Raw genomic sequence first — 72089 nt, forward strand, 5'->3', positions numbered from 1 at the left:
AACGGCATGAAACTTCCAGAGGCATTTGCAGAAGAACAGCATGTGCACTCAAAAAATTGAATATTTTTCACGGATAGACCCTGGCAAACGCTAGAAATTGGCGGGGATGTCTCTCTTGTGGGTCACGCGGCTGTTAGGGTCGCACAGAAATCCCTCGGAATGGGAAAACGGGTCATTTTCGTGTTGCCACATTGCATACGAATGGCATGAAACTTCCAGAGGCATTTACAGTAGAAATGCATGTGCACTCAAAAAATGTAATATTTTTCACGGATAGATCCCGTCAAACGCTAAAAATTGGCGGGGATGTCTCTCTTGTGGGTCACGGGGCTGTTAGGGTCGCACAGAAATCCCTCGGAATGGGAAAACGGGTCATTTTCGTGTTGCCACATTGCATACGAACGGCATGGAACTTCCAGAGGCATTTGCAGCAGAAATGCATGTGCACTCAAAAAATTGAATATTTTTCACGGATAGACCCGTCAAACGTTAGAAATTGGCGGGGATGTCTCTTGTGTGGGTCACGGGGCTGTTAGGGTCGCACAGAAATTCCTCGGAATGGGAAAAGGGTCATTTTCGTGTTGCCACATTGCATACGAACGGCATGAATCTTCCAGACGCATTTGCAGCAGAAATGCATGTGCATTCAAAAAAATTAATATTTTTCACGGATAGACCCTGTCAAACGCTAGAAATTGGCAGGGATGTCTCTAATGTGGGTCACGGGGCTGTTAGGGTCGCACAGAAATCCCTCAGAATGGGAAAACAGGTCATTTTCGTGTTGCCACATTGCATACGAACGGCATGAAACTTCCAGAGGCATTTGCAGCAGAAATGCATGTGCACTCAAAAAATTTAATATTTTCACGGATAGACCCCGTCAAACGCTAGAAATTGGCGGGGATGTCTCTATTGTGGGTCACGGGGCTGTTAGGGTCGCACGGAAATCCCTCGGAATGGGAAAACGGGTCATTTTCGTGTTGCCACATTGCATACGAACCGCATGAAACTTCCAGAGGCATTTGCAGCAGAAATGCATGTGCACTCAAAAAATTTAATATTTTTCACGGATAGACCCTGTCAAACGCTAGAAATTGGCGGGGATGTCTCTCTTGTGGGTCACGGGGCTGTTAGGGTCGCACATAAATCGCTCAGAATGGGAAAACGGGTCATTTTTGTGCTGCCACATTGCATACGAACGGCATGAAACTTCCAGAGGCATTTGCAGCAGAAATGCATGTGCATTCAAAAAAAATAATATTTTTCACGGATAGACCCTGTCAAACGCTAGAAATTGGCAGGGATGTCTCTATTGTGGGTCACGGGGCTGTTAGGGTCGCACAGAAATCCCTCAGAATGGGAAAACAGGTCATTTTCGTGTTGCCACATTGCATACGAACGGCATGAAACTTCCAGAGGCATTTGCAGCAGAAATGCATGTGCACTCAAAAAATTTAATATTTTCACGGATAGACCCCGTCAAACGCTAGAAATTGGCGGGGATGTCTCTATTGTGGGTCACGGGGCTGTTAGGGTCGCACGGAAATCCCTCGGAATGGGAAAACGGGTCATTTTCGTGTTGCCACATTGCATACGAACCGCATGAAACTTCCAGAGGCATTTGCAGCAGAAATGCATGTGCACTCAAAAAATTTAATATTTTTCACGGATAGACCCTGTCAAACGCTAGAAATTGGCGGGGATGTCTCTCTTGTGGGTCACGGGGCTGTTAGGGTCGCACATAAATCGCTCAGAATGGGAAAACGGGTCATTTTTGTGCTGCCACATTGCATACAAACGGCATGAAACTTCCAGAGGCATTTGCAGCAGAAATGCATGTGCATTCAAAAAATTGAATATTTTCACGGATAGACCCCGTCAAACGCTAGAAATTGGCGGGGATGTCTCTATTGTGGGTCACGGGGCTGTTAGGGTCGCACAGAAATCCCTCGGAATGGGAAAACGGGTCATTTTCGTGTTGCCACATTGCATACGAACCGCATGAAACTTCCAGAGGCATTTGCAGCAGAAATGCATGTGCACTCAAAAAAATTAATATTTTTCACGGATAAACCCTGTCAAACGCTAGAAATTGGCGGGGATGTCTCTCTTGTGGGTCACGGGGCTGTTAGGGTCGCACAGAAATCCCTCGGAATGGGAAAACGGGTCATTTTTGTGCTGCCACATTGCATACGAACGGCATGAAACTTCCAGAGGCATTTGCAGCAGAAATGCATGTGCATTCAAAAAATTGAATATTTTTCACGGATAGACCCCGTCAAACGCTAGAAATTGGAGGGGATGTCTCTTTTGTGGGTCACGGGGCTGTTAGGGTCGCACAGAAATCCCTCGGAATGGGAAAACGGGTCATTTTCGTGTTGCCACATTGCATACGAATGGCATGAAACTTCCAGAGGCATTTGCAGTAGAAATGCATGTGCACTCAAAAAATGTAATATTTTTCACGGATAGACCCCGTCAAACGCTAAAAATTGGCGGGGATGTCTCTCTTGTGGGTCACGGGGCTGTTAGGGTCGCACAGAAATCCCTCGGAATGGGAAAACGGGTCATTTTCATGTTGCCACATTGCATACGAATGGCATGAATCTTCCAGAGGCATTTGCAGCAGAAAAGCATGTGCACTCAAAAAATGTAATATTTTTCGAGGATATACCCCGTCAAACGCTAGAAATTGGCGGGGATGTCTCTATTGTGGGTCACGGGGCTGTTAGGGTTGCACAGAAATCACTCGGAATGGGAAAACGGGTCATTTTCGTGTTGCCACATTGCATACGAACGGCATGAAACTTCCAGAGGCATTTGCAGCAGAAATGCATGTGCACTCAAAAAATTGAATATTTTTCACGGATAGACCCCAACAAACGCTAGAAATTGGCGGGGATGTCTCTCTTGTGGGTCATGGGGCTGTTAGGGTCGCACAGAATTCCCTCGGAATGGGAAAACGGGTCATTTTCATGTTGCCACATTGCATACGAACGGCATGAAACTTCCAAAGGCATTTGCAGCAGAAATGCATGTGCACTCAAACAAATTAATATTTTTCACGGATAGACCCCGTCAAATGCTAGAAATTGGCGGGGATGTCTCTCTTGTGGGTCACGGGGCTGTTAGGGTCGCACAGAAATCCCTCGGGTTGGAAAAACGGGTCATTTTCGTGTTGCCACATTGTATACGAATGGCATGAATCTTCCAGAGGCATTTGCAGCAGAAATGCATGTGCACTCAAAAAATGTAATATGTTTCACGGATAGACCCCGTCAAACGCTAGAAATTGGCGGGGATGTCTCTCTTGTGGGTCATGGGCTGTTAGGGTCACACAGAAATCCCTCGGAATGGGAAAACGGGTCATTTTCGTGTTGCCACATTGCATACGAACGGCATGAATCTTCCATAGGCATTTGCAGCAGAAAAGCATGTGCACTCAAAAAATGTAATATTTTTCACGGATAGACCCGTCAAACGCTAGAAATTGGCAGGGATGTCTCTATTGTGGGTCACGGTGCTGTTAGGGTCGCACAGAAATCCCTCAGAATGGGAAAACGGGTCATTTTCATGTTGCCACATTGCATACGAACCGCATGAAACTTCCAGAGGCATTTGCAGCAGAAATGCATGTGCATTCAAAAAATTTAATATTTTTCACGGATAAACCCTGTCAAACGCTAGAAATTGGCGGGGATGTCTCTCTTGTGGGTCACGGGGCTGTTAGGGTCGCACAGAAATCCCTCGGAATGGGAAAACGGGTCATTTTCGTGTTGCCACATTGTATACGAACGGCATGAATCTTCCAGAGGCATTTGCAGCAGAAATGCATGTGCACTCAAAAAATGTAATATGTTTCACGGATAGACCCCGGCAAACGCTAGAAATTGGCGGGGATGTCTCTCTTGTGGGTCACGGGGTTGTTAGGGTCGCACAGAAATCCCTCGGAATGGGAAAACGGGTCATTTTCGTGTTGCCCCATTGCATACGAACGGCATGACTTTTCCAGAGGCATTTGCAGCAGAAATGCATGTGCACTCAAACAAATTAATATTTTTCACGGATAGACCCTGTCAAACACTAGAAATTGGCGGGGATGTCTCTCTTGTGGGTCACGGGGCTGTTAGGGTCGCACAGAAATCCCTCAGAATGGGTAAACGGGTCATTTTCGTGTTGCCACATTGCATACGAACGGCATGAAACTTCCAGAGGCATTTGCAGCAGAAATGCATGTGAACTAAAAAAAATGAATAATTTTTCACGGATAGACCCCGTCATACGCTAGAAATTGGCGGGTATGTCTCTCTTGTGGGTCACGGGGCTGTTAGGGTCGCACAGAAATCCCTCAGAATGGGTAAACGGGTCATTTTCGTGTTGCCACATTGCATACGAACCGCATGAAACTTCCAGAGGCATTTGCAGCAGAAATGCATGTGCATTCAAAAAATTTAATATTTTTCACGGATAAACCCTGTCAAACGCTAGAAATTGGCGGGGATGTCTCTCTTGTGGGTCACGGGGCTGTTAGGGTCGCACAGAAATCCCTCGGAATGGGAAAACGGGTCATTTTCATGTTGCCACATTGCATACGAATGGCATGAATCTTCCAGAGGCATTTGCAGCAGAAAAGCATGTGCACTCAAAAAATGTAATATTTTTCGAGGATATACCCCGTCAAACGCTAGAAATTGGCGGGGATGTCTCTATTGTGGGTCACGGGGCTGTTAGGGTTGCACAGAAATCACTCGGAATGGGAAAACGGGTCATTTTCGTGTTGCCACATTGCATACGAACGGCATGAAACTTCCAGAGGCATTTGCAGCAGAAATGCATGTGCACTCAAAAAATTGAATATTTTTCACGGATAGACCCCAACAAACGCTAGAAATTGGCGGGGATGTCTCTCTTGTGGGTCATGGGGCTGTTAGGGTCGCACAGAATTCCCTCGGAATGGGAAAACGGGTCATTTTCATGTTGCCACATTGCATACGAACGGCATGAAACTTCCAAAGGCATTTGCAGCAGAAATGCATGTGCACTCAAACAAATTAATATTTTTCACGGATAGACCCCGTCAAATGCTAGAAATTGGCGGGGATGTCTCTCTTGTGGGTCACGGGGCTGTTAGGGTCGCACAGAAATCCCTCGGGTTGGAAAAACGGGTCATTTTCGTGTTGCCACATTGTATACGAATGGCATGAATCTTCCAGAGGCATTTGCAGCAGAAATGCATGTGCACTCAAAAAATGTAATATGTTTCACGGATAGACCCCGTCAAACGCTAGAAATTGGCGGGGATGTCTCTCTTGTGGGTCATGGGCTGTTAGGGTCACACAGAAATCCCTCGGAATGGGAAAACGGGTCATTTTCGTGTTGCCACATTGCATACGAACGGCATGAATCTTCCATAGGCATTTGCAGCAGAAAAGCATGTGCACTCAAAAAATGTAATATTTTTCACGGATAGACCCGTCAAACGCTAGAAATTGGCAGGGATGTCTCTATTGTGGGTCACGGTGCTGTTAGGGTCGCACAGAAATCCCTCAGAATGGGAAAACGGGTCATTTTCATGTTGCCACATTGCATACGAACCGCATGAAACCTCCAGAGGCATTTGCAGCAGAAATGCATGTGCATTCAAAAAATTTAATATTTTTCACGGATAAACCCTGTCAAACGCTAGAAATTGGCGGGGATGTCTCTCTTGTGGGTCACGGGGCTGTTAGGGTCGCACAGAAATCCCTCGGAATGGGAAAACGGGTCATTTTCGTGTTGCCACATTGTATACGAACGGCATGAATCTTCCAGAGGCATTTGCAGCAGAAATGCATGTGCACTCAAAAAATGTAATATGTTTCACGGATAGACCCCGGCAAACGCTAGAAATTGGCGGGGATGTCTCTCTTGTGGGTCACGGGGCTGTTAGGGTCGCACAGAAATCCCTCGGAATGGGAAAACGGGTCATTTTCGTGTTGCCCCATTGCATACGAACGGCATGACTTTTCCAGAGGCATTTGCAGCAGAAATGCATGTGCACTCAAACAAATTAATATTTTTCACGGATAGACCCTGTCAAACACTAAAAATTGGCGGGGATGTCTCTCTTGTGGGTCACGGGGCTGTTAGGGTCGCACAGAAATCCCTCAGAATGGGTAAACGGGTCATTTTCGTGTTGCCACATTGCATACGAACGGCATGAAACTTCCAGAGGCATTTGCAGCAGAAATGCATGTGAACTAAAAAAATTGAATAATTTTTCACGGATAGACCCCGTCATACGCTAGAAATTGGCGGGTATGTCTCTCTTGTGGGTCACGGGGCTGTTAGGGTCGCACAGAAATCCCTCAGAATGGGTAAACGGGTCATTTTCGTGTTGCCACATTGCATACGAACCGCATAAAACTTCCAGAGGCATTTGCAGCAGAAATGCATGTGCATTCAAAAAATTTAATATTTTTCACGGATAAACCCTGTCAAACGCTAGAAATTGGCGGGGATGTCTCTCTTGTGGGTCACGGGGCTGTTAGGGTCGCACAGAAATCCCTCGGAATGGGAAAACGGGTCATTTTCGTGTTGCCACATTGCATACGAACGGCATGGAACTTCCAGAGGCATTTGCAGCAGAAATGCATGTGCACTCAATAAATTGAATATTTTTCACGGATAGACCCCGTGAAACGTTAGAAATTGGCGGGGATGTCTCTCGTGTGGGTCACGGGGCGGTTAGGGTCGCACAGAAATTCCTCGGAATGGGAAAACGGGTCATTTTCGTGTTGCCACATTGCATACGAACGGCATGAATCTTCCAGACGCATTTGCAGCAGAAATGCATGTGCATTCAAAAAATTTAATATTTTTCACGGATAGACCCCGTCAAACGCTAGAAATTGGCAGGGATGTCTCTATTGTGGGTCACGGGGCTGTTAGGGTCGCACAGAAATCCCTCAGAATGGGAAAACGGGTCATTTTCGTGTTGCCACATTGCATACGAACGGCATGAAACTTCCAGAGGCATTTGCAGCAGAAATGCATGTGCATTCAAAAAATTAAATATTTTTCACGGATAAACCCTGTCAAACGCTAGAAATTGGCGGGGATGTCTCTCTTGTGGGTCACGGGGCTATTAGGGTCGCACAGAAATCCCTCGGAATGGGAAAACGGGTCATTTTTGTGCTGCCACATTGCATACGAACGGCATGAAACTTCCACAGGCATTTGCAGCAGAAATGCATGTGCATTCAAAAAATTGAATATTTTTCACGGATAGACCCCGTCAAACGTTAGAAATTGGCGGGGATGTCTCTCGTGTGGGTCACGGGGCTGTTAGGGTCGCACAGAAATTCCTCGGAATGGGAAAACGGGTCATTTTCGTGTTGCCACATTGCATACGAACGGCATGAATCTTCCAGACGCATTTGCAGCAGAAATGCATGTGCATTCAAAAAATTTAATATTTTTCACGGATAGATCCCGTCAAACGCTAGAAATTGGATGGGATGTCTCTATTGTGGGTCACGGGGCTGTTAGGGTCGCACAGAAATCCCTCAGAATGGGAAAACGGGTCATTTTCGTGTTGCCACATTGCATACGAACGGCATGAAACTTCCAGAGGCATTTGAAGCAGAAATGCATGTGCACTCAAAAAATTTAATATTTTCACGGATAGACCCCGTCAAACGCTAGAAATTGGCGGGGATGTCTCTATTGTGGGTCACGGGGCTGTTAGGGTCGCACAGAAATCCCTCGGAATGGGAAAACGGGTCATTTTCGTGTTGCCACATTGCATACGAACGGCATGAAACTTCCAGAGGCATTTGCAGCAGAAATGCATGTGCATTCAAAAAATTTAATATTTTTCACGGATAAACCCTGTCAAACGCTAGAAATTGGCGGGGATGTCTCTCTTGTGGGTCACGGGGCTGTTAGGGTCGCACAGAAATCCCTCGGAATGGGAAAACGGGTCATTTTTGTGCTGCCACATTGCATATGAACGGCATGAAACTTCCAGAGGCATTTGCAGCAGAAATGCATGTGCATTCAAAAAATTGAATATTTTTCACGGATAGACCCCGTCAAACGCTAGAATTTGGCGGGGATGTCTCTCTTGTGGGTCACGGGGCTATTAGGGTCGCACAGAAATCCCTCGGAATGGGAAAACGGGTCATTTTCGTGTTGCCACATTGCATACGAATGGCATGAAACTTCCAGAGGCATTTGCAGTAGAAATGCATGTGCACTCAAAAAATTGAATATTTTTCACGGATAGACCCCGTCAAACGCTAGAAATTGGCGGGGATGTCTCACGTGTGGGTCACGGGGCTGTTAGGGTCGCACAGAAATCCCTCGGGATGGGAAAACGGGTCATTTTCGTGTTGCCACATTGTATACGAATGGCATGAATCTTCCAGAGGCATTTGCAGCAGAAATGCATGTGCACTCAAAAAATGTAATATTTTTCACGGATAGACCCCGTCAAACGCTAGAAATTGGCGGGGATGTCTCTCTTGTGGGTCACGGGGCTGTTAGGGTCGCACAGAAATCCCTCGGAATGGGAAAACGGGTCATTTTCGTGTTGCCACATTGCATAGGAACGGCATGTAACTTCCAGAGGCATTTGCAGCAGAAATGCATGTGCATTCAAAAAATTGAATATTTTTCACGGATAGACCCCGTCAAACGCTAGAATTTGGCGGGGATGTCTCTCTTGTGGGTCACGGGGCTATTAGGGTCGCACAGAAATCCCTCGGAATGGGAAAACGGGTCATTTTCGTGTTGCCACATTGCATACGAATGGCATGAAACTTCCAGAGGCATTTGCAGTAGAAATGCATGTGCACTCAAAAAATGTAATATTTTTCGCGGAGAGACCCCGTCAAACGCTAAAAATTGGCGGGGATGTCTCTCTTGTGGGTCACGGGGCTGTTAGGGTCGCACAGAAATCCCTCGGAATGGGAAAACGGGTCATTTTCGTGTTGCCACATTGCATACGAACGGCATGGAACTTCCAGAGGCATTTGCAGCAGAAATGCATGTGAACTCAAAAAATTGAATATTTTTCACGGATAGACCCCGTCAAACGCTAGAAATTGGCGGGGATGTCTCACGTGTGGGTCACGGGGCTGTTAGGGTCGCACAGAAATCCCTCGGGATGGGAAAACGGGTCATTTTCGTGTTGCCACATTGTATACGAATGGCATGAATCTTCCAGAGGCATTTGCAGCAGAAATGCATGTGCACTCAAAAAATGTAATATTTTTCACGGATAGACCCCGTCAAACGCTAGAAATTGGCGGGGATGTCTCTCTTGTGGGTCACGGGGCTGTTAGGGTCGCACAGAAATCCCTCGGAATGGGAAAACGGGTCATTTTCGTGTTGCCACATTGCATAGGAACGGCATGTAACTTCCAGAGGCATTTGCAGCAGAAATGCATGTGCACTCAAAAAATTGAATATTTTTCACGGATAGACCCCAACAAACGCTAGAAATTGGCGGGGATGTCTCTCTTGTGGGTCATGGGGCTGTTAGGGTCGCACAGAATTCCCTCGGAATGGGAAAACGGGTCATTTTCATGTTGCCACATTGCATACGAACGGCATGAAACTTCCAAAGGCATTTGCAGCAGAAATGCATGTGCACTCAAACAAATTAATATTTTTCACGGATAGACCCCGTCAAATGCTAGAAATTGGCGGGGATGTCTCTCTTGTGGGTCACGGGGCTGTTAGGGTCGCACAGAAATCCCTCGGGTTGGAAAAACGGGTCATTTTCGTGTTGCCACATTGTATACGAACGGCATGAATCTTCCAGAGGCATTTGCAGCAGAAATGCATGTGCACTCAAAAAATGTAATATGTTTCACGGATAGACCCCGTCAAACGCTAGAAATTGGCGGGGATGTCTCTCTTGTGGGTCATGGGCTGTTAGGGTCACACAGAAATCCCTCGGAATGGGAAAACGGGTCATTTTCGTGTTGCCACATTGCATACGAACGGCATGAATCTTCCATAGGCATTTGCAGCAGAAAAGCATGTGCACTCAAAAAATGTAATATTTTTCACGGATAGACCCGTCAAACGCTATAAATTGGCAGGGATGTCTCTATTGTGGGTCACGGTGCTGTTAGGGTCGCACAGAAATCCCTCAGAATGGGAAAACGGGTCATTTTCATGTTGCCACATTGCATACGAACCGCATGAAACTTCCAGAGGCATTTGCAGCAGAAATGCATGTGCATTCAAAAAATTTAATATTTTTCACGGATAAACCCTGTCAAACGCTAGAAATTGGCGGGGATGTCTCTCTTGTGGGTCACGGGGCTGTTAGGGTCGCACAGAAATCCCTCGGAATGGGAAAACGGGTCATTTTCGTGTTGCCACATTGTATACGAACGGCATGAATCTTCCAGAGGCATTTGCAGCAGAAATGCATGTGCACTCAAAAAATGTAATATGTTTCACGGATAGACCCCGGCAAACGCTAGAAATTGGCGGGGATGTCTCTCTTGTGGGTCACGGGGCTGTTAGGGTCGCACAGAAATCCCTCGGAATGGGAAAACGGGTCATTTTCGTGTTGCCCCATTGCATACGAACGGCATGACTTTTCCAGAGGCATTTGCAGCAGAAATGCATGTGCACTCAAACAAATTAATATTTTTCACGGATAGACCCTGTCAAACACTAGAAATTGGCGGGGATGTCTCTCTTGTGGGTCACGGGGCTGTTAGGGTCGCACAGAAATCCCTCAGAATGGGTAAACGGGTCATTTTCGTGTTGCCACATTGCATACGAACGGCATGAAACTTCCAGAGGCATTTGCAGCAGAAATGCATGTGAACTAAAAAAATTGAATAATTTTTCACGGATAGACCCCGTCATACGCTAGAAATTGGCGGGTATGTCTCTCTTGTGGGTCACGGGGCTGTTAGGGTCGCACAGAAATCCCTCAGAATGGGTAAACGGGTCATTTTCGTGTTGCCACATTGCATACGAACCGCATGAAACTTCCAGAGGCATTTGCAGCAGAAATGCATGTGCATTCAAAAAATTTAATATTTTTCACGGATAAACCCTGTCAAACACTAGAAATTGGCGGGGATGTCTCTCTTGTGGGTCACGGGGCTGTTAGGGTCGCACAGAAATCCCTCGGAATGGGAAAACGGGTCATTTTCGTGTTGCCACATTGCATACGAACGGCATGGAACTTCCAGAGGCATTTGCAGCAGAAATGCATGTGCACTCAATAAATTGAATATTTTTCACGGATAGACCCCGTGAAACGTTAGAAATTGGCGGGGATGTCTCTCGTGTGGGTCACGGGGCGGTTAGGGTCGCACAGAAATTCCTCGGAATGGGAAAACGGGTCATTTTCGTGTTGCCACATTGCATACGAACGGCATGAATCTTCCAGACGCATTTGCAGCAGAAATGCATGTGCATTCAAAAAATTTAATATTTTTCACGGATAGACCCCGTCAAACGCTAGAAATTGGCAGGGATGTCTCTATTGTGGGTCACGGGGCTGTTAGGGTCGCACAGAAATCCCTCAGAATGGGAAAACGGGTCATTTTCGTGTTGCCACATTGCATACGAACGGCATGAAACTTCCAGAGGCATTTGCAGCAGAAATGCATGTGCATTCAAAAAATTAAATATTTTTCACGGATAAACCCTGTCAAACGCTAGAAATTGGATGGGATGTCTCTCTTGTGGGTCACGGGGCTATTAGGGTCGCACAGAAATCCCTCGGAATGGGAAAACGGGTCATTTTTGTGCTGCCACATTGCATACGAACGGCATGAAACTTCCACAGGCATTTGCAGCAGAAATGCATGTGCATTCAAAAAATTGAATATTTTTCACGGATAGACCCCGTCAAACGTTAGAAATTGGCGGGGATGTCTCTCGTGTGGGTCACGGGGCTGTTAGGGTCGCACAGAAATTCCTCGGAATGGGAAAACGGGTCATTTTCGTGTTGCCACATTGCATACGAACGGCATGAATCTTCCAGACGCATTTGCAGCAGAAATGCATGTGCATTCAAAAAATTTAATATTTTTCACGGATAGATCCCGTCAAACGCTAGAAATTGGATGGGATGTCTCTATTGTGGGTCACGGGGCTGTTAGGGTCGCACAGAAATCCCTCAGAATGGGAAAACGGGTCATTTTCGTGTTGCCACATTGCATACGAACGGCATGAAACTTCCAGAGGCATTTGAAGCAGAAATGCATGTGCACTCAAAAAATTTAATATTTTCACGGATAGACCCCGTCAAACGCTAGAAATTGGCGGGGATGTCTCTATTGTGGGTCACGGGGCTGTTAGGGTCGCACAGAAATCCCTCGGAATGGGAAAACGGGTCATTTTCGTGTTGCCACATTGCATACGAACGGCATGAAACTTCCAGAGGCATTTGCAGCAGAAATGCATGTGCATTCAAAAAATTTAATATTTTTTACGGATAAACCCTGTCAAACGCTAGAAATTGGCGGGGATGTCTCTCTTGTGGGTCACGGGGCTGTTAGGGTCGCACAGAAATCCCTCGGAATGGGAAAACGGGTCATTTTCGTGTTGCCACATTGCATACGAACGGCATGGAACTTCCAGAGGCATTTGCAGCAGAAATGCATGTGAACTCAAAAAATTGAATATTTTTCACGGATAGACCCCGTCAAACGCTAGAAATTGGCGGGGATGTCTCACGTGTGGGTCACGGGGCTGTTAGGGTCGCACAGAAATCCCTCGGGATGGGAAAACGGGTCATTTTCGTGTTGCCACATTGTATACGAATGGCATGAATCTTCCAGAGGCATTTGCAGCAGAAATGCATGTGCACTCAAAAAATGTAATATTTTTCACGGATAGACCCCGTCAAACGCTAGAAATTGGCGGGGATGTCTCTCTTGTGGGTCACGGGGCTGTTAGGGTCGCACAGAAATCCCTCGGAATGGGAAAACGGGTCATTTTCGTGTTGCCACATTGCATAGGAACGGCATGTAACTTTCAGAGGCATTTGCAGCAGAAATGCATGTGCACTCAAAAAATTTAATATTTTTTACGGATAGACTCCGTCAAACGCTAGAAATTGGCGGGGATGTCTCTCTTGTCGGTCAAGGGGCTGTTAGGGTCGCACAGAAATCCCTCGGAATGGGAAAACGGTTCATTTTCGTGTTGCCACATTGCATACGAACGGCATGAAACTTCCAGAGGCATTTGCAGCAGAAATGCATGTGCACTCAAAAAATTGAATATTTTTCACGGATATACTCCGTCAAACGCTAGAAATTGGCGGGGATGTCTCTCGTGTGGGTCACGGGGCTGTTAGGGTCGCACAGAAATTCCTCGGAATGGGAAAACGGGTCATTTTCGTGTTGCCACATTGCATACGAATGGCATGAATCTTCCAGACGCATTTGCAGCAGAAATGCATGTGCATTCAAAAAAATTAATATTTTTCACGGATAGACCCCGTCAAACGCTAGAAATTGGTGGGGATGTCTCTATTGTGGGTCACGGGGCTGTTAGGGTCGCACAGAAATCCCTTGGAATGGGAAAACGGGTCATTTTCGTGTTGCCACATTGCATACGAACCGCATGAAACTTCCAGAGGCATTTGCAGCAGAAATGCATGTGCATTCAAAAAATTTAATATTTTTCACGGATAAACCCTGTCAAACGCTAGAAATTGGCGGGGATGTCTCTCTTGTGGGTCACGGGGCTGTTAGGGTCGCACAGAAATCCCTCGGAATGGGAAAACGGGTCATTTTTGTGCTGCCACATTGCATATGAACGGCATGAAACTTCCAGAGGCATTTGCAGCAGAAATGCATGTGCATTCAAAAAATTGAATATTTTTCACGGATAGACCCCGTCAAACGCTAGAATTTGGCGGGGATGTCTCTCTTGTGGGTCACGGGGCTATTAGGGTCGCACAGAAATCCCTCGGAATGGGAAAACGGGTCATTTTCGTGTTGCCACATTGCATACGAATGGCATGAAACTTCCAGAGGCATTTGCAGTAGAAATGCATGTGCACTCAAAAAATGTAATATTTTTCGCGGAGAGACCCCGTCAAACGCTAAAAATTGGCGGGGATGTCTCTCTTGTGGGTCACGGGGCTGTTAGGGTCGCACAGAAATCCCTCGGAATGGGAAAACGGGTCATTTTCGTGTTGCCACATTGCATACGAACGGCATGGAACTTCCAGAGGCATTTGCAGCAGAAATGCATGTGAACTCAAAAAATTGAATATTTTTCACGGATAGACCCCGTCAAACGCTAGAAATTGGCGGGGATGTCTCACGTGTGGGTCACGGGGCTGTTAGGGTCGCACAGAAATCCCTCGGGATGGGAAAACGGGTCATTTTCGTGTTGCCACATTGTATACGAATGGCATGAATCTTCCAGAGGCATTTGCAGCAGAAATGCATGTGCACTCAAAAAATTTAATATTTTTCACGGATAGACCCCGTCAAACGCTAGAAATTGGCGGGGATGTCTCTCTTGTGGGTCACGGGGCTGTTAGGGTCGCACAGAAATCCCTCGGAATGGGAAAACGGGTCATTTTCGTGTTGCCACATTGCATAGGAACGGCATGTAACTTTCAGAGGCATTTGCAGCAGAAATGCATGTGCACTCAAAAAATTTAATATTTTTTACGGATAGACTCCGTCAAACGCTAGAAATTGGCGGGGATGTCTCTCTTGTCGGTCACGGGGCTGTTAGGGTCGCACAGAAATCCCTCGGAATGGGAAAACGGTTCATTTTCGTGTTGCCACATTGCATACGAACGGCATGAAACTTCCAGAGGCATTTGCAGCAGAAATGCATGTGCACTCAAAAAATTGAATATTTTTCACGGATATACTCCGTCAAACGCTAGAAATTGGCGGGGATGTCTCTCGTGTGGGTCACGGGGCTGTTAGGGTCGCACAGAAATTCCTCGGAATGGGAAAACGGGTCATTTTCGTGTTGCCACATTGCATACGAATGGCATGAATCTTCCAGACGCATTTGCAGCAGAAATGCATGTGCATTCAAAAAAATTAATATTTTTCACGGATAGACCCCGTCAAACGCTAGAAATTGGTGGGGATGTCTCTATTGTGGGTCACGGGGCTGTTAGGGTCGCACAGAAATCCCTTGGAATGGGAAAACGGGTCATTTTCGTGTTGCCACATTGCATACGAACCGCATGAAACTTCCAGAGGCATTTGCAGCCGAAATGCCTGTGCATTCAAAAAATTTAATATTTTCACGGATAAACCCTGTCAAACGCTAGAAATTGGCGGGGATGTCTCTCTTGTGGGTCACGGGGTTGTTAGGGTCGCACAGAAATCCCTCGGAATGGGAAAACGGGTCATTTTTGTGCTGCCACATTGCATACGAACGGCATGAAACTTCCAGAGGCATTTGCAGCAGAAATGCATGTGCATTCAAAAAATTGAATATTTTTCACGGATAGACCCCGTCAAATGCTAGAATTTGGCGGGGATGTCTCTCTAGTGGGTCACGGGGCTGTTAGGGTCGCACAGAAATCCCTCGGAATGGGAAAACGGGTCATTTTCGTGTTGCCACATTGCATACGAATGGCATGAAAGTTCCAGAGGCATTTGCAGCAGAAATGCATGTGCACTCAAAAAATTTAATATTTTTCACGGATAGACCCCGTCAAACTCTAGAAATTGGCGGGGATATCTCTCTTGTGGGTCACGAGGCTGTTAGGGTCGCACAGAAATCCCTCGGAATGAGAAAACGGGTCATTTTCGTGTTGCCACATTGCATACGAACCGCATGAAAGTTCCAGAGGCATTTGCAGAGAAATGCATGTGCATTCAAAAAATTTAATATTTTTCACGGATAGACCCCGTCAAACGCTTTAAATTGGTGGGGATGTCTATCTTGTGGGTCACGGGGCTGTTAGGGTCGCACAGAAATTCCTCGGAATGGGATAACGGGTCATTTTCGTGTTGCCACATTGCATACGAATGGCATGAATCTTCCAGACGCATTTGCAGCAGAAATGCATGTGCATTCAAAAAATTTAATATTTTTCACGGATAGACCCCGTCAAACGCTAGAAATTGGATGGGATGTCTCTATTGTGGGTCACGGGGCTGTTAGGGTCGCACAGAAATCCCTCAGAATGGGAAAACGGGTCATTTTCGTGTTGCCACATTGCATACGAATGGCATGAAACTTCCAGAGGCATTTGCAGCAGAAATGCATGTGCACTAAAAAATTTTAATATTTTCACGGATAGACCCCGTCAAACGCTAGAAATTGGAGGGGATGTCTCTATTGTGGGTCACGGGGCTGTTAGGGTCGCACAGAAATCCCTCGGAATGGGAAAACGGGTCATTTTCGTGTTGCCACATTGCATACGAACCGCATGAAACTTCCAGAGGCATTTGCAGCAGAAATGCATGTGCATTCAAAAAATGTAATATTTTTCACGGATAAACCCTGTCAAACGCTAGAAATTGGCGGGGATGTCTCTCTTGTGGGTCACGGGGTTGTTAGGGTCGCACAGAAATCCCTCGGAATGGGAAAACGGGTCATTTTTGTGCTGCCACATTGCATACGAACGGCATGAAACTTCCAGAGGCATTTGCAGCAGAAATGCATGTGCATTCAAAAAATTTAATATTTTTCACGGATAAACCCTGTCAAACGCTAGAAATTGGCGGGGATGTCTCTCTTGTGGGTCACGGGGTTGTTAGGGTCGCACAGAAATCCCTCGGAATGGGAAAACGGGTCATTTTTGTGCTGCCACATTGCATACGAATGGCATGAAACTTCCAGAGGCATTTGCAGCAGAAATGCATGTGCACTCAAAAAATTTAATATTTTTCACGGATAGACCCCGTCAAACTCTAGAAATTGGCGGGGATGTCTCTCTTGTGGGTCACGAGGCTGTTAGGGTCGCACAGAATTCCCTCGGAATGAGAAAACGGGTCATTTTCGTGTTGCCACATTGCATACGAACCGCATGAAAGTTCCAGAGGCATTTGCAGAGAAATGCATGTGCATTCAAAAAATTTAATATTTTTCACGGATAGACCCCGTCAAATGCTTGAAATTGGCGGGGATGTCTCTCTTGTGGGTCACGGGGCTGTTAGGGTCGCACAGAAATCCCTCGGAATGGGAAAACAGGTCATTTTCGTGTTGCCACATTGCATACGAACGGCATGAAACTTCCAGAGGCATTTGCAGCAGAAATGCATGTGCACTCAAAAAATTTAATATTTTTCACGGATAGACCCCGTCAAACTCTAGAAATTGGCGGGGATGTCTCTCTTGTGGGTCACGAGGCTGTTAGGGTCGCACAGAATTCCCTCGGAATGAGAAAACGGGTCATTTTCGTGTTGCCACATTGCATACGAACCGCATGAAAGTTCCAGAGGCATTTGCAGAGAAATGCATGTGCATTCAAAAAATTTAATATTTTTCACGGATAGACCCCGTCAAACGCTTGAAATTGGCGGGGATGTCTCTCTTGTGGGTCACGGGGCTGTTAGGGTCGCACAGAAATCCCTCGGAATGGGAAAACGGGTCATTTTCGTGTTGCCACATTGCATACGAATGGCATGAAACTTCCAGAGGCATTTGCAGTAGAAATGCATGTGCACTCAAAAAATGTAATATTTTTCGCGGAGAGACCCCGTCAAACGCTAAAAATTGGCGGGGATGTCTCTCTTGTGGGTCACGGGGCTGTTAGGGTCGCACAGAAATCCCTCGGAATGGGAAAACGGGTCATTTTCGTGTTGCCACATTGCATACGAACGGCATGGAACTTCCAGAGGCATTTGCAGCAGAAATGCATGTGAACTCAAAAAATTGAATATTTTTCACGGATAGACCCCGTCAAACGCTAGAAATTGGCGGGGATGTCTCACGTGTGGGTCACGGGGCTGTTAGGGTCGCACAGAAATCCCTCGGGATGGGAAAACGGGTCATTTTCGTGTTGCCACATTGTATACGAACGGCATGAATCTTTCAGAGGCATTTGCAGCAGAAATGCATGTGCACTCAAAAAATGTAATAATTTTCACGGATAGACCCCGTCAAACGCTAGAATTTGGCGGGGATGTCTCTCTTGTGGGTCACGGGGCTGTTAGGGTCGCACAGAAATCCCTCGGAATGGGAAAACGGGTCATTTTCGTGTTGCCACATTGCATACGAACCGCATGAAACTTCTAGAGGCATTTGCAGCAGAAATGCATGTGCATTCAAAAAATTTAATATTTTCACGGATAAACCCTGTCAAACGCTAGAAATTGGCGGGGATGTCACTCTTGTGGGTCACGGGGTTGTTAGGGTCGCACAGAAATCCCTCGGAATGGGAAAACGGGTCATTTTTGTGCTGCCACATTGCATACGAACGGCATGAAACTTCCAGAGGCATTTGCAGCAGAAATGCATGTGCACTCAAAAAATTTAATATTTTTCACGGATAGACCCCGTCAAACGCTAGAATTTGGCGGGGATGTCTCTCTTGTGGGTCACGGGGCTGTTGGGGTCGCACAGAAATCCCTCGGAATGGGAAAACGGGTCAATTTCGTGTTGCCACATTGCATACGAATGGCATGAAACTTCCAGAGGCATTTGCAGCAGAAATGCATGTGCACTCAAAAAATTTAATATTTTTCACGGATAGACCCCGTCAAACTCTAGAAATTGGCGGGGATATCTCTCTTGTGGGTCACGAGGCTGTTAGGGTCGCACAGAAATCCCTCGGAATGAGAAAACGGGTCATTTTCGTGTTGCCACATTGCATACGAACCGCATGAAAGTTCCAGAGGCATTTGCAGAGAAATGCATGTGCATTCAAAAAATTTAATATTTTTCACGGATAGACCCCGTCAAACGCTTGAAATTGGTGGGGATGTCTCTCTTGTGGGTCACGGGGCTGTTAGGGTCGCACAGAAATTCCTCGGAATGGGATAACGGGTCATTTTCGTGTTGCCACATTGCATACGAATGGCATGAATCTTCCAGACGCATTTGCAGCAGAAATGCATGTGCATTCAAAAAATTTAATATTTTTCACGGATAGACCCCGTCAAACGCTAGAAATTGAATGGGATGTCTCTATTGTGGGTCACGGGGCTGTTAGGGTCGCACAGAAATCCCTCAGAATGGGAAAACGGGTCATTTTCGTGTTGCCACATTGCATACGAATGGCATGAAACTTCCAGAGGCATTTGCAGCAGAAATGCATGTGCACTAAAAAATTTTAATATTTTCACGGATAGACCCCGTCAAACGCTAGAAATTGGCGGGGAAGTCTCTATTGTGGGTCACGGGGCTGTTAGGGTCGCACAGAAATCCCTCGGAATGGGAAAACGGGTCATTTTCGTGTTGCCACATTGCATACGAACCGCATGAAACTTCCAGAGGCATTTGCAGCAGAAATGCATGTGCATTCAAAAAATGTAATATTTTTCACGGATAAACCCTGTCAAACGCTAGAAATTGGTGGGGATGTCTCTCTTGTGGGTCACGGGGTTGTTAGGGTCGCACAGAAATCCCTCGGAATGGGAAAACGGGTCATTTTTGTGCTGCCACATTGCATACGAACGGCATGAAACTTCCAGAGGCATTTGCACCAGAAATGCATGTGCATTCAAAAAATTTAATATTTTTCACGGATAAACCCTGTCAAAACGCTAGAAATTGGCGGGGATGTCTCTCTTGTGGGTCACGGGGTTGTTAGGGTCGCACAGAAATCCCTCGGAATGGGAAAACGGGTCATTTTTGTGCTGCCACATTGCATACGAACGGCATGAAACTTCCAGAGGCATTTGCAGCAGAAATGCATGTGCATTCAAAAAATTGAATATTTTTCACGGATAAACCCTGTCAAACGCTAGAAATTGGCGGGGATGTCTCTCTTGTGGGTCACGGGGTTGTTAGGGTCGCACAGAAATCCCTCGGAATGGGAAAACGGGTCATTTTCGTGTTGCCACATTGCATACGAATGGCATGAAACTTCCAGAGGCATTTGCAGCAGAAATGCATGTGCACTCAAAAAATTTAATATTTTTCACGGATAGACCCCGTCAAACTCTAGAAATTGGCGGGGATGTCTCTCTTGTGGGTCACGAGGCTGTTAGGGTCGCACAGAATTCCCTCGGAATGAGAAAACGGGTCATTTTCGTGTTGCCACATTGCATACGAACCGCATGAAAGTTCCAGAGGCATTTGCAGAGAAATGCATGTGCATTCAAAAAATTTAATATTTTTCACGGATAGACCCCGTCAAACGCTTGAAATTGGCGGGGATGTCTCTCTTGTGGGTCACGGGGCTGTTAGGGTCGCACAGAAATCCCTCGGAATCGGAAAACGGGTCATTTTCGTGTTGCCACATTGCATACGAACGGCATGAAACTTCCAGAGGCATTTGCAGCAGAAATGCATGCGCACTCAAAAAATTTAATATTTTTCACGGATAGACCCCGTCAAACTCTAGAAATTGGCGGGGATGTCTCTCTTGTGGGTCACGAGGCTGTTAGGGTCGCACAGAATTCCCTCGGAATGAGAAAACGGGTCATTTTCGTGTTGCCACATTGCATACGAACCGCATGAAAGTTCCAGAGGCATTTGCAGAGAAATGCATGTGCATTCAAAAAATTTAATATTTTTCACGGATAGACCCCGTCAAACGCTTGAAATTGGCGGGGATGTCTCTCTTGTGGGTCACGGGGCTGTTAGGGTCGCACAGAAATCCCTCGGAATGGGAAAACGGGTCATTTTCGTGTTGCCACATTGCATACGAATGGCATGAAACTTCCAGAGGCATTTGCAGTAGAAATGCATGTGCACTCAAAAAATGTAATATTTTTCGCGGAGAGACCCCGTCAAACGCTAAAAATTGGCGGGGATGTCTCTCTTGTGGGTCACGGGGCTGTTAGGGTCGCACAGAAATCCCTCGGAATGGGAAAACGGGTCATTTTCGTGTTGCCACATTGCATACGAACGGCATGGAACTTCCAGAGGCATTTGCAGCAGAAATGCATGTGAACTCAAAAAATTGAATATTTTTCACGGATAGACCCCGTCAAACGCTCGAAATTGGCGGGGATGTCTCACGTGTGGGTCACGGGGCTGTTAGGGTCGCACAGAAATCCCTCGGGATGGGAAAACGGGTCATTTTCGTGTTGCCACATTGTATACGAACGGCATGAATCTTCCAGAGGCATTTGCAGCAGAAATGCATGTGCACTCAAAAAATGTAATATTTTTCACGGATAGACCCCGTCAAACGCTAGAATTTGGCGGGGATGTCTCTCTTGTGGGTCACGGGGCTGTTAGGGTCGCACAGAAATCCCTCGGAATGGGAAAACGGGTCATTTTCGTGTTGCCACATTGCATACGAATGGCATGAAACTTCCAGAGGCATTTGCAGTAGAAATGCATGTGCACTCAAAAAATGTAATATTTTTCGCGGAGAGACCCCGTCAAACGCTAAAAATTGGCGGGGATGTCTCTCTTGTGGGTCACGGGGCTGTTAGGGTCGCACAGAAATCCCTCGAAATGGGAAAACGGGTCATTTTCGTGTTGCCACATTGCATACGAACGGCATGGAACTTCCAGAGGCATTTGCAGCAGAAATGCATGTGAACTCAAAAAATTGAATATTTTTCACGGATAGACCCCGTCAAACGCTAGAAATTGGCGGGGATGTCTTACGTGTGGGTCACGGGGCTGTTAGGGTCGCACAGAAATCCCTCGGGATGGGAAAACGGGTCATTTTCGTGTTGCCACATTGTATACGAATGGCATGAATCTTCCAGAGGCATTTGCAGCAGAAATGCATGTGCACTCAAAAAATGTAATATTTTTCACGGATAGACCCCGTCAAACGCTAGAAATTGGCGGGGATGTCTCTCTTGTGGGTCACGGGGCTGTTAGGGTCGCACAGAAATCCCTCGGAATGGGAAAACGGGTCATTTTCGTGTTGCCACATTGCATAGGAACGGCATGTAACTTTCAGAGGCATTTGAAGCAGAAATGCATGTGCACTCAAAAAATTTAATATTTCTTACGGATAGACCCCGTCAAACGCTAGAAATTGGCGGGGATGTCTCTCTTGTGGGTCACGGGGCTGTTAGGGTCGCACAGAAATCCCTCGGAATGGGAAAACGGTTCATTTTCGTGTTGCCACATTGCATACGAACGGCATGAAACTTCCAGAGGCATTTGCAGCAGAAATTCATGTGCACTCAAAAAATTGAATATTTTTCACGGACAGACCCCGTCAAACGCTAGAAATTTGCGGGGATGTCTCTATTGTGGGTCACGGGGCTGTTAGGGTCGCACAGAAATCCCTCAGAATGGGAAAACGGGTCATTTTCGTTTTGCCACATTGCATACGAACGGCATGAAACTTCCAGAGGCATTTGCAGCAGAAATGCATGTGCACTCAAAAAATTTAATATTTTTCACGGATAGACCCCGTCAAACTCTAGAAATTGGCGGGGATGTCTCTCTTGTGGGTCACGAGGCTGTTAGGGTCGCACAGAAATCCCTCGGAATGAGAAAACGGGTCATTTTCGTGTTGCCACATTGCATACGAACCGCATGAAAGTTCCAGAGGCATTTGCAGAGAAATGCATGTGCATTCAAAAAATTTAATATTTTTCACGGATAGACCCCGTCAAACGCTTGAAATTGGTGGGGATGTCTCTCGTGTGGGTCACGGGGCTGTTAGGGTCGCACAGAAATTCCTCGGAATGGGAAAACGGGTCATTTTCGTGTTGCCACATTGCATACGAATGGCATGAATCTTCCAGACGCATTTGCAGCAGAAATGCATTTGCATTCAAAAAATTTAATATTTTTCACGGATAGACCCCGTCAAACGCTAGAAATTGGCTGGGATGTCTCTATTGTGGGTCACGGGGCTGTTAGGGTCGCACAGAAATCCCTCAGAATGGGAAAACGGGTCATTTTCGTGTTGCCACATTGCATACGAATGGCATGAAACTTCCAGAGGCATTTGCAGCAGAAATGCATGTGCACTAAAAAAAAATAATATTTTCACGGATAGACCCCGTCAAACGCTAGAAATTGGTGGGGATGTCTCTATTGTGGGTCACGGGGCTGTTAGGGTCGCACAGAAATTCCTCGGAATGGGAAAACGGGTCATTTTCGTGTTGCCACATTGCATACGAACCGCATGAAACTTCCAGAGGCATTTGCAGCAGAAATGCATGTGCATTCAAAAAATTTAATATTTTTCACGGATAAACCCTGTCAAACGCTAGAAATTGGCGGGGATGTCTCTCTTGTGGGTCACGGGGTTGTTAGGGTCACACAGAAATCCCTCGGAATGGGAAAACGGGTCATTTTTGTGCTGCCACATTGCATACGAACGGCATGACACTTCCAGAGGCATTTGCAGCAGAAATGCATGTGCATTCAAAAAATTGAATATTTTTCACGGATAGACCCCGTCAAACGCTAGAATTTGGCGGGGATGTCTCTCTTGTGGGTCACGGGGCTGTTAGGGTCGCACAGAAATCCCTCGGAATGGGAAAACGGGTCATTTTCGTGTTGCCACATTGCATACGAATGGCATGAAACTTCCAGAGGCATTTGCAGCAGAAATGCATGTGCACTCAAAAAATTTAATATTTTTCACGGATAGACCCCGTCAAACGCTAGAAATTGGCGGGGATGTCTCTCTTGTGGGTCACGGGGCTGTTAGGGTCGCACAGAAATCCCTCGGAATGGGAAAACGGGTCATTTTCGTGTTGCCACATTGCATACGAACGGCATCAAACTTCCAGAGGCATTTGCAGCAGAAATGCATGTGCATTCAAAAAATTTAATATTTTTCACGGATAGACTCCGTCAAACGCTAGAAATTGGCGGGGATGTCTCTCGTGTGGGTCACGGGGCTGTTAGGGTCGCACAGAAATTCCTCGGAATGGGAAAACGGGTCATTTTCGTGTTGCCACATTGCATACGAATGGCATGAATCTTCCAGACGCATTTGCAGCAGAAATGCATGTGCATTCAAAAAATTTAATATTTTTCACGGATAGACCCCGTCAAACACTAGAAATTGGCTGGGATGTCTCTATTGTGGGTCACGGGGCTGTTAGGGTCGCACAGAAATCCCTCAGAATGGTAAAACGGGTCATTTTCGTGTTGCCACATTGCATACGAATGGCATGAAACTTCCAGAGGCATTTGCAGCAGAAATGCATGTGCACTAAAAAATTTTAATATTTTCACGGATAGACCCCGTCAAACGCTAGAAATTGGCGGGGATGTCTCTATTGTGGGTCACGGGGCTGTTAGGGTCGCACAGAAATCCCTCGGAATGGGAAAACCGGTCATTTTTGTGCTGCCACATTGCATACGAACGGCATGAAACTTCCAGAGGCATTTGCAGCAGAAATGCATGTGCATTCAAAAAATTTAATATTTTTCACGGATAAACCCTGTCAAACGCTAGAAATTGGCGGGGATGTCTCTCTTGTGGGTCACGGGGTTGTTAGGGTCGCACAGAAATCCCTCGGAATGGGAAAACGGGTCATTTTTGTGCTGCCACATTGCATACGAACGGCATGAAACTTCCAGAGGCATTTGCAGCAGAAATGCATGTGCATTCAAAAAATTGAATATTTTTCACGGATGGACCCCGTCAAACGCTAGAATTTGGCGGGGATGTCTCTCTTGTGGGTCACGGGGCTGTTAGGGTCGCACAGAAATCCCTCGGAATGGGAAAACGGGTCATTTTCGTGTTGCCACATTGCATACGAATGGCATGAAACTTCCAGAGGCATTTGCAGCAGAAATGCATGTGCACTCAAAAAAATTAATATTTTTCACGGATAGACCCCGTCAAACTCTAGAAATTGGCGGGGATGTCTCTCTTGTGGGTCACGAGGCTGTTAGGGTCGCACATAAATCCCTTGGAATGAGAAAACGGGTCATTTTCGTGTTGCCACATTGCATACGAACCGCATGAAAGTTCCAGAGGCATTTGCAGAGAAATCCATGTGCATTCAAAAAATTTAATATTTTTCACGGATAGACCCCGTCAAACGCTTGAAATTGGCGGGGATGTCTCTCTTGTGGGTCACGGGGCTGTTAGGGTCGCACAGAAATCCCTCGGAATGGGAAAACGGGTCATTTTCGTGTTGCCACATTGCATACGAACGGCATCAAACTTCCAGAGGCATTTGCAGCAGAAATGCATGTGCATTCAAAAAATGTAATATTTTTCACGGATAGACTCCGTCAAACGCTAGAAATTGGCGGGGATGTCTCTATTGTGGGTCACGGGGCTGTTAGGGTCGCACAGAAATTCCTCGGAATGGGAAAACGGGTCATTTTCGTGTTGCCACATTGCATACGAACAGCATGAAACTTCCAGAGGCATTTGCAGCAGAAATGCATGTGCATTCAAAAAATTTAATATTTTTCACGGATAAACCCTGTCAAACGCTAGAAATTGGCGGGGATGTCTCTCTTGTGGGTCACGGGGTTGTTAGGGTCGCACAGAAATCCCTCGGAATGGGAAAACGGGTCATTTTTGTGCTGCCACATTGCATACGAACGGCATGACACTTCCAGAGGCATTTGCAGCAGAAATGCATGTGCATTCAAAAAATTGAATATTTTTCACGGATAGACCCCGTCAAACGCTAGAATTTGGCGGGGATGTCTCTCTTGTGGGTCACGGGGCTGTTAGGGTCGCACAGAAATCCCTCGGAATGGGAAAACGGGTCATTTTCGTGTTGCCACATTGCATACGAATGGCATGAAACTTCCAGAGGCATTTGCAGCAGAAATGCATGTGCACTCAAAAAATTTAATATTTTTCACGGATAGACCCCGTCAAACGCTAGAAATTGGCGGGGATGTCTCTCTTGTGGGTCACGGGGCTGTTAGGGTCGCACAGAAATCCCTCGGAATGGGAAAACGGGTCATTTTCGTGTTGCCACATTGCATACGAACGGCATCAAACTTCCAGAGGCATTTGCAGCAGAAATGCATGTGCATTCAAAAAAATTAATATTTTTCACGGATAGACTCCGTCAAACGCTAGAAATTGGCGGGGATGTCTCTCGTGTGGGTCACGGGGCTGTTAGGGTCGCACAGAAATTCCTCGGAATGGGAAAACGGGTCATTTTCGTGTTGCCACATTGCATACGAATGGCATGAATCTTCCAGACGCATTTGCAGCAGAAATGCATGTGCATTCAAAAAATTTAATATTTTTCACGGATAGACCCCGTCAAACACTAGAAATTGGCTGGGATGTCTCTATTGTGGGTCACGGGGCTGTTAGGGTCGCACAGAAATCCCTCAGAATGGGAAAACGGGTCATTTTCGTGTTGCCACATTGCATACGAATGGCATGAAACTTCCAGAGGCATTTGCAGCAGAAATGCATGTGCACTAAAATTTTTTAATATTTTCACGGATAGACCCCGTCAAACGCTAGAAATTGGCGGGGATGTCTCTATTGTGGGTCACGGGGCTGTTAGGGTCGCACAGAAATCCCTCGGAATGGGAAAACGGGTCATTTTCGTGTTGCCACATTGCATACGAACCGCATGAAACTTCCAGAGGCATTTGCAGCAGAAATGCATGTGCATTCAAAAAATGTAACATTTTTCACGGATAAACCCTGTCAAACGCTAGAAATTGGCGGGGATGTCTCTCTTGTGGGTCACGGGGTTGTTAGGGTCGCACAGAAATCCCTCAGAATGGGAAAACGGGTCATTTTTGTGCTGCCACATTGCATACGAACGGCATGAAACTTCCAGAGGCATTTGCATCAGAAATGCATGTGCATTCAAAAAATTTAATATTTTTCACGGATAAACCCTGTCAAACGCTAGAAATTGGCGGGGATGTCTCTCTTGTGGGTCACGGGGTTGTTAGGGTCGCACAGAAATCCCTCGGAATGGGAAAACGGGTCATTTTTGTGCTGCCACATTGCATACGAACGGCATGAAACTTCCAGAGGCATTTGCAGCAGAAATGCATGTGCATTCAAAAAATTGAATATTTTTCACGGATAGACCCCGTCAAACGCTAGAATTTGGCGGGGATGTCTCTCTTGTGGGTCACGGGGCTGTTAGGGTCGCACAGAAATCCCTCGGAATGGGAAAACGGGTCATTTTCGTGTTGCCACATTGCATACGAATGGCATGAAACTTCCAGAGGCATTTGCAGCAGAAATGCATGTGCACTCAAAAAAATTAATATTTTTCACGGATAGACCCCGTCAAACTCTAGAAATTGGCGGGGATGTCTCTCTTGTGGGTCACGAGGCTGTTAGGGTCGCACAGAAATCGCTTGGAATGAGAAAACGGGTCATTTTCGTGTTGCCACATTGCATACGAACCGCATGAAAGTTCCAGAGGCATTTGCAGAGAAATGCATGTGCATTCAAAAAATTTAATATTTTTCACGGATAGACCCCGTCAAACGCTTGAAATTGGCGGGGATTTCTCTCTTGTGGGTCACGGGGCTGTTAGGGTCGCACAGAAATCCCTCGGAATGGGAAAACGGGTCATTTTCGTGTTGCCACATTGCATACGAACGGCATCAAACTTCCAGAGGCATTTGCAGCAGAAATGCATGTGCATTCAAAAAATTTAATATTTTTCATGGATAGACTCCGTCAAACGCTAGAAATTGGCGGGGATGTCTCTCGTGTGGGTCACGGGGCTGTTAGGGTCGCACACAAATTCCTTGGAATGGGAAAACGGGTCATTTTCGTGTTGCCACATTGCATACGAATGGCATGAATCTTCCAGACGCATTTGCAGCAGAAATGCATGTGCATTCAAAAAATTGAATATTTTTCACGGATAGACCCCGTCAAACGCTAGAATTTGGCGGGGATGTCTCTCTTGTGGGTCACGGGGCTGTTAGGGTCGCACAGAAATCCCTCGGAATGGGAAAACGGGTCATTTTCGTGTTGCCACATTGCATACGAATGGCATGAAACTTCCAGAGGCATTTGCAGTAGAAATGCATGTGCACTAAAAAATTTAATATTTTTCACGGATAGACCCCGTCAAACGCTAAAAATTGGCGGGGATGTCTCTCTTGTGGGTCACGGGGTTGTTAGGGTCGCACAGAAATCCCTCGGAATGGGAAAACGGGTCATTTTTGTGCTGCCACATTGCATACGAACGGCATGAAACTTCCAGAGGCATTTGCAGCAGAAATGCATGTGCATTCAAAAAATTGAATATTTTTCACGGATAGACCCCGTCAAACGCTAGAATTTGGCGGGGATGTCTCTCTTGTGGGTCACGGGGCTGTTAGGGTCGCACAGAAATCCCTCGGAATGGGAAAACGGGTCATTTTCGTGTTGCCACATTGCATACGAATGGCATGAAACTTCCAGAGGCATTTGCAGCAGAAATGCATGTGCACTCAAAAAAATTAATATTTTTCACGGATAGACCCCGTCAAACTCTAGAAATTGGCGGGGATGTCTCTCTTGTGGGTCACGAGGCTGTTAGGGTCGCACAGAAATCGCTTGGAATGAGAAAACGGGTCATTTTCGTGTTGCCACATTGCATACGAACCGCATGAAAGTTCCAGAGGCATTTGCAGAGAAATGCATGTGCATTCAAAAAATTTAATATTTTTCACGGATAGACCCCGTCAAACGCTTGAAATTGGCGGGGATGTCTCTCTTGTGGGTCACGGGGCTGTTAGGGTCGCACAGAAATCCCTCGGAATGGGAAAACGGGTCATTTTCGTGTTGCCACATTGCATACGAACGGCATCAAACTTCCAGAGGCATTTGCAGCAGAAATGCATGTGCATTCAAAAAATTTAATATTTTTCATGGATAGACTCCGTCAAACGCTAGAAATTGGCGGGGATGTCTCTCGTGTGGGTCACGGGGCTGTTAGGGTCGCACACAAATTCCTTGGAATGGGAAAACGGGTCATTTTCGTGTTGCCACATTGCATACGAATGGCATGAATCTTCCAGACGCATTTGCAGCAGAAATGCATGTGCATTCAAAAAATTGAATATTTTTCACGGATAGACCCCGTCAAACGCTAGAATTTGGCGGGGATGTCTCTCTTGTGGGTCACGGGGCTGTTAGGGTCGCACAGAAATCCCTCGGAATGGGAAAACGGGTCATTTTCGTGTTGCCACATTGCATACGAATGGCATGAAACTTCCAGAGGCATTTGCAGTAGAAATGCATGTGCACTAAAAAATTTAATATTTTTCACGGATAGACCCCGTCAAACGCTAAAAATTGGCGGGGATGTCTCTCTTGTGGGTCACGGGGTTGTTAGGGTCGCACAGAAATCCCTCGGAATGGGAAAACGGGTCATTTTTGTGCTGCCACATTGCATACGAACGGCATGAAACTTCCAGAGGCATTTGCAGCAGAAATGCATGTGCATTCAAAAAATTGAATATTTTTCACGGATAGACCCCGTCAAACGCTAGAATTTGGCGGGGATGTCTCTCTTGTGGGTCACGGGGCTGTTAGGGTCGCACAGAAATCCCTCGGAATGGGAAAACGGGTCATTTTCGTGTTGCCACATTGCATACGAATGGCATGAAACTTCCAGAGGCATTTGCAGCAGAAATGCATGTGCACTCAAAAAAATTAATATTTTTCACGGATAGACCCCGTCAAACTCTAGAAATTGGCGGGGATGTCTCTCTTGTGGGTCACGAGGCTGTTAGGGTCGCACAGAAATCCCTTGGAATGAGAAAACGGGTCATTTTCGTGTTGCCACATTGCATACGAACCGCATGAAAGTTCCAGAGGCATTTGCAGAGAAATGCATGTGCATTCAAAAAATTTAATATTTTTCACGGATAGACCCCGTCAAACACTTGAAATTGGCGGGGATGTCTCTCTTGTGGGTCACGGGGCTGTTAGGGTCGCACAGAAATCCCTCGGAATGGGAAAACGGGTCATTTTCGTGTTGCCACATTGCATACGAACGGCATCAAACTTCCAGAGGCATTTGCAGCAGAAATGCATGTGCATTCAAAAAATTTAATATTTTTCATGGATAGACTCCGTCAAACGCTAGAAATTGGCGGGGATGTCTCTCGTGTGGGTCACGGGGCTGTTAGGGTCGCACACAAATTCCTTGGAATGGGAAAACGGGTCATTTTCGTGTTGCCACATTGCATACGAATGGCATGAATCTTCCAGACGCATTTGCAGCAGAAATGCATGTGCATTCAAAAAATTGAATATTTTTCACGGATAGACCCCGTCAAACGCTAGAATTTGGCGGGGATGTCTCTCTTGTGGGTCACGGGGCTGTTAGGGTCGCACAGAAATCCCTCGGAATGGGAAAACGGGTCATTTTCGTGTTGCCACATTGCATACGAATGGCATGAAACTTCCAGAGGCATTTGCAGTAGAAATGCATGTGCACTAAAAAATTTAATATTTTTCACGGATAGACCCCGTCAAACGCTAAAAATTGGCGGGGATGTCTCTCTTGTGGGTCACGGGGTTGTTAGGGTCGCACAGAAATCCCTCGGAATGGGAAAACGGGTCATTTTTGTGCTGCCACATTGCATACGAACGGCATGAAACTTCCAGAGGCATTTGCAGCAGAAATGCATGTGCATTCAAAAAATTGAATATTTTTCACGGATAGACCCCGTCAAACGCTAGAATTTGGCGGGGAAGTCTCTCTTGTGGGTCACGGGGCTGTTAGGGTCGCACAGAAATCCCTCGGAATGGGAAAACGGGTCATTTTCGTGTTGCCACATTGCATACGAATGGCATGAAACTTCCAGAGGCATTTGCAGCAGAAATGCATGTGCACTCAAAAAAATTAATATTTTTCACGGATAGACCCCGTCAAACTCTAGAAATTGGCGGGGATGTCTCTCTTGTGGGTCACGAGGCTGTTAGGGTCGCACAGAAATCCCTTGGAATGAGAAAACGGGTCATTTTCGTGTTGCCACATTGCATACGAACCGCATGAAAGTTCCAGAGGCATTTGCAGGGAAATGCATGTGCATTCAAAAAATTTAATATTTTTCACGGATAGACCCCGTCAAACACTTGAAATTGGCGGGGATGTCTCTCTTGTGGGTCACGGGGCTGTTAGGGTCGCACAGAAATCCCTCGGAATGGGAAAACGGGTCATTTTCGTGTTGCCACATTGCATACGAACGGCATCAAACTTCCAGAGGCATTTGCAGCAGAAATGCATGTGCATTCAAAAAATTTAATATTTTTCACGGATAGACTCCGTCAAACGCTAGAAATTGGCGGGGATGTCTCTCGTGTGGGTCACGGGGCTGTTAGGGTCGCACAGAAATTCCTTGGAATGGGAAAACGGGTCATTTTCGTGTTGCCACATTGCATACGAATGGCATGAATCTTCCAGACGCATTTGCAGCAGAAATGCATGTGCATTCAAAAAATTGAATATTTTTCACGGATAGACCCCGTCAAACGCTAGAATTTGGCGGGGATGTCTCTCTTGTGGGTCACGGGGCTGTTAGGGTCGCACAGAAATCCCTCGGAATGGGAAAACGGGTCATTTTCGTGTTGCCACATTGCATACGAATGGCATGAAACTTCCAGAGGCATTTGCAGTAGAAATGCATGTGCACTAAAAAATTTAATATTTTTCACGGATAGACCCCGTCAAACGCTAAAAATTGGCGGGGATGTCTCTCTTGTGGGTCACGGGGCTGTTAGGGTCGCACAGAAATCCCTCGAAATGGGAAAACGGGTCATTTTCGTGTTGCCACATTGCATACGAACGGCATGGAACTTCCAGAGGCATTTGCAGCAGAAATGCATGTCCACTCAAAAAATTGAATATTTTTCACGGATATACCCCGTCAAACGCTAGCAATTGGCGGGGATGTCTCACGTGTGGGTCACGGGGCTGTTAGGGTCGCACAGAAATCCCTCGGGATGGGAAAACGGGTCATTTTCGTGTTGCCACATTGTATACAAACGGCATGAATCTTCCAGAGGCATTGCAGCAGAAATGCATGTGCACTCAAAAAATGTAATATTTTTCACGGATAGACCCCGTCAAACGCTAGAAATTGGCTGGGATGTCTCTATTGTGGGTCACGGGGCTGTTAGGGTCGCACACAAATCCCTCAGAATGGGAAAACGGGTCATTTTCGTGTTGCCACATTGCATACGAACGGCATGAAACTTCCAGAGGCATTTGCAGCAGAAATGCATGTGCACTAAAAAAATTTAATATTTTCATGGATAGACCCCGTCAAACGCTAGAAATTGGCGAGGATGTCTCTATTGTGGGTCACGGGGCTGTTAGGGTCGCACAGAAATCCCTCGGAATGGGAAAACGGGTCATTTTCGTGTTGCCACATTGCATACGAACCGCATGAAACTTCCAGAGGCATTTGCAGCAGAAATGCATGTGCATTCAAAAAATTTAATATTTTTCAAGGATTAACCCTGTCAAACGCTAGAAATTGGCGGGGATGTCTCTCTTGTGGGTCATGGGGTTGTTAGGGTCGCACAGAAATCCCTCGGAATGGGAAAACGGGTCATTTTTGTGCTGTCACATTGCATACGAACGGCATGAAACTTCCAGAGGCATTTGCAGCAGAAATGCATGTGCATTCAAAAAATTGAATATTTTTCACGGATAGACCCCGTCAAACGCTAGAATTTGGCAGGGATGTCTCTCTTGTGTGTCACGGGTCTGTTAGGGTCGCACAGAAATCCCTGGGAATGGGAAAACGGGTCATTTTCGTGTTGCCACATTGCATACGAATGGCATGAAACTTCCAGAGGCATTTGCAGCAGAAATGCATGTGCACTCAAAGAATTGAATATTTTTCACGGATAGACCCCGTCAAACGCTAGAATTTGGCGGGGATGTCTCTCTTGTGGGTCACGGGGCTGTTAGGGTCGCACAGAAATCCCTCGGAATGGGAAAACGGGTCATTTTCGTGTTGCCACATTGCATACGAATGGCATGAAACTTCCAGAGGCATTTGCAGCAGAAATGCATGTGCACTCAAAAAATTTAATATTTTTCACGGATAGACCCCGTCAAACTCTATAAATTGGCGGGGATATCTCTCTTGTGGGTCACGAGGCTGTTAGGGTCGCACAGAAATCCCTCGGAATGAGAAAACGGGTAATTTTCGTGTTGCCACATTGCATACGAACCGCATGAAAGTTCCAGAGGCATTTGCAGAGAAATGCATGTGCATTCAAAAAATTTAATATTTTTCACGGATAGACCCCGTCAAACGCTTGAAATTGGTGGGGATGTCTCTCTTGTGGGTCACGGGGCTGTTAGGGTCGCACAGAAATTCCTCGGAATGGGATAACGGGTCATTTTCGTGTTGCCACATTGCATACGAATGGCATGAATCTTCCAGACGCATTTGCAGCAGAAATGCATGTGCATTCAAAAAATTTAATATTTTTCACGGATAGACCCCGTCAAACGCTAGAAATTGGATGGGATGTCTCTATTGTGGGTCACGGGGTTGTTAGGGTCGCACAGAAATCCCTCGGAATGGGAAAACGGGTCATTTTTGTGCTGCCACATTGCATACGAACGGCATGAAACTTCCAGAGGCATTTGCAGCAGAAATGCATGTGCATTCAAAAAATTTAATATTTTTCACGGATAGACCCCGTCAAACGCTAGAAATTGGCTGGGATGTCTCTATTGTGGGTCACGGGGCTGTTAGGGTCGCACAGAAATCCCTCAGAATGGGAAAACGGGTCATTTTCGTGTTGCCACATTGCATACGAACGGCATGAAACTTCCAGAGGCATTTGCAGCAGAAATGCATGTGCACTAAAAAATTTTAATATTTTCATGGATAGACCCCGTCAAACGCTAGAAATTGGCGAGGATGTCTCTATTGTGGGTCACGGGGCTGTTAGGGTCGCACAGAAATCCCTCGGAATGGGAAAACGGGTCATTTTCGTGTTGCCACATTGCATACGAACCGCATGAAACTTCCAGAGGCATTTGCAGCAGAAATGCATGTGCATTCAAAAAATTTAATATTTTTCAAGGATTAACCCTGTCAAACGCTAGAAATTGGCGGGGATGTCTCTCTTGTGGGTCATGGGGTTGTTAGGGTCGCACAGAAATCCCTCGGAATGGGAAAACGGGTCATTTTTGTGCTGTCACATTGCATACGAACGGCATGAAACTTCCAGAGGCATTTGCAGCAGAAATGCATGTGCATTCAAAAAATTGAATATTTTTCACGGATAGACCCCGTCAAACGCTAGAATTTGGCAGGGATGTCTCTCTTGTGTGTCACGGGTCTGTTAGGGTCGCACAGAAATCCCTGGGAATGGGAAAACGGGTCATTTTCGTGTTGCCACATTGCATACGAATGGCATGAAACTTCCAGAGGCATTTGCAGCAGAAATGCATGTGCACTCAAAGAATTGAATATTTTTCACGGATAGACCCCGTCAAACGCTAGAATTTGGCGGGGATGTCTCTCTTGTGGGTCACGGGGCTGTTAGGGTCGCACAGAAATCCCTCGGAATGGGAAAACGGGTCATTTTCGTGTTGCCACATTGCATACGAATGGCATGAAACTTCCAGAGGCATTTGCAGCAGAAATGCATGTGCACTCAAAAAATTTAATATTTTTCACGGATAGACCCCGTCAAACTCTATAAATTGGCGGGGATATCTCTCTTGTGGGTCACGAGGCTGTTAGGGTCGCACAGAAATCCCTCGGAATGAGAAAACGGGTCATTTTCGTGTTGCCACATTGCATACGAACCGCATGAAAGTTCCAGAGGCATTTGCAGAGAAATGCATGTGCATTCAAAAAATTTAATATTTTTCACGGATAGACCCCGTCAAACGCTTGAAATTGGTGGGGATGTCTCTCTTGTGGGTCACGGGGCTGTTAGGGTCGCACAGAAATTCCTCGGAATGGGATAACGGGTCATTTTCGTGTTGCCACATTGCATACGAATGGCATGAATCTTCCAGACGCATTTGCAGCAGAAATGCATGTGCATTCAAAAAATTTAATATTTTTCACGGATAGACCCCGTCAAACGCTAGAAATTGGATGGGATGTCTCTATTGTGGGTCACGGGGTTGTTAGGGTCGCACAGAAATCCCTCGGAATGGGAAAACGGGTCATTTTTGTGCTGCCACATTGCATACGAACGGCATGAAACTTCCAGAGGCATTTGCAGCAGAAATGCATGTGCATTCAAAAAATTTAATATTTTTCACGGATAAACCCTGTCAAACGCTAGAAATTGGCGGGGATGTCTCTCTTGTGGGTCACGGGGTTGTTAGGGTCGCACAGAAATCCCTCGGAATGGGAAAACGGGTCATTTTCGTGTTGCCACATTGCATACGAATGGCATGAAACTTCCAGAGGCATTTGCAGCAGAAATGCATGTGCACTCAAAAAATTTAATATTTTTCACGGATAGACCCCGTCAAACTCTAGAAATTGGCGGGGATGTCTCTCTTGTGGGTCACGAGGCTGTTAGGGTCGCACAGAATTCCCTCGGAATGAGAAAACGGGTCATTTTCGTGTTGCCACATTGCATACGAACCGCATGAAAGTTCCAGAGGCATTTGCAGAGAAATGCATGTGCATTCAAAAAATTTAATATTTTTCACGGATAGACCCCGTCAAACGCTTGAAATTGGCGGGGATGTCTCTCTTGTGGGTCACGGGGCTGTTAGGGTCGCACAGAAATCCCTCGGAATGGGAAAACAGGTCATTTTCGTGTTGCCACATTGCATACGAACGGCATGAAACTTCCAGAGGCATTTGCAGCAGAAATGCATGTGCACTCAAAAAATTTAATATTTTTCACGGATAGACCCCGTCAAACTCTAGAAATTGGCGGGGATGTCTCTCTTGTGGGTCACGAGGCTGTTAGGGTCGCACAGAATTCCCTCGGAATGAGAAAACGGGTCATTTTCGTGTTGCCACATTGCATACGAACCGCATGAAAGTTCCAGAGGCATTTGCAGAGAAATGCATGTGCATTCAAAAAATTTAATATTTTTCACGGATAGACCCCGTCAAACGCTTGAAATTGGCGGGGATGTCTCTCTTGTGGGTCACGGGGCTGTTAGGGTCGCACAGAAATCCCTCGGAATGGGAAAACGGGTCATTTTCGTGTTGCCACATTGCATACGAACGGCATGAAACTTCCAGAGGCATTTGCAGCAGAAATGCATGTGCACTCAAAAAATTTAATATTTTTCACGGATAGACCCCGTCAAACTCTAGAAATTGGCGGGGATGTCTCTCTTGTGGGTCACGAGGCTGTTAGGGTCGCACAGAATTCCCTCTGAATGAGAAAACGGGTCATTTTCGTGTTGCCACATTGCATACGAACCGCATGAAAGTTCCAGAGGCATTTGCAGAGAAATGCATGTGCATTCAAAAAATTTAATATTTTTCACGGATAGACCCCGTCAAACGCTTGAAATTGGCGGGGATGTCTCTCTTGTGGGTCACGGGGCTGTTAGGGTCGCACAGAAATCCCTCGGAATGGGAAAACGGGTCATTTTCGTGTTGCCACATTGCATACGAATGGCATGAAACTTCCAGAGGCATTTGCAGTAGAAATGCATGTGCACTCAAAAAATGTAATATTTTTCGCGGAGAGACCCCGTCAAACGCTAAAAATTGGCGGGGATGTCTCTCTTGTGGGTCACGGGGCTGTTAGGGTCGCACAGAAATCCCTCGGAATGGGAAAACGGGTCATTTTCGTGTTGCCACATTGCATACGAACGGCATGGAACTTCCAGAGGCATTTGCAGCAGAAATGCATGTGAACTCAAAAAATTGAATATTTTTCACGGATAGACCCCGTCAAACGCTAGAAATTGGCGGGGATGTCTCACGTGTGGGTCACGGGGCTGTTAGGGTCGCACAGAAATCCCTCGGGATGGGAAAACGGGTCATTTTCGTGTTGCCACATTGTATACGAACGGCATGAATCTTTCAGAGGCATTTGCAGCAGAAATGCATGTGCACTCAAAAAATGTAATATTTTTCACGGATAGACCCCGTCAAACGCTAGAATTTGGCGGGGATGTCTCTCTTGTGGGTCACGGGGCTGTTAGGGTCGCACAGAAATCCCTCGGAATGGGAAAACGGGTCATTTTCGTGTTGCCACATTGCATACGAACCGCATGAAACTTCCAGAGGCATTTGCAGCAGAAATGCATGTGCATTCAAAAAATTTAATATTTTCACGGATAAACCCTGTCAAACGCTAGAAATTGGCGGGGATGTCTCTCTTGTGGGTCACGGGGTTGTTAGGGTCGCACAGAAATCCCTCGGAATGGGAAAACGGGTCATTTTTGTGCTGCCACATTGCATACGAACGGCATGAAACTTCCAGAGGCATTTGCAGCAGAAATGCATGTGCATTCAAAAAATTGAATATTTTTCACGGATAGACCCCGTCAAACGCTAGAATTTGGCGGGGATGTCTCTCTTGTGGGTCACGGGGCTGTTAGGGTCGCACAGAAATCCCTCGGAATGGGAAAACGGGTCATTTTCGTGTTGCCACATTGCATACGAATGGCATGAAACTTCCAGAGGCATTTGCAGCAGAAATGCATGTGCACTCAAAAAATTTAATATTTTTCACGGATAGACCCCGTCAAACTCTAGAAATTGGCGGGGATATCTCTCTTGTGGGTCACGAGGCTGTTAGGGTCGCACAGAAATCCCTCGGAATGAGAAAACGGGTCATTTTCGTGTTGCCACATTGCATACGAACCGCATGAAAGTTCCAGAGGCATTTGCAGAGAAATGCATGTGCATTCAAAAAATTTAATATTTTTCACGGATAGACCCCGTCAAACGCTTGAAATTGGTGGGGATGTCTCTCTTGTGGGTCACGGGGCTGTTAGGGTCGCACAGAAATTCCTCGGAATGGGATAACGGGTCATTTTCGTGTTGCCACATTGCATACGAATGGCATGAATCTTCCAGACGCATTTGCAGCAGAAATGCATGTGCATTCAAAAAATTTAATATTTTTCACGGATAGACCCCGTCAAACGCTAGAAATTGGATGGGATGTCTCTATTGTGGGTCACGGGGCTGTTAGGGTCGCACAGAAATCCCTCAGAATGGGAAAACGGGTCATTTTCGTGTTGCCACATTGCATACGAATGGCATGAAACTTCCAGAGGCATTTGCAGCAGAAATGCATGTGCACTAAAAAATTTTAATATTTTCACGGATAGACCCCGTCAAACGCTAGAAATTGGCGGGGATGTCTCTATTGTGGGTCACGGGGCTGTTAGGGTCGCACAGAAATCCCTCGGAATGGGAAAACGGGTCATTTTCGTGTTGCCACATTGCATACGAACCGCATGAAACTTCCAGAGGCATTTGCAGCAGAAATGCATGTGCATTCCAAAAATGTAATATTTTTCACGGATAAACCCTGTCAAACGCTAGAAATTGGTGGGGATGTCTCTCTTGTGGGTCACGGGGTTGTTAGGGTCGCACAGAAATCCCTCGGAATGGGAAAACGGGTCATTTTTGTGCTGCCACATTGCATACGAACGGCATGAAACTTCCAGAGGCATTTGCAGCAGAAATGCATGTGCATTCAAAAAATTTAATATTTTTCACGGATAAACCCTGTCAAACGCTAGAAATTGGCGGGGATGTCTCTCTTGTGGGTCACGGGGTTGTTAGGGTCGCACAGAAATCCCTCGGAATGGGAAAACGGGTCATTTTTGTGCTGCCACATTGCATACGAACGGCATGAAACTTCCAGAGGCATTTGCAGCAGAAATGCATGTGCATTCAAAAAATTTAATATTTTTCACGGATAAACCCTGTCAAACGCTAGAAATTGGCGGGGATGTCTCTCTTGTGGGTCACGGGGTTGTTAGGGTCGCACAGAAATCCCTCGGAATGGGAAAACGGGTCATTTTCGTGTTGCCACATTGCATACGAATGGCATGAAACTTCCAGAGGCATTTGCAGCAGAAATGCATGTGCACTCAAAAAATTTAATATTTTTCACGGATAGACCCCGTCAAACTCTAGAAATTGGCGGGGATGTCTCTCTTGTGGGTCACGAGGCTGTTAGGGTCGCACAGAATTCCCTCGGAATGAGAAAACGGGTCATTTTCGTGTTGCCACATTGCATACGAACCGAATGAAAGTTCCAGAGGCATTTGCAGAGAAATGGATGTGCATTCAAAAAATTTAATATTTTTCACGGATAGACCCCGTCAAACGCTTGAAATTGGCGGGGATGTCTCTCTTGTGGGTCACGGGGCTGTTAGGGTCGCACAGAAATCCCTCGGAATGGGAAAACAGGTCATTTTCGTGTTGCCACATTGCATACGAACGGCATGAAACTTCCAGAGGCATTTGCAGCAGAAATGCATGTGCACTCAAAAAATTTAATATTTTTCACGGATAGACCCCGTCAAACTCTAGAAATTGGCGGGGATGTCTCTCTTGTGGGTCACGAGGCTGTTAGGGTCGCACAGAATTCCCTCGGAATGAGAAAACGGGTCATTTTCGTGTTGCCACATTGCATACGAACCGCATGAAAGTTCCAGAGGCATTTGCAGAGAAATGCATGTGCATTCAAAAAATTTAATATTTTTCACGGATAGACCCCGTCAAACGCTTGAAATTGGCGGGGATGTCTCTCTTGTGGGTCACGGGGCTGTTAGGGTCGCACAGAAATCCCTCGGAATGGGAAAACGGGTCATTTTCGTGTTGCCACATTGCATACGAACGGCATGAAACTTCCAGAGGCATTTGCAGCAGAAATGCATGTGCACTCAAAAAATTTAATATTTTTCACGGATAGACCCCGTCAAACTCTAGAAATTGGCGGGGATGTCTCTCTTGTGGGTCACGAGGCTGTTAGGGTCGCACAGAATTCCCTCGGAATGAGAAAACGGGTCATTTTCGTGTTGCCACATTGCATACGAACCGCATGAAAGTTCCAGAGGCATTTGCAGAGAAATGCATGTGCATTCAAAAAATTTAATATTTTTCACGGATAGACCCCGTCAAACGCTTGAAATTGGCGGGGATGTCTCTCTTGTGGGTCACGGGGCTGTTAGGGTCGCACAGAAATCCCTCGGAATGGGAAAACGGGTCATTTTCGTGTTGCCACATTGCATACGAATGGCATGAAACTTCCAGAGGCATTTGCAGTAGAAATGCATGTGCACTCAAAAAATGTAATATTTTTCGCGGAGAGACCCCGTCAAACGCTAAAAATTGGCGGGGATGTCTCTCTTGTGGGTCACGGGGCTGTTAGGGTCGCACAGAAATCCCTCGGAATGGGAAAACGGGTCATTTTCGTGTTGCCACATTGCATACGAACGGCATGGAACTTCCAGAGGCATTTGCAGCAGAAATGCATGTGAACTCAAAAAATTGAATATTTTTCACGGATAGACCCCGTCAAACGCTAGAAATTGGCGGGGATGTCTCACGTGTGGGTCACGGGGCTGTTAGGGTCGCACAGAAATCCCTCGGGATGGGAAAACGGGTCATTTTCGTGTTGCCACATTGTATACGAACGGCATGAATCTTCCAGAGGCATTTGCAGCAGAAATGCATGTGCACTCAAAAAATGTAATATTTTTCACGGATAGACCCCGTCAAACGCTAGAATTTGGCGGGGATGTCTCTCTTGTGGGTCACGGGGCTGTTAGGGTCGCACAGAAATCCCTCGGAATGGGAAAACGGGTCCTTTTCGTGTTGCCACATTGCATACGAATGGCATGAAACTTCCAGAGGCATTTGCAGTAGAAATGCATGTGCACTCAAAAAATGTAATATTTTTCGCGGAGAGACCCCGTCAAACGCTAAAAATTGGCGGGGATGTCTCTCTTGTGGGTCACGGGGCTGTTAGGGTCGCACAGAAATCCCTCGAAATGGGAAAACGGGTCATTTTCGTGTTGCCACATTGCATACGAACGGCATGGAACTTCCAGAGGCATTTGCAGCAGAAATGCATGTGAACTCAAAAAATTGAATATTTTTCACGGATAGACCCCGTCAAACGCTAGAAATTGGCGGGGATGTCTCACGTGTGGGTCACGGGGCTGTTAGGGTCGCACAGAAATCCCTCGGGATGGGAAAACGGGTCATTTTCGTGTTGCTACATTGTATACGAATGGCATGAATCTTCCAGAGGCATTTGCAGCAGAAATGCATGTGCACTCAAAAAATGTAATATTTTTCACGGATAGACCCCGTCAAACGCTAGAAATTGGCGGGGATGTCTCTCTTGTGGGTCACGGGGCTGTTAGGGTCGCACAGAAATCCCTCGGAATGGGAAAACGGGTCATTTTCGTGTTGCCACATTGCATAGGAACGGCATGTAACTTTCAGAGGCATTTGAAGCAGAAATGCATGTGCACTCAAAAAATTTAATATTTCTTACGGATAGACCCCGTCAAACGCTAGAAATTGGCGGGGATGTCTCTCTTGTGGGTCACGGGGCTGTTAGGGTCGCACAGAAATCCCTCGGAATGGGAAAACGGTTCATTTTCGTGTTGCCACATTGCATACGAACAGCATGAAACTTCCAGAGGCATTTGCAGCAGAAATGCATGTGCACTCAAAAAATTGAATATTTTTCACGGATAGACCCCGTCAAACGCTAGAAATTTGCGGGGATGTCTCTATTGTGGGTCACGGGGCTGTTAGGGTCGCACAGAAATCCCTCAGAATGGGAAAACGGTTCATTTTCGTGTTGCCACATTGCATACGAACGGCATGAAACTTCCAGAGGCATTTGCAGCAGAAATTCATGTGCACTCAAAAAATTGAATATTTTTCACGGACAGACCCCGTCAAACGCTAGAAATTTGCGGGGATGTCTCTATTGTGGGTCACGGGGCTGTTAGGGTCGCACAGAAATCCCTCAGAATGGGAAAACGGGTCATTTTCGTTTTGCCACATTGCATACGAACGGCATGAAACTTCCAGAGGCATTTGCAGCAGAAATGCATGTGCACTCAAAAAAATTAATATTTTTCACGGATAGACCCCGTCAAACTCTAGAAATTGGCGGGGATGTCTCTCTTGTGGGTCACGAGGCTGTTAGGGTCGCACAGAAATCCCTCGGAATGAGAAAACGGGTCATTTTCGTGTTGCCACATTGCATACGAACCGCATGAAAGTTCCAGAGGCATTTGCAGAGAAATGCATGTGCATTCAAAAAATTTAATATTTTTCACGGATAGACCCCGTCAAACGCTTGAAATTGGCGGGGATGTCTCTCGTGTGGGTCACGGGGCTGTTAGGGTCGCACAGAAATTCCTCGGAATGGGAAAACGGGTCATTTTTGTGTTGCCACATTGCATACGAATGGCATGAATCTTCCAGACGCATTTGCAGCAGAAATGCATTTGCATTCAAAAAATTTAATATTCTTCACGGATAGACCCCGTCAAACGCTAGAAATTGGCTGGGATGTCTCTATTGTGGGTCACGGGGCTGTTAGGGTCGCACAGAAATCCCTCAGAATGGGAAAACGGGTCATTTTCGTGTTGCCACATTGCATACGAATGGCATGAAACTTCCAGAGGCATTTGCAGCAGAAATGCATGTGCACTAAAAAAAAATAATATTTTCACGGATAGACCCCGTCAAACGCTAGAAATTGGTGGGGATGTCTCTATTGTGGGTCACGGGGCTGTTAGGGTCGCACAGAAATTCCTCGGAATGGGAAAACGGGTCATTTTCGTGTTGCCACATTGCATACGAACCGCATGAAACTTCCAGAGGCATTTGCAGCAGAAATGCATGTGCATTCAAAAAATTTAATATTTTTCACGGATAAACCCTGTCAAACGCTAGAAATTGGCGGGGATGTCTCTCTTGTGGGTCACGGGGTTGTTAGGGTCGCACAGAAATCCCTCGGAATGGGAAAACGGGTCATTTTTGTGCTGCCACATTGCATACGAACGGCATGACACTTCCAGAGGCATTTGCAGCAGAAATGCATGTGCATTCAAAAAATTGAATATTTTTCACGGATAGACCCCGTCAAACGCTAGAATTTGGCGGGGATGTCTCTCTTGTGGGTCACGGGGCTGTTAGGGTCGCACAGAAATCCCTCGGAATGGGAAAACGGGTCATTTTCGTGTTGCCACATTGCATACGAATGGCATGAAACTTCCAGAGGCATTTGCAGCAGAAATGCATGTGCACTCAAAAAATTTAATATTTTTCACGGATAGACCCCGTCAAACGCTAGAAATTGGCGGGGATGTCTCTCTTGTGGGTCACGGGGCTGTTAGGGTCGCACAGAAATCCCTCGGAATGGGAAAACGGGTCATTTTCGTGTTGCCACATTGCATACGAACGGCATCAAACTTCCAGAGGCATTTGCAGCAGAAATGCATGTGCATTCAAAAAATTTAATATTTTTCACGGATAGACTCCGTCAAACGCTAGAAATTGGCGGGGATGTCTCTCGTGTGGGTCACGGGGCTGTTAGGGTCGCACAGAAATTCCTCGGAATGGGAAAACGGGTCATTTTCGTGTTGCCACATTGCATACGAATGGCATGAATCTTCCAGACGCATTTGCAGCAGAAATGCATGTGCATTCAAAAAATTTAATATTTTTCACGGATAGACCCCGTCAAACACTAGAAATTGGCTGGGATGTCTCTATTGTGGGTCACGGGGCTGTTAGGTTCGCACAGAAATCCCTCAGAATGGTAAAACGGGTCATTTTCGTGTTGCCACATTGCATACGAATGGCATGAAACTTCCAGAGGCATTTGCAGCAGAAATGCATGTGCACTAAAAAATTGTAATATTTTCACGGATAGACCCCGTCAAACGCTAGAAATTGGCGGGGATGTCTCTATTGTGGGTCACGGGGCTGTTAGGGTCGCACAGAAATCCCTCGGAATGGGAAAACGGGTCATTTTCGTGTTGCCACATTGCATACGAACCGCATGAAACTTCCAGAGGCATTTGCAGCAGAAATGCATGTGCATTCAAAAAATGTAACATTTTTCACGGATAAACCCTGTCAAACGCTAGAAATTGGCGGGGATGTCTCTCTTGTGGGTCACGGGGTTGTTAGGGTCGCACAGAAATCCCTCGGAATGGGAAAACGGGTCATTTTTGTGCTGCCACATTGCATACGAACGGCATGAAACTTCCAGAGGCATTTGCAGCAGAAATGCATGTGCATTCAAAAAATTTAATATTTTTCACGGATAAACCCTGTCAAACGCTAGAAATTGGCGGGGATGTCTCTCTTGTGGGTCACGGGGTTGTTAGGGTCGCACAGAAATCCCTCGGAATGGGAAAACGGGTCATTTTTGTGCTGCCACATTGCATACGAACGGCATGAAACTTCCAGAGGCATTTGCAGCAGAAATGCATGTGCATTCAAAAAATTGAATATTTTTCACGGATAGACCCCGTCAAACGCTAGAATTTGGCGGGGATGTCTCTCTTGTGGGTCACGGGGCTGTTAGGGTCGCACAGAAATCCCTCGGAATGGGAAAACGGGTCATTTTCGTGTTGCCACATTGCATACGAATGGCATGAAACTTCCAGAGGCATTTGCAGCAGAAATGCATGTGCACTCAAAAAAATTAATATTTTTCACGGATAGACCCCGTCAAACTCTAGAAATTGGCGGGGATGTCTCTCTTGTGGGTCACGAGGCTGTTAGGGTCGCACAGAAATCCCTTGGAATGAGAAAACGGGTCATTTTCGTGTTGCCACATTGCATACGAACCGCATGAAAGTTCCAGAGGCATTTGCAGAGAAATGCATGTGCATTCAAAAAATTTAATATTTTTCACGGATAGACCCCGTCAAACGCTTGAAATTGGCGGGGATGTCTCTCTTGTGGGTCACGGGGCTGTTAGGGTCGCACAGAAATCCCTCGGAATGGGAAAACGGGTCATTTTCGTGTTGCCACATTGCATACGAACGGCATCAAACTTCCAGAGGCATTTGCAGCAGAAATGCATGTGCATTCAAAAAATTTAATATTTTTCACGGATAGACTCCGTCAAACGCTAGAAATTGGCGGGGATGTCTCTCGTGTGGGTCACGGGGCTGTTAGGGTCGCACAGAAATTCCTTGGAATGGGAAAACGGGTCATTTTCGTGTTGCCACATTGCATACGAATGGCATGAATCTTCCAGACGCATTTGCAGCAGAAATGCATGTGCATTCAAAAAATTGAATATTTTTCACGGATAGACCCCGTCAAACGCTAGAAATTGGTGGGGATGTCTCTATTGTGGGTCACGGGGCTGTTAGGGTCGCACAGAAATCCCTCAGAATGGGAAAACGGGTCATTTTCGTGTTGCCACATTGCATACGAATGGCATGAAACTTCCAGAGGCATTTGCAGCAGAAATGCATGTGCACTAAAAAAATTTAATATTTTCACGGATAGACCCCGTCAAACGCTAGAAATTGGTGGGGATGTCTCTATTGTGGGTCACGGGGCTGTTAGGGTCGCACAGAAATTCCTCGGAATGGGAAAACGGGTCATTTTCGTGTTGCCACATTGCATACGAACCGCATGAAACTTCCAGAGGCATTTGCAGCAGAAATGCATGTGCATTCAAAAAATTTAATATTTTTCACGGATAAACCCTGTCAAACGCTAGAAATTGGCGGGGATGTCTCTCTTGTGGGTCACGGGGTTGTTAGGGTCGCACAGAAATCCCTCGGAATGGGAAAACGGGTCATTTTTGTGCTGCCACATTGCATACGAACGGCATGACACTTCCAGAGGCATTTGCAGCAGAAATGCATGTGCATTCAAAAAATTGAATATTTTTCACGGATAGACCCCGTCAAACGCTAGAATTTGGCGGGGATGTCTCTCTTGTGGGTCACGGGGCTGTTAGGGTTGCACAGAAATCCCTCGGAATGGGAAAACGGGTCATTTTCGTGTTGCCACATTGCATACGAATGGCATGAAACTTCCAGAGGCATTTGCAGCAGAAATGCATGTGCACTCAAAAAATTTAATATTTTTCACGGATAGACCCCGTCAAACGCTAGAAATTGGCGGGGATGTCTCTCTTGTGGGTCACGGGGCTGTTAGGGTCGCACAGAAATCCCTCGGAATGGGAAAACGGGTCATTTTCGTGTTGCCACATTGCATACGAACGGCATCAAACTTCCAGAGGCATTTGCAGCAGAAATGCATGTGCATTCAAAAAAATTAATATTTTTCACGGATAGACTCCGTCAAACGCTAGAAATTGGCGGGGATGTCTCTCGTGTGGGTCACGGGGCTGTTAGGGTCGCACAGAAATTCCTCGGAATGGGAAAACGGGTCATTTTCGTGTTGCCACATTGCATACGAATGGCATGAATCTTCCAGACGCATTTGCAGCAGAAATGCATGTGCATTCAAAAAATTTAATATTTTTCACGGATAGACCCCGTCAAACACTAGAAATTGGCTGGGATGTCTCTATTGTGGGTCACGGGGCTGTTAGGGTCGCACAGAAATCCCTCAGAATGGGAAAACGGGTCATTTTCGTGTTGCCACATTGCATACGAATGGCATGAAACTTCCAGAGGCATTTGCAGCAGAAATGCATGTGCACTAAATTTTTTTAATATTTTCACGGATAGACCCCGTCAAACGCTAGAAATTGGTGGGGATGTCTCTATTGTGGGTCACGGGGCTGTTAGGGTCGCACAGAAATCCCTCGGAATGGGAAAACGGGTCATTTTCGTGTTGCCACATTGCATACGAACCGCATGAAACTTCCAGAGGCATTTGCAGCAGAAATGCATGTGCATTCAAAAAATGTAACATTTTTCACGGATAAACCCTGTCAAACGCTAGAAATTGGCGGGGATGTCTCTCTTGTGGGTCACGGGGTTGTTAGGGTCGCACAGAAATCCCTCGGAATGGGAAAACGGGTCATTTTTGTGCTGCCACATTGCATACGAACGGCATGAAACTTCCAGAGGCATTTGCATCAGAAATGCATGTGCATTCAAAAAATTTAATATTTTTCACGGATAAACCCTGTCAAACGCTAGAAATTGGCGGGGATGTCTCTCTTGTGGGTCACGGGGTTGTTAGGGTCGCACAGAAATCCCTCGGAATGGGAAAACGGGTCATTTTTGTGCTGCCACATTGCATACGAACGGCATGAAACTTCCAGAGGCATTTGCAGCAGAAATGCATGTGCATTCAAAAAATTGAATATTTTTCACGGATAGACCCCGTCAAACGCTAGAATTTGGCGGGGATGTCTCTCTTGTGGGTCACGGGGCTGTTAGGGTCGCACAGAAATCCCTCGGAATGGGAAAACGGGTCATTTTCGTGTTGCCACATTGCATACGAACCGCATGAAAGTTCCAGAGGCATTTGCAGAGAAATGCATGTGCATTCAAAAAATTTAATATTTTTCACGGATAGACCCCGTCAAACGCTTGAAATTGGCGGGGATGTCTCTCTTGTGGGTCACGGGGCTGTTAGGGTCGCACAGAAATCCCTCGGAATGGGAAAACGGGTCATTTTCGTGTTGCCACATTGCATACGAACGGCATCAAACTTCCAGAGGCATTTGCAGCAGAAATGCATGTGCATTCAAAAAATTTAATATTTTTCATGGATAGACTCCGTCAAACACTAGAAATTGGCGTGGATGTCTCTCGTGTGGGTCACGGGGCTGTTAGGGTCGCACAGAAATTCCTTGGAATGGGAAAACGGGTCATTTTCGTGTTGCCACATTGCATACGAATGGCATGAATCTTCCAGATGCATTTGCAGCAGAAATGCATGTGCATTCAAAGAATTGAATATTTTTCACGGATAGACCCCGTCAAACGCTAGAATTTGGCGGGGATGTCTCTCTTGTGGGTCACGGGGCTGTTAGGGTCGCACAGAAATCCCTCGGAATGGGAAAACGGGTCATTTTCGTGTTGCCACATTGCATACGAATGGCATGAAACTTCCAGAGGCATTTGCAGTATAAATGCATGTGCACTAAAAAATTTAATATTTTTCACGGATAGACCCCGTCAAACGCTAAAAATTGGCGGGGATGTCTCTCTTGTGGGTCACGGGGTTGTTAGGGTCGCACAGAAATCCCTCGGAATGGGAAAACGGGTCATTTTTGTGCTGCCACATTGCATACGAACGGCATGAAACTTCCAGAGGCATTTGCAGCAGAAATGCATGTGCATTCAAAAAATTGAATATTTTTCACGGATAGACCCCGTCAAACGCTAGAATTTGGCGGGGATGTCTCTCTTGTGGGTCACGGGGCTGTTAGGGTCGCACAGAAATCCCTCGGAATGGGAAAACGGGTCATTTTCGTGTTGCCACATTGCATACGAATGGCATGAAACTTCCAGAGGCATTTGCAGCAGAAATGCATGTGCACTCAAAAAAATTAATATTTTTCACGGATAGACCCCGTCAAACTCTAGAAATTGGCGGGGATGTCTCTCTTGTGGGTCACGAGGCTGTTAGGGTCGCACAGAAATCCCTTGGAATGAGAAAACGGGTCATTTTCGTGTTGCCACATTGCATACGAACCGCATGAAAGTTCCAGAGGCATTTGCAGAGAAATGCATGTGCATTCAAAAAATTTAATATTTTTCACGGATAGACCCCGTCAAACACTTGAAATTGGCGGGGATGTCTCTCTTGTGGGTCACGGGGCTGTTAGGGTCGCACAGAAATCCCTCGGAATGGGAAAACGGGTCATTTTCGTGTTGCCACATTGCATACGAACGGCATCAAACTTCCAGAGGCATTTGCAGCAGAAATGCATGTGCATTCAAAAAATTTAATATTTTTCACGGATAGACTCCGTCAAACGCTAGAAATTGGCGGGGATGTCTCTCGTGTGGGTCACGGGGCTGTTAGGGTCGCACAGAAATTCCTTGGAATGGGAAAACGGGTCATTTTCGTGTTGCCACATTGCATACGAATGGAATGAATCTTCCAGACGCATTTGCAGCAGAAATGCATGTGCATTCAAAAAATTGAATATTTTTCACGGATAGACCCCGTCAAACGCTAGAATTTGGCGGGGATGTCTCTCTTGTGGGTCACGGGGCTGTTAGGGTCGCACAGAAATCCCTCGGAATGGGAAAACGGGTCATTTTCGTGTTGCCACATTGCATACGAATGGCATGAAACTTCCAGAGGCATTTGCAGTAGAAATGCATGTGCACTAAAAAATTTAATATTTTTCACGGATAGACCCCGTCAAACGCTAAAAATTGGCGGGGATGTCTCTCTTGTGGGTCACGGGGCTGTTAGGGTCGCACAGAAATCCCTCGAAATGGGAAAACGGGTCATTTTCGTGTTGCCACATTGCATACGAACGGCATGGAACTTCCAGAGGCATTTGCAGCAGAAATGCATGTGCACTCAAAAAATTGAATATTTTTCACGGATATACCCCGTCAAACGCTAGCAATTGGCGGGGATGTCTCACGTGTGGGTCACGGGGCTGTTAGGGCCGCACAGAAATCCCTCGGGATGGGAAAACGGGTCATTTTCGTGTTGCCACATTGTATACGAACGGCATGAATCTTCCAGAGGCATTGCAGCAGAAATGCATGTGCACTCAAAAAATGTAATATTTTTCACGGATAGACCCCGTCAAACGCTAGAAATTGGAAGGGCATGTCTCTCTTGTGGGTCACGGGGCTGTTAGGGTCGCACACAAATCCCTCGGAATGGGAAAACGGGTCATTTTCGTGTTGCCACATTGCATACGAACGGCATGGAACTTCCAGAGGCATTTGCAGCAGAAATGCATGTGAACTCAAAAAATTGAATATTTTTCACGGATAGACCCCGTCAAACGCTAGAAATTGGCTGGGATGTCTCACGTGTGGGTCACGGGGCTGTTAGGGTCGCACAGAAATCCCTCAGGATGGGAAAACGGATCATTTTCGTGTTGCCACATTGTATACGAATGGCATGAATCTTCCAGAGGCATTTGCAGCAGAAATGCATGTGCACTCAAAAAATGTAATATTTTTCACGGATAGACCCCGTCAAACGCTAGAAATTGGCAGGGATATCTCTCTTGTGGGTCACGGGGCTGTTAGGGTCGCACAGAAATCCCTCGGAATGGGAAAACGGGTCATTTTGGTGTTGCCACATTGCATAGGAACGGCATGTAACTTTCAGAGGCATTTGCAGCAGAAATGCATGTGCACTCAAAAAATTTAATATTTTTTACAGATAGACCCCGTCAAACGCTAGAAATTGGCGGGGATGTCTCTCTTGTGGGTCACGGGGCTGTTAGGGTCACACAGAAATCCCTCGGAATGGGAAAACGGTTCATTTTCGTGTTGCCACATTGCATACGAACGTCATGAAACTTCCAGAGGCATTTGCAGCAGAAATGCATGTGCACTCAAAAAATTGAATATTTTTCACGGATAGACCCCGTCAAACTCTAGAAATTGGCGGGGATGTCTCTCTTGTGGGTCACGAGGCTGTTAGGGTCGCACAGAAATCCCTCGGAATGAGAAAACGGGTCATTTTCGTGTTGCCACATTGCATACGAACCGCATGAAAGTTCCAGAGGCATTTGCAGAGAAATGCATGTGCATTCAAAAAATTTAATATTTTTCACGGATAGACCCCGTCAAACGCTTGAAATTGGCGGGGATGTCTCTCTTGTGGGTCACGGGGCTGTTAGGGTCGCACAGAAATCCCTCGGAATGGGAAAACAGGTCATTTTCGTGTTGCCACATTGCATACGAACGGCATGAATCTTCCAGACGCATTTGCAGCAGAAATGCATGTGCATTCAAAGAATTTAATATTTTTCACGGATAGACCCCGTCAAACGCTAGAAATTGGCTGGGATGTCTCTATTGTGGGTCACGGGGCTGTTAGGGTCGCACAGAAATCCCTCAGAATGGGAAAACGGGTCATTTTCGTGTTGCCACATTGCATACGAACGGCATGAAACTTCCAGAGGCATTTGCAGCAGAAATGCATGTGCACTAAAAAAATTTAATATTTTCATGGATAGACCCCGTCAAACGCTAGAAATTGGCGGGGATGTCTCTATTGTGGGTCACGGGGCTGTTAGGGTCGCACAGAAATCCCTCGGAATGGGAAAACGGGTCATTTTCGTGTTGCCACATTGCATACGAACCGCATGAAACTTCCAGAGGCATTTGCAGCAGAAATGCATGTGCATTCAAAAAATTTAATATTTTTCAAGGATTAACCCTGTCAAACGCTAGAAAATGGCGGGGATGTCTCTCTTGTGGGTCACGGGGTTGTTAGGGTCGCACAGAAATCCCTCGGAATGGGAAAACGGGTCATTTTTGTGCTGTCACATTGCATACGAACGGCATGAAACTTCCAGAGGCATTTGCAGCAGAAATGCATGTGCATTCAAAAAATTGAATATTTTTCACGGATAGACCCCGTCAAACGCTAGAAATTGGCGGGGATGTCTCACGTGTGGGTCACGGGGCTGTTAGGGTCGCACAGAAATCCCTCGGGATGGGAAAACGGGTCATTTTCGTGTTGCCACATTGTATAAGAACGGCATGAATCTTCCAGAGGCATTTGCAGCAGAAATGCATGTGCACACAAAAAATTGAATATTTTTCACGGATAGACCCCGTCAAACGCTAGAAATTTGCGGGGATGTCTCTATTGTGGGTCACGGGGCTGTTAGGGTCGCACAGAAATCCCTCAGAATGGGAAAACGGGTCATTTTCGTGTTGCCACATTGCATACGAACGGCATGAAACTTCCAGAGGCATTTGCAGCAGAAATGCATGTGCACTCAAAAAATTTAATATTTTTCATGGATAGACCCCGTCAAACGCTAGAAATTGGCGGGGATGTCTCTCTTGTGGGTCACGGGGCTGTTAGGGTCGCACAGAAATCCCTCGGAATGGGAAAACGGGTCATTTTCGTGTTGCCACATTGCATACGAACGGCATCAAACTTCCAGAGGCATTTGCAGCAGAAATGCATGTGCACTCAAAAAATTTAATATTTTTCACGGATAGACCCCGTCAAACGCTAGAAATTGGCAGGGATGTCTCTCTTGTGGGTCACGGGGCGATTAGGGTCGCACAGAAATCCCTCGGAATGGGAAAACGGGTCATTTTCGTGTTGCCACATTGCATACGAACGGCAAGAAACTTCCAGAGACATTTGCAGCAGAAATGCATGTGCACTCAAAAAATTTAATATTTGTCACGGATAGACCCCGTCAAATGCTAGAAATTGGCGGGGATGTCTCTCTTGTGGGTCACGGGGCTGTTAGGATCGCACAGAAATCCCTCGGAATGGGAAAACGGGTCATTTTCGTGTTGCCACATTGCATACGAACGGCATGAAACTTCCAGAGGCATTTGCAGTAGAAATGCATGTGAACTCAAAAAATGTAATATTTTTCACGGATAGACCCCGTCAAGCACTAGAAATTGGCGGGGATGTCTCTCTTGTGGGTCACGGGGCTGTTAGGGTCGCACAGAAATCCCTCGGAATGGGAAAACGGGTCATTTTCGTGTTGCCACATTGCATACGAACGGCATGAAACTTCCAGAGGCATTTGCAGCAGAAATGCATGTGCACTCAAAAAATTTAATATTTTTCACGGATACACCCCGTCAAACGCTAGAAATTGGCGGGGATGTCTCTCTTGTGGGTCACGGGGCTGTTAGGGTCGCACAGAAATCCCTCAGAATGGGAAAACGGGTCATTTTCGTGTTGCCACATTGCATACGAACCGCATGAAACTTCCAGAGGCATTTGCAGCAGAAATGCATGTGCATTCAAAAAATTTAATATTTTTCACGGATAGACCCTGTCAAACGCTAGAAATTGGAAGGGCATGTCTCTCTTGTGGGTCACGGGGCTGTTAGGGTCGCACACAAATCCCTCGGAATGGGAAAACGGGTCATTTTCGTGTTGCCACATTGCATACGAACGGCATGGAACTTCCAGAGGCATTTGCAGCAGAAATGCATGTGAACTCAAAAAATTGAATATTTTTCACAGATAGACCCCGTCAAACGCTAGAAATTGGCGGGGATGTCTCACGTGTGGGTCACGGGGCTGTTAGGGTCGCACAGAAATCCCTCGGGATGGGAAAACGGGTCATTTTCGTGTTGCCACATTGTATACGAATGGCATGAATCTTCCAGAGGCATTTGCAGCAGAAATGCATGTGCACTCAAAAAATGTAATATTTTTGACGGATAGACCCCGTCAAACGCTAGAAATTGGCGGGGATGTCTCTCTTGTGGGTCACGGGGCTGTTAGGGTCGCACAGAAATCCCTCGGAATGGGAAAACGGTTCATTTTCGTGTTGCCACATTGAATATGAACGGCATGAAACTTCCAGAGGCATTTGCAGCAGAAATGCATGTGCACTCAAAAAATTGAATATTTTTCACGGATAGACCCCGTCAAACGCTAGAAATTTGGGGGATGTCTCTATTGTGGGTCACGGGGCTGTTAGGGTCGCACAGAAATCCCTCAGAATTGGAAAACGGGTCATTTTCGTGTTGCAACATTGCATACGAACGGCATGAAACTTCCAGAGGCATTTGCAGCAGAAATGCATGTGCACTCAAAAAATTTAATATTTTTCACGGATAGACCCCGTCAAACGCTTGAAATTGGCGGGGATGTCTCTCTTGTGGGTCACGGGGCTGTTAGGGTCGCACAGAAATCCCTCGGAATGGGAAAACAGGTCATTTTCGTGTTGCCACATTGCATACGAACGGCATGAATCTTCCAGACGCATTTGCAGCAGAAATGCATGTGCATTCAAAAAATTTAATATTTTTCACGGATAGACCCCGTCAAACGCTAGAAATTGGCTGGGATGTCTCTATTGTGGGTCACGGGGCTGTTAGGGTCGCACAGAAATCCCTCAGAATGGGAAAACGGGTCATTTTCGTGTTGCCACATTGCATACGAACGGCATGAAACTTCCAGAGGCATTTGCAGCAGAAATGCATGTGCACTAAAAAAATTTAATATTTTCACGGATAGACCCCGTCAAACGCTAGAAATTGGCGGGGATGTCTCTATTGTGGGTCACGGGGCTGTTAGGGTCGCACAGAAATCCCTCGGAATGGGAAAACGGGTCATTTTCGTGTTGCCACATTGCATACGAACCGCATGAAACTTCCAGAGGCATTTGCAGCAGAAATGCATGTGCATTCAAAAAAATTAATATTTTTCAAGGATTAACCCTGTCAAACGCTAGAAATTGGCGGGGATGTCTCTCTTGTGGGTCACGGGGTTGTTAGGGTCGCACAGAAATCCCTCGGAATGGGAAAACGGGTCATTTTTGTGCTGCCACATTGCATACGAACGGCATGAAACTTCCAGAGGCATTTGCAGCAGAAATGCATGTGCATTCAAAAAATTGAATATTTTTCACGGATAGACCCCGTCAAACGCTAGAATTTGGCGGGGATGTCTCTCTTGTGGGTCACGGGTCTGTTAGGGTCGCACAGAAATCCCTCGGAATGGGAAAACGGGTCATTTTCGTGTTGCCACATTGCATACGAATGGCATGAAACTTCCAGAGGCATTTGCAGTAGAAATGCATGTGCACTCAAAAAATGTAATATTTTTCACGGATAGACCCCGTCAAACGCTAAAAATTGGCGGGGATGTCTCTCTTGTGGGTCACGGGGCTGTTAGGGTCGCACAGAAATCCCTCGAAATGGGAAAACGGGTCATTTTCGTGTTGCCACATTGCATACGAACGGCATGGAACTTCCAGAGGCATTTGCAGCAGAAATGCATGTGCACTCAAAGAATTGAATATTTTTTACGGATAGACCCCGTCAAACGCTAGAAATTGGCGGGGATGTCTCACGTGTGGGTCACGGGGCTGTTAGGGTCGCACAGAAATCCCTCGGGATGGGAAAACGGGTCATTTTCGTGTTGCCACATTGTATACGAACGGCATGAATCTTCCAGAGGCATTTGCAGCAGAAATGCATGTGCACTCAAAAAATGTAATTTTTTTCACGGATAGACCCCGTCAAACGCTAGAAATTGGCGGGCATGTCTCTCTTGTGGGTCACGGGGCTGTTAGGGTCGCACAGAAATCCCTCGGAATGGGAAAACGGTTCATTTTCGTGTTGCCACATTGCATACGAACGGCATGAAACTTCCAGAGGCATTTGCAGCAGAAATGCATGTGCACACAAAAAATTGAATATTTTTCACGGATAGACCCCGTCAAACGCTAGAAATTTGCGGGGATGTCTCTATTGTGGGTCACGGGGCTGTTAGGGTCGCACAGAAATCCCTCAGAATGGGAAAACGGGTCATTTTCGTGTTGCCACATTGCATACGAACGGCATGAAACTTCCAGAGGCATTTGCAGCAGAAATGCATGTGCACTCAAAAAATTTAATATTTTTCACGGATAGACCCCGTCAAACGCTAGAAATTGGCGGGGATGTCTCTCTTGTGGGTCACGGGGCTGTTAGGATCGCACAGAAATTAATCGGAATGGGAAAACGGGTAATTTTCGTGTTGCCACATTGCATACGAACGGCATCAAACTTCCAGAGGCATTTGCAGCAGAAATGCATGTGCACTCAAAAAATTTAATATTTTTCACGGATAGACCCCGTCAAACGCTAGAAATTGGCAGGGATGTCTCTCTTGTGGGTCACGGGGCTATTAGGGTCGCACAGAAATCCCTCGGAATGGAAAAACGGGTCATTTTCGTGTTGCCACATTGCATACGAACGGCAAGAAACTTCCAGAGACATTTGCAGCAGAAATGCATGTGCACTCAAAAAATGTAATATTTTTCACGGATAGACCCCGTCAAACACTAGAAATTGGCGGGGATGTCTCTCTTGTGGGTCACGGGGCTGTTAGGGTCGCACAGAAATCCCTCGGAATGGGAAAACAGGTCATTTTCGTGTTGCCACATTGCATACGAACGGCATGAAACTTCCAGAGGCATTTGCAGCAGAAATGCATGTGCACTCAAAAAATTTAATATTTTTCACGGATACACCCCGTCAAACGCTAGAAATTGGCGGGGATGTCTCTCTTGTGGGTCACGGGGCTGTTAGGGTCGCACAGAAATCCCTCAGAATGGGAAAACGGGTCATTTTCGTGTTGCCACATTGCATACGAACCGCATGAAACTTCCAGAGGCATTTGCAGCAGAAATGCATGTGCATTCAAAAAATTTAATATTTTTCACGGATAAACCCTGTCAAACGCTAGAAATTGGCGGGGATGTCTCTCTTGTGGGTCACGGGGCTGTTAGGGTCGCACAGAAATCCCTCGGAATGGGAAAACGGGTCATTTTTGTGCTGCCACATTGCATACGAACGGCATGAAACTTCCACAGGCATTTGCAGCAGAAATGCATGTGCATTCAAAAAATTGAATATTTTTCACGGATAGACCCCGTCAAACGTTAGAAATTGGCGGGGATGTCTCTCGTGTGCGTCACGGGGCTGTTAGGGTCACACAGAAATTCCTCGGAATGGGAAAACGGGTCATTTTCGTGTTGCCACATTGCATACGAACGGCATGAATCTTCCAGACGCATTTGCAGCAGAAATGCATGTGCACACAAAAAATTGAATATTTTTCACGGATAGACCCCGTCAAACGCTAGAAATTTGCGGGGATGTCTCTTTTGTGGGTCACGGGGCTGTTAGGGTCGCACAGAAATCCCTCAGAATGGGAAAACGGGTCATTTTCGTGTTGCCACATTGCATACGAACGGCATGAAACTTCCAGAGGCATTTGCAGCAGAAATGCATGTGCACTCAAAAAATTTAATATTTTTCACGGATAGACCCCGTCAAACGCTAGAAATTGGCGGGGATGTCTCTCTTGTGGGTCACGGGGCTGTTAGGGTCGCACAGAAATCCCTCGGAATGGGAAAACGGGTCATTTTCGTGTTGCCACATTGCATACGAACGACATCAAACTTCCAGAGGCATTTGCAGCAGAAATGCATGTGCATTCAAAAAATTTAATATTTTTCACGGATAGACCCCGTCAAACGCTAGAAATTGGCGGGGATGTCTCTCTTGTGGGTCACGGGGCTGTAAGGGTCGCACAGAAATCCCTCGGAATGGGAAAACGGGTCATTTTTGTGTTGCCACATTGCATACGAACGGCATGAAACTTCCAGAGGCATTTGCAGTATAAATGCATGTGCACTCAAAAACTTTAATATTTTTCACGGATAGACCCCGTCAAACACTAGAAATTGGCAGGGATGTCTCTCTTGTGGGTCACGGGGCTATTAGGGTCGCACAGAAATCCCTCGGAATGGGAAAACGGGTCATTTTCGTGTTGCCACATTGCATACGAACGGCATGAAACTTCCAGAGGCATTTGCAGCAGAAATGCATGTGCACTCAAAAAATTTAATATTTGTCACGGATAGACCCCGTCAAACGCTAAAAATTGGCGGGGATGTCTCTCTTGTGGGTCACGGGGCTATTAGGATTGCACAGAAATCCCTCGGAATGGGAAACGGGTCATTTTCGTGTTGCCACATTGCATACGAACGGCATGAAACTTCCAGAGGCATTTGCAGTAGAAATGCATGTGCACTCAAAAAATGTAATATTTTTCACGGATAGACCCCGTCAAACACTAGAAATTGGCGGGGATGTCTCTCTTGTGGGTCACGGGGCTGTTAGGGTCGCACAGAAATCCCTCGGAATGGGAAAACGGTTCATTTTCGTGTTGCCACATTGCATATGAACGGCATGAAACTTCCAGAGGCATTTGCAGCAGAAATGCATGTGCACTCAAAAAATTGAATATTTTTCACGGATAGATCCCGTCAAACGTTAGAAATTGGCGGGGATGTCTCTCGTGTGGGTCACGGGGCTGTTAGGGTCGCAAAGAAATTCCTCGGAATGGGAAAACGGGTCATTTTCGTGTTGCCACATTGCATACGAACGGCATGAATCTTCCAGACGCATTTGCAGCAGAAATGCATGTGCATTCAAAAAATTTAATATTTTTCACGGACAAACCCTGTCAAACGCTAGAAATTGGCGGGGATGTCTCTCTTGTGGGTCACGGGGCTGTTAGGGTCGCACAGAAATCCCTCGGAATGGGAAAACGGGTCATTTTTGTGCTGCCACATTGCATACGAACGGCATGAAACTTCCACAGGCATTTGCAGCAGAAATGCATGTGCATTCAAAAAATTGAATATTTTTCACGGATAGACCCCGTCAAACGTTAGAAATTGGCGGGGATGTCTCTCGTGTGCGTCACGGGGCTGTTAGGGTCACACAGAAATTCCTCGGAATGGGAAAACGGGTCATTTTCGTGTTGCCACATTGCATACGAACGGCATGAATCTTCCAGACGCATTTGCAGCAGAAATGCATGTGCACACAAAAAATTGAATATTTTTCACGGATAGACCCCGTCAAACGCTAGAAATTTGCGGGGATGTCTCTTTTGTGGGTCACGGGGCTGTTAGGGTCGCGCAGAAATCCCTCAGAATGGGAAAACGGGTCATTTTCGTGTTGCCACATTGCATACGAACGGCATGAAACTTCCAGAGGCATTTGCAGCAGAAATGCATGTGCACTCAAAAAATTTAATATTTTTCACGGATAGACCCCGTCAAACGCTAGAAATTGGCGGGGATGTCTCTCTTGTGGGTCACGGGGCTGTTAGGGTCGCACAGAAATCCCTCGGAATGGGAAAACGGGTCATTTTCGTGTTGCCACATTGCATACGAACGACATCAAACTTCCAGAGGCATTTGCAGCAGAAATGCATGTGCATTCAAAAAATTTAATATTTTTCACGGATAGACCCCGTCAAACGCTAGAAATTGGCGGGGATGTCTCTCTTGTGGGTCACGGGGCTGTAAGGGTCGCACAGAAATCCCTCGGAATGGGAAAACGGGTCATTTTTGTGTTGCCACATTGCATACGAACGGCATGAAACTTCCAGAGGCATTTGCAGTATAAATGCATGTGCACTCAAAAACTTTAATATTTTTCACGGATAGACCCCGTCAAACACTAGAAATTGGCAGGGATGTCTCTCTTGTGGGTCACGGGGCTATTAGGGTCGCACAGAAATCCCTCGGAATGGGAAAACGGGTCATTTTCGTGTTGCCACATTGCATACGAACGGCATGAAACTTCCAGAGGCATTTGCAGCAGAAATGCATGTGCACTCAAAAAATTTAATATTTGTCACGGATAGACCCCGTCAAACGCTAAAAATTGGCGGGGATGTCTCTCTTGTGGGTCACGGGGCTATTAGGATTGCACAGAAATCCCTCGGAATGGGAAACGGGTCATTTTTGTGTTGCCACATTGCATACGAACGGCATGAAACTTCCAGAGGCATTTGCAGTAGAAATGCATGTGCACTCAAAAAATGTAATATTTTTCACGGATAGACCCCGTCAAACACTAGAAATTGGCGGGGATGTCTCTCTTGTGGGTCACGGGGCTGTTAGGGTCGCACAGAAATCCCTCGGAATGGGAAAACGGGTCATTTTCGTGTTGCCACATTGCATACGAACGGCATGAAACTTCCAGAGGCATTTGCAGCAGAAATGCATGTGCACTCAAAAAATTTAATATTTTTCACGGATACACCCCGTCAAACGCTAGAAATTGGCGGTGATGTCTCTGTTGTGGGTCACGGGGCTGTTAGGGTCGCACAGAAATCCCTCAGAATGGGAAAACGGGTCATTTTCGTGTTTCCACATTGCATACGAACCGCATGAAACTTCCAGAGGCATTTGCAGCAGAAATGCATGTGCATTCAAAAAATTTAATATTTTTCACGGATAAACCCTGTCAAACGCTAGAAATTGGCGGGGATGTCTCTTTTGTGGGTCACGGGGCTGTTAGGGTCGCACAGAAATCCCTCGGAATGGGAAAACGGGTCATTTTCGTGTTGCCACATTGCATACGAACGGCATGGAACTTCCAGAGGCATTTGCAGCAGAAATGCATGTGCACTCAAAAAATTGAATATTTTTCACGGATAGACCCCGTCAAACGTTAGAAATTGGCGGGGATGTCTCTCGTGTGGGTCACGGGGCTGTTAGGGTCGCACAGAAATTCCTCAGAATGGCAAAACGGGTCATTTTCGTGTTGCCACATTGCATACGAACGGCATGAATCTTCCAGACGCATTTGCAGCAGAAATGCATGTGCATTCAAAAAATTTAATATTTTTCACGGATAGACCCCGTCAAACGCTAGAAATTGGCAGGGATGTCTCTCTTGTGGGTCACGGGGCTGTTAGGGTCGCACAGAAATCCCTCGGAATGGGAAAACGGGTCATTTTTGTGCTGCCACATTGCATACGAACGGCATGAAACTTCCACAGGCATTTGCAGCAGAAATGCATGTGCATTCAAAAAATTGAATATTTTTCACGGATAGACCCCGTCAAACGTTAGAAATTGGCGGGGATGTCTCTCGTGTGGGTCACGGGGCTGTTAGGGTCGCACAGAAATTCCTCGGAATGGGAAAACGGGTCATTTTCGTGTTGCCACATTGCATACGAACGGCATGAATCTTCCAGACGCATTTGCAGCAGAAATGCATGTGCACACAAAAAATTGAATATTTTTCACGGATAGACCCCGTCAAACGCTAGAAATTTGCGGGGATGTCTCTTTTGTGGGTCACGGGGCTGTTAGGGTCGCACAGAAATCCCTCAGAATGGGAAAACGGGTCATTTTCGTGTTGCCACATTGCATACGAACGGCATGAAACTTCCAGAGGCATTTGCAGCAGAAATGCATGTGCACTCAAAAAATTTAATATTTTTCACGGATAGACCCCGTCAAACGCTAGAAATTGGCGGGGATGTCTCTCTTGTGGGTCACGGGGCTGTTAGGGTCGCACAGAAATCCCTCGGAATGGGAAAACGGGTCATTTTCGTGTTGCCACATTGCATACGAACGGCATCAAACTTCCAGAGGCATTTGCAGCAGAAATGCATGTGCATTCAAAAAATTTAATATTTTTCACGGATAGACTCCGTCAAACGCTAGAAATTGGCGGGGATGTCTCTCTTGTGGGTCACGGGGCTGTTAGGGTCGCACAGAAATCCCTCGGAATGGGAAAACGGGTCATTTTTGTGTTGCCACATTGCATACGAACGGCATGAAACTTCCAGAGGCATTTGCAGTAGAAATGCATGTGCACTCAAAAAATTTAATATTTTTCACGGATAGACCCCGTCAAACGCTAGAAATTGGCAGGGATGTCTCTCTTGTGGGTCACGGGGCTATTAGGGTCGCACAGAAATCCCTCGGAATGGGAAAACGGGTCATTTTTGTGCTGCCACATTGCATACGAACGGCATGAAACTTCCACAGGCATTTGCAGCAGAAATGCATGTGCATTCAAAAAATTGAATATTTTTCACGGATAGACCCCGTCAAACGTTATAAATTGGCGGGGATGTCTCTCGTGTGGGTCACGGGGCTGTTAGGGTCGCACAGAAATTCCTCGGAATGGGAAAACGGGTCATTTTCGTGTTGCCACATTGCATACGAACGGCATGAATCTTCCAGACGCATTTGCAGCAGAAATGCATGTGCACACAAAAAATTGAATATTTTTCACGGATAGACCCCGTCAAACGCTAGAAATTTGCGGGGATGTCTCTTTTGTGGGTCACGGGGCTGTTAGGGTCGCACAGAAATCCCTCAGAATGGGAAAACGGGTCATTTTCGTGTTGCCACATTGCATACGAACGGCATGAAACTTCCAGAGGCATTTGCAGCAGAAATGCATGTGCACTCAAAAAATTTAATATTTTTCACGGATAGACCCCGTCAAACGCTAGAAATTGGCGGGGATGTCTCTCTTGTGGGTCACGGGGCTGTTAGGGTCGCACAGAAATCCCTCGGAATGGGAAAACGGGTCATTTTCGTGTTGCCACATTGCATACGAACGGCATCAAACTTCCAGAGGCATTTGCAGCAGAAATGCATGTGCATTCAAAAAATTTAATATTTTTCACGGATAGACTCCGTCAAACGCTAGAAATTGGCGGGGATGTCTCTCTTGTGGGTCACGGGGCTGTTAGGGTCGCACAGAAATCCCTCGGAATGGGAAAACGGGTCATTTTTGTGTTGCCACATTGCATACGAACGGCATGAAACTTCCAGAGGCATTTGCAGTAGAAATGCATGTGCACTCAAAAAATTTAATATTTTTCACGGATAGACCCCGTCAAACACTAGAAATTGGCAGGGATGTCTCTCTTGTGGGTCACGGGGCTATTAGGGTCGCACAGAAATCCCTCGGAATGGGAAAACGGGTCATTTTCGTGTTGCCACATTGCATACGAACGGCATGAAACTTCCAGAGGCATTTGCAGCAGAAATGCATGTGCACTCAAAAAATTTAATATTTGTCACGGATAGACCCCGTCAAACGCTAGAAATTGGCGGGGATGTCTCTCTTGTGGGTCACGGGGCTGTTAGGATCGCACAGAAATCCCTCGGAATGGGAAAACGGGTCATTTTTGTGTTGCCACATTGCATACGAACGGCATGAAACTTCCAGAGGCATTTGCAGTAGAAATGCATGTGCACTCAAAAAATTTAATATTTTTCACGGATAGACCCCGTCAAACACTAGAAATTGGCAGGGATGTCTCTCTTGTGGGTCACGGGGCTATTAGGGTCGCACAGAAATCCCTCGGAATGGGAAAACGGGTCATTTTCGTGTTGCCACATTGCATACGAACGGCATGAAACTTCCAGAGGCATTTGCAGCAGAAATGCATGTGCACTCAAAAAATTTAATATTTGTCACGGATAGACCCCGTCAAACGCTAGAAATTGGCGGGGATGTCTCTCTTGTGGGTCACGGGGCTGTTAGGATCGCACAGAAATCCCTCGGAATGGGAAAACGGGTCATTTTCGTGTTGCCACATTGCATACGAAACGCATGAAACTTCCAGAGGCATTTGCAGTAGAAATGCATGTGCACTCAAAAATGTAATATTTTTCACGGATAGACCCCGTCAAACACTAGAAATTGGCTGGGATGTCTCTCTTGTGGGTCACGGGGCTGTTAGGGTCGCACAGAAATCCCTGGGAATGGGAAAACGGGTCATTGTCGTGTTGCCACATTGCATACGAACGGCATGAAACTTCCAGAGGCATTTGCAGCAGAAATGCATGTGCACTCAAAAAATTTAATATTTTTCACGGATACACCCCGTCAAACGCTAGAAATTGGCGGGGATGTCTCTCTTGTGGGTCACGGGGCTGTTAGGGTCGCACAGAAATCCCTCAGAATGGGAAAACGGGTCATTTTCGTGTTGCCACATTGCATACGAACCGCATGAAACTTCCAGAGGCATTTGCAGCAGAAATGCATGTGCATTCAAAAAATTTAATATTTTTCACGGATAAACCCTGTCAAACGCTAGAAATTGGCGGGGATGTCTCTCTTGTGGGTCACGGGGCTGTTAGGGTCGCACAGAAATCCCTCGGAAAGGGAAAACGGGTCATTTTCGTGTTGCCACATTGCATACGAATGGCATGGAACTTCCAGAGGCATTTGCAGCAGAAATGCATGTGCACTCAAAAAATTGAATATTTTTCACGGATAGACCCCGTCAAATGTTAGAAATTGGCGGGGATGTCTCTCGTGTGGGTCACGGTGCTGTTAGGGTCGCACAGAAATTCCTCGGAATGGGAAAACGGGTCATTTTTGTGTTGCCACATTGCATACGAACGGCATGAATCTTCCAGACGCATTTGCAGCAGAAATGCATGTGCATTCAAAAAATTTAATATTTTTCACGGATAGACCCCGTCAAACGCTAGAAATTGGAAGGGATGTCTCTATTGTGGGTCACGGGGCTGTTAGGGTCGCACAGAAATCCCTCAGAATGGGAAAACAGGTCATTTTCGTGTTGCCACATTGCATACGAACGGCATGAAACTTCCAGAGGCATTTGCAGCAGAAATGCATGTGCATTCAAAAAATTAAATATTTTTCACGGACAAACCCTGTCAAACGCTAGAAATTGGCGGGGATGTCTCTCTTGTGGGTCACGGGGCTGTTAGGGTCGCACAGAAATCCCTCGGAATGGGAAAACGGGTCATTTTTGTGCTGCCACATTGCATACGAACGCCATGAAACTTCCACAGGCATTTGCAGCAGAAATGCATGTGCATTCAAAAAATTGAATATTTTTCACGGATAGACCGCCTCAAACGTTAGAAATTGGCGGGGATGTCTCTCGTGTGGGACACGGGGCTGTTAGGGTCGCACAGAAATCCTTCAGAATGGGAAAACGGGTCATTTTCGTGTTGCCACATTGCATACGAACCGCATGAAACTTCCAGAGGCATTTGCAGCAGAAATGCATGTGCATTCAAAAAATTTAATATTTGTCACGGATAGACTCCGTCAAACGCTAGAAATTGGCGGGGATGTCTCTCTTGTGGGTCACGGGGCTGTTAGGGTCGCACAGAAATCCCTCGGAATGGGAAAACTGGTCATTTTTGTGTTGCCACATTGCATACGAACGGCATGAAACTTCCAGAGGCATTTGCAGTAGAAATGCATGTGCACTCAAAAAATTTAATATTTTTCACGGATAGACTCCGTCAAACGCTAGAAATTGGCAGGGATGTCTCTCTTGTGGGTCACGGGGCTATTAGGGTCGCACAGAAATCCCTCGGAATGGGAAAACGGGTCATTTTCGTGTTGCCACATTGCATACGAACGGCATGAAACTTCCAGAGGCATTTGCAGCTGAAATGCATGTGCACTCAAAAAATTTAATATTTGTCACGGATACACCCCGTCAAACGCTAGAAATTGGCGGGGATGTCTCTCTTGTGGGTCACGGGGCTGTTAGGATCGCACAGAAATCCCTCGGAATGGGAAAACGGGTCATTTTCGTGTTGCCACATTGCATACGAACGGCATGAAATTCCAGAGGCATTTGCAGTAGAAATGCATGTGCACTCAAAAATGTAATATTTTTCACGGATAGACCCCGTCAAACACTAGAAATTGGCGGGGATGTCTCTCTTGTGGGTCACGGGGCTGTTAGGGTCGCACAGAAATCCCTCAGAATGGGAAAACGGGTCATTTTCGTGTTGCCACATTGCATACGAACCGCATGAAACTTCCAGAGGCATTTGCAGCAGAAATGCATGTGCATTCAAAAAATTTAATATTTTTCACGGATAAACCCTGTCAAACGCTAGAAATTGGCGGGGATGTCTCTCCTGTGGGTCACGGGGCTGTTAGGGTCGCACAGAAATCCCTCGGAATGGGAAAACGGGTCATTTTCATGTTGCCACATTGCATACGAATGGCATGGAACTTCCAGAGGCATTTGCAGCAGAAATGCATGTGCACTCAAAAAATTGAATATTTTTCACGGATAGACCCCGTCAAACGTTAGAAATTGGCCGGGATGTCTCTCGTGTGGGTCACGGTGCTGTTAGGGTCGCACAGAAATTCCTCGGAATGGGAAAACGGGTCATTTTCGTGTTGCCACATTGCATACGAACGGCATCAAACTTCCAGAGGCATTTGCAGCAGAAATGCATGTGCATTCAAAAAATTTAATATTTTTTACGGATAGACTCCGTCAAACGCTGGAAATTGGCGGGGATGTCTCTCTTGTGGGTAACGGGGCTGTTAGGGTCGCACAGAAATCCCTCAGAATGGGAAAACGGGTCATTTTCGTGTTGCCACATTGCATACGAACCGCATGAAACTTCCAGAGGCATTTGCAGCAGAAATGCATGTGCATTCAAAAAATTGAATATTTTTCACGGATAGACCGCCTCAAACGTTAGAAATTGGCGGGGATGTCTCTCGTGTGGGACACGGGGCTGTTAGGGTCGCACAGAAATCCTTCAGAATGGGAAAACGGGTCATTTTCGTGTTGCCACATTGCATACGAACCGCATGAAACTTCCAGAGGCATTTGCAGCAGAAATGCATGTGCATTCAAAAAATTTAATATTTGTCACGGATAGACTCCGTCAAACGCTAGAAATTGGCGGGGATGTCTCTCTTGTGGGTCACGGGGCTGTTAGGGTCGCACAGAAATCCCTCGGAATGGGAAAACTGGTCATTTTTGTGTTGCCACATTGCATACGAACGGCATGAAACTTCCAGAGGCATTTGCAGTAGAAATGCATGTGCACTCAAAAAATTTAATATTTTTCACGGATAGACTCCGTCAAACGCTAGAAATTGGCAGGGATGTCTCTCTTGTGGGTCACGGGGCTATTAGGGTCGCACAGAAATCCCTCGGAATGGGAAAACGGGTCATTTTCGTGTTGCCACATTGCATACGAACGGCATGAAACTTCCAGAGGCATTTGCAGCTGAAATGCATGTGCACTCAAAAAATTTAATATTTGTCACGGATACACCCCGTCAAACGCTAGAAATTGGCGGGGATGTCTCTCTTGTGGGTCACGGGGCTGTTAGGATCGCACAGAAATCCCTCGGAATGGGAAAACGGGTCATTTTCGTGTTGCCACATTGCATACGAACGGCATGAAATTCCAGAGGCATTTGCAGTAGAAATGCATGTGCACTCAAAAATGTAATATTTTTCACGGATAGACCCCGTCAAACACTAGAAATTGGCGGGGATGTCTCTCTTGTGGGTCACGGGGCTGTTAGGGTCGCACAGAAATCCCTCAGAATGGGAAAACGGGTCATTTTCGTGTTGCCACATTGCATACGAACCGCATGAAACTTCCAGAGGCATTTGCAGCAGAAATGCATGTGCATTCAAAAAATTTAATATTTTTCACGGATAAACCCTGTCAAACGCTAGAAATTGGCGGGGATGTCTCTCCTGTGGGTCACGGGGCTGTTAGGGTCGCACAGAAATCCCTCGGAATGGGAAAACGGGTCATTTTCATGTTGCCACATTGCATACGAATGGCATGGAACTTCCAGAGGCATTTGCAGCAGAAATGCATGTGCACTCAAAAAATTGAATATTTTTCACGGATAGACCCCGTCAAACGTTAGAAATTGGCCGGGATGTCTCTCGTGTGGGTCACGGTGCTGTTAGGGTCGCACAGAAATTCCTCGGAATGGGAAAACGGGTCATTTTCGTGTTGCCACATTGCATACGAACGGCATCAAACTTCCAGAGGCATTTGCAGCAGAAATGCATGTGCATTCAAAAAATTTAATATTTTTCACGGATAGACTCCGTCAAACGCTAGAAATTGGCGGGGATGTCTCTCTTGTGGGTCACGGGGCTGTTAGGGTCGCACAGAAATCCCTCAGAATGGGAAAACGGGTCATTTTCGTGTTGCCACATTGCATACGAACCGCATGAAACTTCCAGAGGCATTTGCAGCAGAAATGCATGTGCATTCAAAAAATTTAATATTTTTCACGGATAAACCCTGTCAAACGCTAGAAATTGGCGGGGATGTCTCTCCTGTGGGTCACGGGGCTGTTAGGGTCGCACAGAAATCCCTCGGAATGGGAAAACGGGTCATTTTCATGTTGCCACATTGCATACGAATGGCATGGAACTTCCAGAGGCATTTGCAGCAGAAATGCATGTGCACTCAAAAAATTGAATATTTTTCACGGATAGACCCCGTCAAACGTTAGAAATTGGCCGGGATGTCTCTCGTGTGGGTCACGGTGCTGTTAGGGTCGCACAGAAATTCCTCGGAATGGGAAAACGGGTCATTTTCGTGTTGCCACATTGCATACGAACGGCATCAAACTTCCAGAGGCATTTGCAGCAGAAATGCATGTGCATTCAAAAAATTTAATATTTTTCACGGATAGACTCCGTCAAACGCTAGAAATTGGCGGGGATGTCTCTCTTGTGGGTCACGGGGCTGTTAGGGTCGCACAGAAATCCCTCGGAATGGGAAAACGGGTCATTTTTGTGTTGCCACATTGCATACGAACGGCATGAAACTTCCAGAGGCATTTGCAGTAGAAATGCATGTGCACTCAAAAAATTTAATATTTTTCACGGATAGACCCCGTCAAACGCTAGAAATTGGCAGGGATGTCTCTCTTGTGGGTCACGGGGCTATTAGGGTCGCACAGAAATCCCTCGGAATGGGAAAACGGGTCATTTTCGTGTTGCCACATTGCATACGAACGGCATGAAACTTCCAGAGGCATTTGCAGCAGAAATGCATGTGCACTCAAAAAATTTAATATTTGTCACGGATAGACCCCGTCAAACGCTAGAAATTGGCGGGGATGTCTCTCTTGTGGGTCACGGGGCTGTTAGGATCGCACAGAAATCCCTCGGAATGGGAAAACGGGTCATTTTCGTGTTGCCACATTGCATACGAACGGCATGAAACTTCCAGAGGCATTTGCAGTAGAAATGCATGTGCACTCAAAAATGTAATATTTTTCACGGATAGACCCCGTCAAACACTAGAAATTGGCTGGGATGTCTCTCTTGTGGGTCACGGGGCTGTTAGGGTCGCACAGAAATCCCTGGGAATGGGAAAACGGGTCATTGTCGTGTTGCCACATTGCATACGAACGGCATGAAACTTCCAGAGGCATTTGCAGCAGAAATGCATGTGCACTCAAAAAATTTAATATTTTTCACGGATACACCCCGTCAAACGCTAGAAATTGGCGGGGATGTCTCTCTTGTGGGTCACGGGGCTGTTAGGGTCGCACAGAAATCCCTCAGAATGGGAAAACGGGTCATTTTCGTGTTGCCACATTGCATACGAACCGCATGAAACTTCCAGAGGCATTTGCAGCAGAAATGCATGTGCATTCAAAAAATTTAATATTTTTCACGGATAAACCCTGTCAAACGCTAGAAATTGGCGGGGATGTCTCTCTTGTGGGTCACGGGGCTGTTAGGGTCGCACAGAAATCCCTCGGAATGGGAAAACGGGTCATTTTCGTGTTGCCACATTGCATACGAATGGCATGGAACTTCCAGAGGCATTTGCAGCAGAAATGCATGTGCACTCAAAAAATTGAATATTTTTCACGGATAGACCCCGTCAAACGTTAGAAATTGGCGGGGATGTCTCTCGTGTGGTTCACGGTGCTGTTAGGGTCGCACAGAAATTCCTCGGAATGGGAAAACGGGTCATTTTTGTGTTGCCACATTGCATACGAACGGCATGAATCTTCCAGACGCATTTGCAGCAGAAATGCATGTGCATTCAAAAAATTTAATATTTTTCACGGATAGACCCCGTCAAACGCTAGAAATTGGAAGGGATGTCTCTATTGTGGGTCACGGGGCTGTTAGGGTCGCACAGAAATCCCTCAGAATGGGAAAACAGGTCATTTTCGTGTTGCCACATTGCATACGAACGGCATGAAACTTCCAGAGGCATTTGCAGCAGAAATGCATGTGCATTCAAAAAATTAAATATTTTTCACGGACAAACCCTGTCAAACGCTAGAAATTGGCGGGGATGTCTCTCTTGTGGGTCACGGGGCTGTTAGGGTCGCACAGAAATCCCTCGGAATGGGAAAACGGGTCATTTTTGTGCTGCCACATTGCATACGAACGCCATGAAACTTCCACAGGCATTTGCAGCAGAAATGCATGTGCATTCAAAAAATTGAATATTTTTCACGGATAGACCGCCTCAAACGTTAGAAATTGGCGGGGATGTCTCTCGTGTGGGACACGGGGCTGTTAGGGTCGCACAGAAATCCTTCAGAATGGGAAAACGGGTCATTTTCGTGTTGCCACATTGCATACGAACCGCATGAAACTTCCAGAGGCATTTGCAGCAGAAATGCATGTGCATTCAAAAAATTTAATATTTGTCACGGATAGACTCCGTCAAACGCTAGAAATTGGCGGGGATGTCTCTCTTGTGGGTCACGGGGCTGTTAGGGTCGCACAGAAATCCCTCGGAATGGGAAAACTGGTCATTTTTGTGTTGCCACATTGCATACGAACGGCATGAAACTTCCAGAGGCATTTGCAGTAGAAATGCATGTGCACTCAAAAAATTTAATATTTTTCACGGATAGACTCCGTCAAACGCTAGAAATTGGCAGGGATGTCTCTCTTGTGGGTCACGGGGCTATTAGGGTCGCACAGAAATCCCTCGGAATGGGAAAACGGGTCATTTTCGTGTTGCCACATTGCATACGAACGGCATGAAACTTCCAGAGGCATTTGCAGCTGAAATGCATGTGCACTCAAAAAATTTAATATTTGTCACGGATACACCCCGTCAAACGCTAGAAATTGGCGGGGATGTCTCTCTTGTGGGTCACGGGGCTGTTAGGATCGCACAGAAATCCCTCGGAATGGGAAAACGGGTCATTTTCGTGTTGCCACATTGCATACGAACGGCATGAAATTCCAGAGGCATTTGCAGTAGAAATGCATGTGCACTCAAAAATGTAATATTTTTCACGGATAGACCCCGTCAAACACTAGAAATTGGCGGGGATGTCTCTCTTGTGGGTCACGGGGCTGTTAGGGTCGCACAGAAATCCCTCAGAATGGGAAAACGGGTCATTTTCGTGTTGCCACATTGCATACGAACCGCATGAAACTTCCAGAGGCATTTGCAGCAGAAATGCATGTGCATTCAAAAAATTTAATATTTTTCACGGATAAACCCTGTCAAACGCTAGAAATTGGCGGGGATGTCTCTCCTGTGGGTCACGGGGCTGTTAGGGTCGCACAGAAATCCCTCGGAATGGGAAAACGGGTCATTTTCATGTTGCCACATTGCATACGAATGGCATGGAACTTCCAGAGGCATTTGCAGCAGAAATGCATGTGCACTCAAAAAATTGAATATTTTTCACGGATAGACCCCGTCAAACGTTAGAAATTGGCCGGGATGTCTCTCGTGCGGGTCACGGTGCTGTTAGGGTCGCACAGAAATTCCTCGGAATGGGAAAACGGGTCATTTTCGTGTTGCCACATTGCATACGAACGGCATGAAACTTCCAGAGGCATTTGCAGCAGAAATGCATGTGCATTCAAAAAATTGAATAATTTTTCACGGATAGACCCCGTCAAACGCTAGAATTTGGCGGGGATGTCTCTCTTGTGGGTCACGGGTCTGTTAGGGTCGCACAGAAATCCCTCGGAATGGGAAAACGGGTCATTTTTGTGTTGCCACATTGCATACGAATGGCATGAAACTTCCAGAGGCATTTGCAGTAGAAATGCATGTGCACTCAAAAAATGTAATATTTTTCACGGATAGACCCCGTCAAACGCTAAAAATTGGCGGGGATGTCTCTCTTGTGGGTCACGGGGCTGTTAGGGTCGCACAGAAATCCCTCGAAATGGGAAAACGGGTCATTTTCGTGTTGCCACATTGCATACGAACGGCATGGAACTTCCAGAGGCATTTGCAGCAGAAATGCATGTGCACTCAAAGAATTGAATATTTTTTACGGATAGACCCCGTCAAACGCTAGAAATTGGCGGGGATGTCTCACGTGTGGGTCACGGGGCTGTTAGGGTCGCACAGAAATCCCTCGGGATGGGAAAACGGGTCATTTTCGTGTTGCCACATTGTATACGAACGGCATGAATCTTCCAGAGGCATTTGCAGCAGAAATGCATGTGCACTCAAAAAATGTATTTTTTTTCACGGATAGACCCCGTCAAACGCTAGAAATTGGCGGGCATGTCTCTCTTGTGGGTCAGGGGGCTGTTAGGGTCGCACAGAAATCCCTCGGAATGGGAAAACGGTTCATTTTCGTGTTGCCACATTGCATACGAACGGCATGAAACTTCCAGAGGCATTTGCAGCAGAAATGCATGTGCACACAAAAAATTGAATATTTTTCACGGATAGACCCCGTCAAACGCTAGAAATTTGCGGGGATGTCTCTATTGTGGGTCACGGGGCTGTTAGGGTCGCACAGAAATCCCTCAGAATGGGAAAACGGGTCATTTTCGTGTTGCCACATTGCATACGAACGGCATGAAACTTCCAGAGGCATTTGCAGCAGAAATGCATGTGCACTCAAAAAATTTAATATTTTTCACGGATAGACCCCGTCAAACGCTAGAAATTGGCGGGGATGTCTCTCTTGTGGGTCACGGGGCTGTTAGGGTCGCACAGAAATCACTCG

The sequence above is a fragment of the Petromyzon marinus genome, chromosome 67 (genome assembly GCF_048934315.1).
Source record: "Petromyzon marinus isolate PM22_M1 ecotype Great Lakes invasive population chromosome 67, UKy_Petmar_22M1.pri1.0, whole genome shotgun sequence".
In the NCBI taxonomy this organism is placed as follows: Eukaryota; Metazoa; Chordata; class Hyperoartia; order Petromyzontiformes; family Petromyzontidae; genus Petromyzon; species Petromyzon marinus.